This window comes from Thermobia domestica, chromosome 5, assembly GCF_964235325.1.
Source record: "Thermobia domestica chromosome 5, izTheDome1.hap1.1, whole genome shotgun sequence".
NCBI classification, from domain to species: domain Eukaryota; kingdom Metazoa; phylum Arthropoda; class Insecta; order Zygentoma; family Lepismatidae; genus Thermobia; species Thermobia domestica.
Window position 1 is genome coordinate 111,680,892 of NC_137458.1, and position 72,089 is coordinate 111,752,980.

Consider the following 72,089-nt stretch of genomic DNA (forward strand, 5'->3'; position numbering starts at 1 on the left):
ATTAAAGTATATATTGTCAGTGTTTTTTGAATTTTTATTACAGTAAATTTTACATACTTCATAAATCAACTAGTTTTACCTTTCAGTTTTTCATAAGGGTGCACTGAAGTTGCACGAACATTTATTCCTTGATCTGTTGACACTGACAGAGCCTTAATGTGCAGACAACAAAATTGAAAATTGTGCAAAAAAATGTTGTGGAACATTTCGATTAATAAACAGAGTCACCAAAACGCAAATTGCTTTAGTGAAAAAATACAAAGTAATGGATGACAATAGTATTTTCACTTATAGCTACTATATCTGTGCAAGGGCGTCGTTAGAAAGGGGTACTAAGGAACATGTTATCAATAATATTCTGTATCATGTCTAACTATAAAAATGTCTCTATGATTTAAACTGTAAGAAAATAATTATTGGAAGCAAATATTTTATAGAAAACTGTCGGGAAAACAAACTTATATAAAATAAACAAGAAATATAAATATTGCTAGAAGTTCTCTTTAAATATCATCGACAGGCTTGCAAGATTACTTTATAAACCTCGACATCCGAATGTTAAGAGCACTAACACTGCTACTCAACAAATGTTTCTTTCAAACATAGCACTTGGAATAGGATAACTACAGAGTTGCAATTTGTTTCGACTTATAATAATATAGTATCTAGTACAAAAAAGTTCTATATTACCTAATATTTCCAGCTTCCCGAATATCACATTCCTCTTGTATCCAACATAGGGAAAACCAGATGTACTAATTAAAACTCCAGAAGTAGCACCACGGTTCCTTAAGAAAACAACATATAAGACTTATATTGCATAAAAGAAGAAAATACTATATTCTACAATGTATTTTTACTTCAGTTTCAATTTTTCATATCTGTGTTCAGTTGGGTCAATGAAACGGGGCCTAAGCCGATCACATGGGTGACCAACGAAACTTAGTGTTATTAACTACCTACTGTTGGAGGAAACAAAGAATCTAATCGAACTGCGTAACCATGACGATATCAGGTGTCTAATACAATAGAGTCTGCTAGAATTTTCCACCTATAGTTTTAGATTATTCTAACTAGGAAATTCTGGGCAATCAATATCCCAGTGGAAAATACTCATGTCCTCAGCCGCTCAAGATACATGCGCATTAATAGCAGAAGTAATAATTGGCATGAGCGATGAGACAAGCAAGATTGTTAATATAGGCTAAGCATAGAAATTGCCTCCTTTCAGGGCAATTTATCATTAACTACTCTTGTATTAGTAGGAATGAGAATTACGTTTTTTTCTATGAAAAGTGTAATCTCACGTGTATTATACGCTAAGCTGAGCTACATCTTTGTTTGACTTTTGTAGTTCCCTACGAAAGTATTAGATTCAGAAAAATATATGTTCAGGTTTAAATCTCCTCATTGATTGATTACACTGCTCTGCATTTTGAAAAACATTTTCCGATAATTTTGGTTTGAGTGTCATTTTCTTATACTTTTGGTGTGCTGATTACTAATATAACATCAATTTTACCCCCATCACGCCAGGTTTTACTGTAAATGGGGAGGTATGTTTATATAAATACGTACAAACTACGTTATAATATAGAATACATAATATTTTTCATGTACATACAACGGTTTCTAAATGCCAAAAGTAACTTTACTCATACTTTACTCAAATATGTACAATCAAAATCATTATTAAGTATAGATTGGTTGTATAAGAAATAATTGCTTCAACCTATACTTAATATTAATTCTAACTGTACAATTAATTATACAAAACCCTACTACTTATAAAAGAATTTGTTTCGTTTTGACATTTTTACAGGTATTAAACCACCTGTAATCTTCCTTTTTAGCAACAAGCAGTAGTCGACCATCATATTAACGGTTCAACCAATTTGATTCCTCTTTTAGTAGTGTAGAAATTTCCGATCTGGGCCATACTAGGTCATACTAGGCCAATCCAGGTCCAGCCAGATCCGAAGTACTCGATATTTCACTGTCGTACGATACACCATGACTCATGTACCGTCCAACATGGAAAATCGAGCACCCCGAAACTCGTTCTCTTTTATGACCACTTTCCGGGATGTATTCGTTCTCTTTAATGAGCAATTTTGATGGTGTATTCGTTCCCTTTAATGACCACATTTTTGGAGTGTATTCTTTCCCTTTTATGACACCTATTTTTAAAAAGTAGACTACGTAACATAGCAGGCAATGAACACATTTTCCAGCCCCTAACGTAGCAGATATTACACAAGACTACGTAACATAGCACAAAGGCTACTAACATAATAGAGGTGTACTCGTTGTCTTTTATGACAATTATTTTAACATAGCAGAAATTATCATTCTTTGGCGGAGGTAGCTACCCCAACTCTCCCACTTTCGCATAAAAGGGCTTGGAACAGGCAATGGCGGAGTTAAAAAACATCGAATATCGCAGAGATTAAAAAATAACAACACGCATACACACACATGGTTTACGGAGAACTTAATCTCACGCCAGTGACCATCACACACTTGGCTTATGGAGAACGTAATCTCGCTCCAGTGTCCATCACATTCTCATAAACGAGTAAAGCATAGTACCATTAGCAATAGTAGTTGTGATTGAGAATTTGTTTATGAAATCGCGTAGTGAATAACCAGATATACGACATGCTAGATATAGAATACTATAATGTCCGCAAAATTGAGATAAGTCACTTTTGATTCTTCTATTATTTCATGTATAATACAAAGAGTTTCGTACTAAAAACTTATATGATATTTTATATAGGGGTATACCATAGCTATCGAAATACTCTCCCACACGCATACTACATATATAAATCGCAACCCATTGTTCACAATTCTTATTACTAGAATGAGCGTTAATAAGTATGGCTGCCGGGAATGTGTGAATATACAGATGTAGCTCATCTGCAGCATATATACGTATAGAATGATTGTGTTCTAGTACAAATTGTGTTGTAGTGCATCATAAAATTCAAGGGTATTTAATATTATTTAATTAATTAATATACATTTTTCTCTGGAAATCATTTTCTAGTTCTGAGGAGAATTTACAATAAATAATTGCTGTTAGACATGGCAGTGATTCATTAAAATGTACCTCTAATGTACACTTCCTTGACGTTGTGGACTAGTATGAAATGCAGCACTAGCACTGGAATCGGGAGATAAAGCAAACACCAGCAAAGTAAAACCATTAGAATATTCGACAAGTGAAATATCACTACGTTGATTAGAATAATAAATACCAGAACCTGTAAATAACGTAGGATATGCTTGTATATATAGCTCATTATTAAAATCAGGTTGCAGCGGTTTGGATGGTATAGGTATTCCACCAACATACAACGCAAAGTATGACATACTAAATTGCTTAAAATTAAAAGGGTTTGTCTGATAGTAACATTGACAGCAGTATTAGTAACAAACCCAATAATAATTCGTTTAGGCACTATGCCGGTCTGGTAGTGTGCTATCCATAATTTCTTGTGGTAAAGTTTCTATCTTCACCTGCACTTTTGTTATAGGGTATTTTATTCTAAATGTAGGATTTTGTAATATTTTATTTTGTGCTATTTTAACCGCGGGTGATACATCAATTTTTTGACAAGCAATGTGCATCTATAATTACAATTTTTCCATCAGCATCGGCTTCCCCCATAAGACAAAATGCACGTTTAGCTGGAATTAGATTCATAAACAGTTCTACACCATTCACTAGAAATTTCTCCTGATTGAAAATTCAGCATGAATATAACCCAATAATTCAAATGAATGACTTAAAGTAGTGAGAAGAGAACGTTTTTTTAAATCTTAAATTACTATCGGTTACACTGTCCATATGACCTGCAGTATCTTTGAACCACATTGATGTTTGAAGATGCGTTGATTTAGCATTAGCATCATAATTTAGTATTTTTCAATATACAATCGATATGGATATATATGTGAGGAGTAGGAAATAAGTTGATTATTCAAATATATTTACACTCGCTGAACATTGCATTGGGAAATTAATTTACAGGACAATTTTCCTATCGCCAGAAATTAAATTAGAACCATTTTTTAGTAATTGTGCATTTAATATGTAACATTGTATGAGGCAAATAAACATAATCGTCCCCTTGACCAGAAACTACAAATGTTATTGGTGCATTATCAGATATTGCAGCCACAGGCTTATATGGAACTATTTTATTACCTATAATACTTGTTTGAGTGGGTAAACCCGCAAATAAATCTGTTTTTATACACTCACACTGCATTTTTTCTTACTATTAATATTCATACAAGTTAAATTTAAGATACCGTATTACGTCTGCGAAAATGTAATTTTACACATACACTGCCGCATTGGAAAGGAAGTGGATTGCCTGTACTATCTCTTAAATTAATAATAATTTGATTAAACTCTTTACGTTGCACGGAGTCATATTGAGGTTTTTCCAAAATATGTACATTATTAATACCATACTCTGTAATATTTGTATTTATAATACGTAACAATAGAGCCAATGGTATCACCTAAAAGTTGTGGATCTACAATATCACTATAAATATTCTTAAGTGTGGGTAGCGATTTTAGTAAATCTGATGAATAACGAGCATGGTGCACAATTGCAATATCTTCTTGCTGTATAGATCAAACCCTAGTATTCTGGCTAGTTCGGGAGATAGCCGTACTTCTATATGCTTCTGATCCTGATCTTTTCTTACTCTTTCCACCTCAATTCCTTTTGCCGATTGTAAAATGAATTAACTTTACTAACTGTAACTTTTATTTCTAAATGTAATATATTACTTTTTTGATTAATTTGAGTTAGAATATTGTTAATATGATAATAGTGTCCGGGTAAGATTTTAGTTACGTTCCAGCTTTCTGTATTCATGATACGGTAATAAATATTATTAGTATGTTTGAGAACATTCTGAAAGGAAGCTGTAATATACAGCAGTTTCTCACACTCAATTCTTCACTACAATAGGATGAAATAATTTAGTAGTATAACAAGCAAGAGTATTTTGAGAAAAATTTTCCTTAGAACTGTTGCTAGGATCTAATCAATCAAAATATTTTGGATTTTTTAAACCGCTTCGCACCATAACCTGCTGATGAAAAATGAACTTTTCCCTTTCTTCCCGATCCTACCAATACTTGATTTCATTTAGTTTGAGTTTTATTTTTTAATTTTGTATTAGCTTCTTGCTACCGATTTTGTAAAGCCTTTTCAATAGGTCTATTTTTACCTAGTGCATCTGCTACATTAATTCCTGTACATACCAACTTTTTACCAACAGTTTTTGCACATTGTTTTAATAATGGAAATACACTACGGAATAAAGCTCTTAGAAAACTACCAATGTCATAACCTCCTTCTTATGGTGTGCCTCTATATATATTATATCCACTGCCAGCTTGATGACTGTAATATTGGAAATAAGGTTCATCCATTTTCTTTCTTTCTTTCTATATACTCAAATATATCAATTGCTTGCAATACTAGATTAGTACTACTATTAGTAGATTAGTACTATTTAAATATTTTTATTGCTTATAAGTACGCCATTTGTTTATAGCTTTTCTTTTATAGACTGGAGGATCCTCCTCTAAGTCCTCCTTATCCTCATCCTCTTCCCCTTCTACTTTTGTCAGTTTTCTAATATATTCTATTCGTTGAGGATCACCGATGTACCATTAGGGTATACTGGCTTTTCCTTATAATGAAGCAAAGCGTTTCCAACCGGCAACTGTAATATTTTTCTTAGGACTTCTAATTGGATACCAAATCTACTATATTGGCATCTGAAATTAATTTCTTATCAATATTTACATTACCACTATCATCCCATTGAATATTAGGATTTTTTCAGTTTACGTACTAAAGGTCTTGTTTTTCGTTTACAAATTTCGGGGACAATAGATATTATTTCATCATTCTTTTCCTCTTCTCCTTCTTCTTCCTCCTCCTCATCCTCTTTATCTAGAGTGGTAGTTGTTGCTCTTGTAACTGCTTTCGGTTTTTGAATTATATTTAAATATTTTTGTAATACTTCTCTATATTGTATCCATTTTTCTTCTCCATGTAGACTTTTGTTATTTAAAATTTCTTTCATTTTATCATCAAGATTAGATATCGTTTGGAAATGATGTACCTTTTCCGCTGAGATTAAAATAAGTTTTTGTGCCTTTAGCATATTCTTTTATTTAATTAAACTTGATAATTTACTTCCTAAAATAGGGTCAAGCAATGCAGTAAGAAAACCATCTCTTTGTACAATTACTCGTTTTTTCTTTTGTTTTAATGGCGGACCTCTTTTTACCAAATACCTAAGTTCATTTTTATATTTTAAATTTATTTTTCTCTTTTTTACTTATTGGAACATCTCCTTGTAATATGTTATATGAACATTAGAAGATCGATCGGATTAAATCAGGACCTGCATTTTGTAATATTGCCTTACGTGCTTTAGATTTTGACTTTGCTAAAGGCTTTAGTAAATGTGCATTTTCTTTACTAATCATTTTTACGGCTACAATAGCACTCATAGTTTTTAAATTATAAACAATATTGGAATTATTTTTTACAGGCCCATAAACATAATTAAAACAATCGGAGTGGAAAATAGTTGTTCGAGGTCGCTGCTCGTCAGGAGTATTTTGTTTTAAATCAAAAAGTAAATAACCATGGGCAATTCAAGTTGCATCTTGATATGCTTCTTGAATAAATTTTGCATACCTTGATTAAACTGTAATGTTCAATAAATGTTTTAACAAAATAGGATATTTCACAGGCTGTAGGTCCTCGCAGCATACACGTAAAAGGAATTTTCCATTCCATTTTTTATCTCTTTTTATAGACTCGTTTAAAAATAATGTCATTACACTATTGAGGAAAGATCAATCCATGAATTTTCACTTGGTGGTAAATCTAACTATTTCACATAGGCTTTATTATTATTCTTTCGCAAAACATTTCAATAAGTTATGTAATAGGATATTGAGTTTTCATCAATTTCTGCTCATAAAAATGTCCCTGTACAGGTTGTTGCTTTCTATCTTGCAAGTGGTAGGTTATTGGATTTGTTGGGAATACTTTAGCTATTTGAAAGATTTCTGTAGTACACTTACGGGTAAATCATCTTTCTTTTTTTTCAAATTCCTTATTCGAACATAATCATTAACATTAAATTTGGGTTTATTTTCGGATGGTGAAATTTTTTATAATACATCGTGAATAAATATTGCTCATGTATTTTGGTGACATCAGCAGGTTTCATTTTAATCGTACTATGAATGGTATTATTATATTGTTTTAGTAATTCGGGCAATATTGCCACCCATTTATAATTAAATTGTAAAGTAAAGCGCCGCCATATCAGGTTACGTGAAGTTTTGTTGAACCTTCCGACAATACTAGCTTTTATTTTAGTATATGTGGAATAATGTTTAATAGCATACTTTTTCATTGATTGAGTGATTTGAGTGTTATAAAATACTATTCCACGACTTGTCTGTAGATATTTAGAACTTACCTGGGTCTGCTTTAATACAGAATCAAAATATTTAGCAACATTTTCCCCTGGTTTTGTTTCACGGCCTCAGCCCATGCCTTTTTACTAAAAGTATCTATATAGATAACATATAATTATAACCTTTATGAATTCTTTCCAACCCTTTTAAATTGCCAACATTCATTTCTAATAAATAGGCTTCCCAAGGATCATGGAGACATTTTCTAATTACAGGAGTTCTAGGATAATGCCGTCTTGCAGGCTAGTGCAATTCATTTACAATTTCTTTTCTTGACATCCCTACGTTTCTATTTAATATTTACAAATGTCACAATGATTATTATTGTTTACTAAATGATAGTGACCCCACGGTAATGTGTGAATATTACAGTCGAGTATAGGTCGCTTATGATCATATAGATTCTAATGCTATTTTAATTATTCGATTAGTTGCTAAGTTATGCTGTTTCGACTGAAATTGATATTGAGTTTTTTGAATGATTTCATTTTCAATTAGATAAACTTTATAATCGTCAAAAGTGATTTTAATTTTTACCACGTTTGTTTTCACATCCTTACATTTTTGTTTCCTTGAATGTGCAGTTGTTATTGAATTTTTTGCTCTTAAACAAATTACTTGGAGATCGGACCTCCTTTCATTTTCTCTTTCATGGTCCCTAAATCTTTTTTATTTTTCGATGGAATAGCGTGTGGATTATGTTGACAATTATTTGAATTATCGAAATACTCAATCATGTCTTTTATATATATAAATATTCTCAGTTTTCAGGTGGTAAATAAGAGTCAGTGTCCATGTAAGCAATACTAATCTTATCTCCATATCGGGGTTTCATTACATTATAATAAAATTGATATATATGCTAATGTTGATAACTCTAAAATAGTGGCTTCTACACATATCGGCTTATTTAAAGTGACAGATCTTTTTAACATATGAAATAATATAAGATTGTCTCCTAACTTTACGCAATTTTGAAATTGAGAAATTGATCTTGAGCAACTAACTTTTTACATTTCTTGCCATTAATTAATTTTATGTCTATATGTTTACGTACGTTCTCCATTGTCTTTCCGTATACGGAATTATTTAGTAATTTATAGAAATCTTTCTCAAAGTCGGTACTAGCATTACTCCTATCTACAGTGTTATCCTCGATGTACGAAGATAAGCACTTTGCTTATCAAACCATAATATTTTGTATACCTTTACTAATATTAAACCTTGTGCTAGATAAAATTGTAAGACTCCATAGTGTAAAACATAATTCATTTTAGACATAAGTGTTAAAAGTAATTTTGAATTTTTACTATTTGGTGGAATTTCGTTTGTGGAAACACACGGAAAATCACTATGATCTTCGTCTAGACTGTTCGGATAATGTAAGTTCACTTCTAGACAAAATCCCCAATCACTTTCAGTGGGCCAATTTATAATTTTGTTCTTGTCTTACCAATGCTCAATGTTTTCTTCTCACTGAAATTCACCATATGGTAAATGATCGATCATCGCTAAACCGTATAAATTGTTCATGTCTATATATTGTATATACGATTTTTCTTTTTGAGGATCAAAATCATGTAAATACTGATTGTCAGCTTTTGCATACCATAAACCAAATTGTGTAATGCCTCCACGAATCGATTTTTCAATAAACAAATACACATTAACATCGGAAAGTAATCTGAGTTCAATTTTCGTCTTATGTAACATGGCTTGCCGGCCAAATTTGCTGCAGTAAAACAGCTAAGTGGATCAATACTACACTATAAGCATTTAAACAGGTTTTCCGAAAAAGTTTCCAATACATGGTTCGTGAGAAATACACCAATTTTAGGTTGAGATCATGGTAGTCCCGTAAAGTTTGACTACTAAAATCTCTTGTACATATTGGTAGTCGCTCTCAGAAGTTTGTGTTCGTTCAATTTGTTATCAAACTCCTCTTTCGCGGGTAATTCAGTTTCCTTATATTTCTCCAAATCTGTTATGTATCCATACGGATAAATTCACTTACGAAGAATTAAAGGAAACTTATCTTCTGAAAAATGTTGTCTTGTATATATGAATTGTTGAGGTTTTAATTTTCACACCAAATCCTCGAGACTGTAAGGTAGAAATCTGTACAAGTCAGCAAAACGTAACTCAGTGGGTCTACCATTAAAATTAATGTGTTTGGATAATGTGATATACTTCTCAGTCCCTTGCGGAATAACATATATTGCCAGGTGTGCAACCTAGTTCTTTCTGGAACAAATGTGCATCATATCCAGATAAATTATGAAAGAATACGGGAACAAAGTTACTTTGTCGTTTAGTTTGTAAGCAACAGCCATTACACAAGGTGGCAATATATTTTCCAGTTAAATGATTATGATCTCTCACTTTTCTATTTTGATTCATATAATTACTATTGCAAACAGAATATTTAGTAGATTGATTATAATCCTGTAGCTGGGATTTTTGCTAATGGGTTTATAGGTTTTTGTTCATCTAATATATTTATTATTTTTAATTCCTTCTCCATGCCAGATACAAAATTACTTGCCACATTTTCACCACGATAAATAACAAGTTCTCATTTTATATATTGATTACTCCAACGTACAATATAACTAAAGCTACACGGTATGTGTTCTTGAATTTGTTTCGTGTTGGATTCAATTTGTTTATTTATAGGTTTGATTAAACTTTCAAAATCAGCAACAATTACGCAATCAGTTTCTAATAATAAGTGCAGTTTTCTAAATTGTAAAACATCTCAATGTATGAGTGTAATGGATCAAGTCCCTGTAAAGGAACAGCCATTTTATGAGTGTATGAGGTTCGTGTCCCGCAAATCCCTAGAGGGGTTTAGACACTTATGGCAGTCCGGGATTCGATCCTCTATGATTTGGACGTTTCCTTTAGACTTCAATAGCAGTTCGGGCTTTCTATCAAAGCCGACCATATAACCACTGGACAACACGGTTCAGAGTTCGGGACAGAACATTCTGGGAAACTGATATAAAAGCTGATTCTAATGGTATATTCAATGCCGATACAATTTAAAAATGCAAAAGATTATTATGTTGCATACGCATTAGTTATTTATACTGATAGGAAAAGTAAATTAAATTATCTCTTAAACTAGAAAATATAAATTCGTACCATGATAATTATTTTGATAAATGATACGCGAAATTTCACTTTTCAGTTTAATAAACAACACTGAAACTGCACAAACACATATTACATAACATTTTGACACTTTGATTTAAGTAATTGAATATAATGGAATTTAACACTTGGCCCAATTATTCTTATTACGATCGCGGAAGGCGGAGTAATCGCGGGTTACCGGTTGACTTCACTACATCGTTAGTTTCCGCCATTTCGCACTGTCACTTTTCACTCACTTTAATGCTGGAGAAAAATGATTTCTGACAGTTCCAAGGGCATGTCCATAAGGTTGGGGGTGAATTCTCTTACTTTCCTTTTATCTTCGTTTGGGTGGTCTTCAAGTTGTTCTCATTGCGCTCCTACTTCTTGTCGCCAAGACGACTTTACGAACAAATATTTTACGATTTCAATATTTCCTTTTGAGGCAACTTTTTCATCGTCAACAACACACTATATTTCTTTTAATGCGTAAAATCTATAATGAACTATATAACGTATGTACCATAGTACGCGCAGTGTTGTTCGTCTGCTCATCCAGAGCTGGCTCCTTGGTTACATGCTGTTGTTATACCAGGAACAATTGTCAAACATTTGTCTTTTCCTCCCCATCTCCTCGCGTTTCTACCCAACAGAGAGGCTTGCGATGCAAACTGTTGATGTCAACGCTAAAAGTAACTATGACAATCTATAGGCAGGAATTTTTGGAGATGAAGTTTGCTCCCTGTGCTGAATTTTTGCACCGTATTTGGAGAGACGAGAGAGTTCTCGCGACGTTATTATATCATAAAATATTTACTAATATAGTGCTTTGTACTCCTAAAATATACATTAATTAATTTCGTTACTTTTATAAGAAAGCATTCATATTTAATATTTGCTTTCATTAAAAATTTCGAATACATTGTAAAACTAACACAATAAATGTATACTCGCTTTCGTCAATTTCTTATTATTAGTAGTATTATTTTAACTATTATTACTACTATGAAACTATGATATCACATACAAATTAAATTCAAGTAAGAATACACATAAATATTTTCAGAGTATTAGCTGCAATATCAAAATTTTTCTTAAATCTTCAATAATATTAAGTAATCACGATACTCTACATTTATTATATTCCGGTTAGAAATTGACCAGGAATGGACTGAGCAGTGGATGGTTTGTCAAACCATAACACTTTTAAAGTGTCTGGCCTCCTAAATGTAGAATACAACACCAACATTAACATTATAATTGTCTGTTTCCCAACCCCGAGATGAGGGTTAAAGACAGAGTAGAAAGGTAAAAATTTAAAAGAATCAAGAAGGAAATAATTCAAAAATTGCCTGCGCCAGGCTTTGCATAACTATATTGTTACCCAAAAGTGTGAGGGAACTTCATATCATGCCTTGGCAAGCCCTTTGGCATCTTTCCCTTTTTTGATAAAAAGTTTTCGGCCGTACGGAGGTCACATAGTGGGTCACGGACGCCTAACGCTGATACGTACTATGCAAGTACTACAAATGTAACAGAGTAATTATATTGTTACACAGCCTTTTTTTCTTTTTTGGAATTACCAAAATCATTACAAGTGTCAATTTCATGCACTATTAGCAATCCGGCACTACGAAGTTTTTCTTCACCCTTCACTTATCTTAGGTTTTTTCAACACAAAAACAATTTCGAAAACCTTGATTTCCCAATAAAGGACTCATATAAATTTATAAGTTATTAAGTGGTTTCCACCATGTCTGATTGCTTTAGGATGCAATAGCTTAGAACACAAAGTTGGTTTCTCAATATTTGTGATCGCTGCATTACACAAGAAATCAACTAACTTATTACTGCTTCACTTGCAATTACTTTTCTTTCGTGATGTTCCTCTATGCATATCAATGTCACTGTATTCAGATTGAACACTAGATTCCCTTTTTCGTTTCACTAGGTTTTTCCGCTTACCTGTGTACTTGACCTTCGCTATGGCGTCACAATCAGCTGATGCCACATCACAGATAGTAATTACTGATTGACATATAATTTTATTGTTACATTTGTGTTCAATGCGCTTATGCGTAAGGTGTTTGTTCACCCAATTACCAGATCCTTCCAGAAAAGGTGCGTAATTTTTATTAACTACAGGTGATGAGTGGTCGTCACCGGACCCCTTTGTTCACGCTCTGCTTACGGATTTCTTCGTCTCTTCCTATTGCGCAACAAATATAATTTGATACTCTCGCGACGGGCGACACGGGCATGCGCCGCGAAACGTAGACCCATGGTCGCCATTGAGGTGTATCCTCTAAATGTAATAATGCATTCGATATTGCATCCAAGTCCTTGAATTCTAGAGAGGCATGATGAAATCTAAGTACATTACAAAGCACGGTGGTGACATCTTTGAACCGTGACGTAATTGGAATCAGAACTTAATAGTGATGTGATAATATAGAGTAAATTACAAGTACAATTTTGATTTATTACATGTATATAATAAACACTGTCTACAAATAATTATGTGGTGATCACTTATTTGACTTCTAACCAAACTATTTAAATTTGTAAGTAGACAATAATGGGAGTAAGAATCTTCCATTAAATATAACAAATCAATATATTTACCCACAGATCTGTTTTCGGTGACATACAAAGCAAAATGGTTTGTTTCTCATAATCAACGCCGTATATGTTAATAGGGATTGGTTCGTTGTTAATAAATTTAGAATTATATGTATTGGTTCAACAGGGAATGTTATATCAGTTTGTTCAAACAAAGGTATTAAATTATTAATATATGGCTTATAATTATTTACACGATGTGGATGATCTTTTGCGGGGTGTAATGTTGCAAGAATACAATACATAAATCATCTATAATCGGTATTTTGAATACTTAAAACGCATTTTGTAGATAAAATCCATTGACGAAGTTTTATATCATTTTTATTTCTTTTTAACTCTTCAGTAAGGCATTGAGACTTTTATAATACAATAATGACTGTTGAAATTTTCTCCGCAATACAATAAATCAATATGTTTACATACAGATCTGTTTTCGCTTATATATATAAAGGAAAAACTGTTTCGTTCTCATAACCAATGCCGTATATATTAATAGAAATTGGTTCATTAATAAATTTAAAATTATTTATATTTTCAAATTTCTTTATGTTTGTTAGTTCAACTCGGAATGTTATATCAGCTTGTTCAAATAAAGGTTGAAAATAATTATTAACAGCACCCAATATGTGGCTCCTTTTACGTCTTATTCGTTTTTAAATATTTGACTTTTGACCTAGATGGTCAGTACTATTGGAACATGTAGTAGTTGATGACCTATTGTTAAGTGTGGAAACACCACCTTAATATGTAGCTCCGTTTACGAGTTATTCTGGTTTAAATATTTGACGTCGATGGTCAGTAATTTTGAATCTTGTAGCACTTGATGATATATTACTAAATGTGGAAACATCGCCTCAATACGTTGCTACTATTTGACCTTTGACCTCTATGGTCAGTACTTTTGATATATGTAGTAGTTGATAGCCTATTACTGAATGTAGAAACACCATTTCAATATGTGGCTCCCTTTTCAAGTTATTTAAGTTTAAATATCTGACCTTTGACCTCGATGGTGATTACTTTCCGGACATGTAGTAATAGATGAATGGTTGTGTAATTTCTGCTATGTTACATAGGGGTTGATAAAAGGGAACGAATACACATATTCTCTGCTATATTAAATAGGGATTATAATCTGTGCTATGTTAAATAGTGGTTAAAAATAGGCCATACTCTTTTATCAGCTCTGCTATGTTAAAAATTTTTGTAGCGTTTCTAGCGTAATCTCTGCTGTGTTAAAATAGGGGTTCAAAAAAGTGATCATAAAAGAGAACGAGTGCACCGTCCATTATTCTTTGTTATATTAGTAGTCTTTCCTAGGTTACATAGGAGTGCTGCTAAAATATGCATTCGTAGCCTCTGTGCTCTAGTCTTATGTAACTCTTGCTGTGTTAAAATAGGGGTGGAAAAGAAGCCAAACTCTTTTATTAGCTCTGCTACGTGTTCGTAGTCTTATGTAATTTCTGCTATGCTACATAGTGTGCCGGTGCTGTGTCATCAGTTATAGCTCAGAATATGAAATAAATAAATGCAATCAAATGGGGATGGAACTGATGCACAACACGGTACTTAACTGTAAAATTGTGGTTGAATTTAAATAAAATTCAAATGTTTTTAATTTAGAAAATGACTAGTTGGGGAAAAGGGTGAGAGAAAGAGAAAGGTTGTAATTAAAGAATAGGAATGAGCACTAGCCTGATGTATCCAATGAAGCTGGCGTCGTCCTGGTCATCTGGGATGAATATCTGGAGAAGTCTGGATTAGCTGGTGACAGTCAACATCTGGATCTTAATCCTGTTGAACTGCAAGGGGCGTCGATGATGCGTCTTATGATAATGTCCTTTTACATTCCCATTCTACTAATCGTAACTAACAAATGTATCTGTGGCGATGAACCAGCAGAATGGTATTCTTTGAACTTGGAGTCGGTGGTCCTCCAATGGTGGGATCCGCTTCTCTCCGATGATCCTGCACCTCTCTTGATCGCGTGTCGAATACCCCTTGTTGTTCTGTTCCTCCTAGTTTTGTCCAACTCAAGAATGATGACTTAATCGGGAAGTATCAGGCTGTGCTCGAAGGTATGCGGAAAGGAAAGAAGGAAGCTAGTCGAGTTTATTTAACAAATATGCATTTACAACAAGTGTCTGAGAATGTACACTTCTAGTCAAAGTTTTCTTCAATAAGTTTCCAAAAGTTCATGCTTCCTTATATCAAATACACAGTCACTTCATTTCCAATAGACAGATACTTCACACCCCCTCCTCGAAATCAAAATACACGAAAATTTTAATTTTCCGTAGTAGAAAAAGAAAAAATAAAAATATTGAAGAAAGTCCAAAAAAAAATGTTCGTTAAAGGTAAGAGAGTTCTTTGTGTAACATATTGTTTGTTTTGAATTAATCCTTGACCACAAACTGCAAAATGCTGAGTGTGCGTTCCTAAGACAGTTCATATAGTTTACTAGGTGACCTGAAGATATGACGACAGCGTCTCTGGGAAAATGGAAAATAAGAAAAAGAAAAATAAACATTAGTGCTTGCATAATATCATTGTGAGTGACATGTGTTAGTTTGGAGTTCCGTTAAGTGCTCAGGGAAGGGAAATGAAAGGTAGGAATAATACTAAATTTAATTATCACTTACACAGATTATCAAAACTTAGATGCGTATAATAAAAAATCATAATCAAATAAATAAATATTTCATAATCCAATGTAGACCTCTATATATATATATATATATGTTCCTCTAATGCAGAAAATAACATCAATATCACACGTGACTAATACGCGAAAAGAAAAAAAAACGGTGTAATACTATCTAGCTAACCAAAGATAGTAAAGTTAGACTGCACAAGAAGGGTACTGATTTCAGTTTGAGAAAAATGAGCTTTAAGTTATTTAGGCTTAAAGCGTCCGTAGACTGGAAAAGAATTCCAAGATATGGTTATAGCCCCATATACTGGCTGTAATCAAACTATATGAAATCAGCACGACAGAACTATTCACCACATATAACCTACAACCCTAACTAACATATAAATTCTTCTTATCTTCATCTTCTTTCTTCTTTAATCTTGTCCTCTTCAGGCATCGAATACTAGACATCTAAAGGATGGAGCATGGTTCTTGCGATCTTGATTTCAATCTTCTTACATCTTCTTAATATATCCATCGAAATATCTATCCATATACGTGTCGTTGATTTTCTTCATTCTTCACATACTCACATTTGAAAAAAAATAAAATAAAAGTAAGAAACTTCTGTAATGATACGCTGTCCAATCAAATGAAATGGTACAATTCTTGAAGATACTAACATGTTCCAAAATTCGAAGTATTCCAAGTTTCAAAGTGTTCTAAGTTTTCGAAGTTTTCCACCGGTGGATTTGGATGCACAATTCAAAACCAAGATAAACTAACTTCTAAGCGTGGCCAGTGCTAAAAGAAAGTTCATCATCCATCTACAAGGTGTTCCTATGCACAATCCAATCTTCAAGAAAAGTAGTCCACATACAAGTTACGTACGGACAGACGGACTAACAGATTCTTCATCAATGGGAAAATATATGGGGAGTAATCGCTGATAAATGTCCCAATTCTCTCTATCATAAACACAAAATACAACACGGTTTACGTCATCAAGATGTTCCTCTAAAAATATTCTTGTTGTAGCTAAGGCAATTTTGGCAGCTTCTAACTTCGGAAATTTAAATGCTCCAGTTGAAATATTAGGTAATACAATTGTAGATAGGTCATTCTCCAACATCACTTTAAAACAATTTTTGTACGTCTCTCGTAAAATCTTCTTGTCTGAATTCCGCGGTCCACATGTCATAATTACATAATTAGCTGGTAGACGATAACCATTGGCAATCTTCGCTTCTCCTGGCTTCAATGATGATATGGTCAAACATTCTTCTAAAAATTCAGATCCAGCTGCGTCTTGAATGGCTTTGTCTGCACCACCTAAAGGAGTTAAGGTTTCATTCGTTGGATTTACTAAGGCATCTGCTTTTATATCCACTATGTTACCTTTATAAATACTAATCTTCTGATTGATGGCAGTATTACAGGCAAATTTCGGTTTTTCTTCTGTAGAATTCTTCCCTATAGTTGCCCACGTTGGTAGATTTTCGGCAATCACAACATCCTTAATATGAAGAGAAGGGATGAAAACTTCTTCTTCCAAACATTGTTTCCTGGGGTTGAAAATCTCTTCAGTTGGTGGTCCTTGATGGTCTTCGCGTCTCGTCTTCTTCTTTTTCATCGTATGGTCTTCCGTGCAGACGTTGATAGGCATCTCTTCGTCAGAGTCTTCAAGGTGGTCTTCCTCTTCCGGGTTTTCCTTCTCATAAAACTTCTTCAATCTCTGGACTGCTATGCTGTCTATCTTGTAAGATCCTCGGGCGGTCTTATACTTAACAAAATATGAATTTGGATTTTCCACACGTTCAATTATGCCTGGACCAATAAACTTTCCGCTAAATGCCTTGGCGTGACTTTTTTTTCTTGTGGTGTCTAATATCCAAACTTTTTCTCCTTCTTTAAAAGCAGGTTTCGTATGTCTCTTGTCAAAAAATTTTGTCGCCGTTTTATGACGTTTGTAAAGATTTTCTTGCGCTTTATCTCTAATCTCTTGTAATTGCTTTAAACGAACGGCATTTTCTTCGTATTGACACGGGGTATTTAATATTGCCTGATGAAGTAACCTAGGTTTGAAGCCAAAAAGACATTCAAATGGTGAAATTTGAGACGATAAATTCTTGGTGACGTTAAGCGAAAAAACTATGGGCTGTAATAAGTCAATCCATTCTCCTAAATCCTTGTCACATAAAGCTGATTTCAATCGTTGTTCTATGTTTCTAATACTAATTTCACAAACACCATTACTGTAATGCCCATGTACATTTACAAAACGCATGTTAGCACCAATCATAGCACATAATTCTTTAAATAGTCCACTAGTGAATGCACTGCCTTTGTCTAAGACAATTTCATAGAAAATTCCAAACTTTAAAATTACTTTGTAATAAAGAAATGAAGCCAAAGTACTTGCTGTAACATCAGGAAGGGAATCTGCAATTATGTATCTAGTACAGCTGTCTACTACAACTATCATATATTTGTGATTTAACATATTATTGGGGGAATAATTCCCAGCTACATCTATGTGGATGCGATAGAAAGGGGGAACGGAGGGATAAGTAAGCAATGTACCATACGGAGAACCAATTTTCGATTTCGATACTTGACAAATCGTACATTCTTTACACTTCTGATATATATATTTCTTCATGTTGGGAAAATACACTGTTTTTACTAACATATCATAGGTTTTAGAATAACCAGAATGAGATGATCCCAATGCTGACGTATGACAAGCATTAAAAACTTTATAACGCAAAGAAGTAGGAACTGCAACTAAAAATTTTATACCTTGAGAAGTTTTCTGCTTTCTATACAAAATTCCATCTTTAATAGTAAAATATAATGCTTGGCGTTCTATTTTAGGATTTCTATTTTCTTTCTGTTCCAACCAAGAAAAAATATCTTTAAAAAACGGATCTTTACGCTGTTCTGTTGCCAGATTTGGCTCATTTAAAATTGAAAATGAATTTGTGGTCTGAGTAAACAAAATTTTCGGATCTTCTTGATTCTTTTTCTCGTCTTCCAAATCTCTAGGGGGGTTAGAAAAACGTGAAATGGCGTCTGCCTCTACGTTACTGGAGCCACTGATATGTGAAATAGTGAAATTATACGATTCGATCTCACTCAACCATCTAGAAATCTTACTTACATTCTTTGTTTGCTTCAAATAAATTAAACTATGACAATCTGTCTTCAAATAAAAATGACGTCCTAAAAGAAAATACCTAAATGAACGTAATGAGTACAATAATGCTAGTAATTCAAGCTGATAAGGGTGTAATTTTTTCTCGCTAGGAGACGTTGCACGACTACAATAACTAATAGGAACTAGATTTGTGTCGTCAGGTGAATTTTGAGGTTGTTTGATTAGTCCAGAAAGAGCGAGTTTGCTGGCATCAAAATAGAGATACATAGGATAATCAGGTTTGTACCTCATGAGACAAGGTGCTGAAATGATGGCTTGTTTAATATTATTGAATGCTTTCTCCTGTGCGTCCTTCCAACGAAAAGGAGCGTCTTTTTTCAACAAAGAAAGTAACGCTTCTGCTAATTGACTGAAATTAGGTAAATACGAACGAACAAAAGAAGCCAATCCTAAAAAACTTTTGACTTGTTTCTTTGTTTTGGGACGTTGATAGTTGGAAATTGAGTTAATTATTCGTTTCGAAATAGACAAACCATCTTTACTAACAGTGTGACCTAAAACATCTAATGAAAAATATCCCAATTTTGTTTTTTCTGGGGAAAGCTTTAAACCAATTTCTTTTATTCTTTGAAGCAACATACGAGTTAACTGCAAAATTTCATCAAAACTATCACTAGACCAAAAATAATCGTCAACATAGGCAAATATTTTATCTTGTGGAAGACATTCTAAGGTGAGTTTCACTAATCTGTTCATACCGCTAGTAGATGTCTTGACACCCTGGGGCAAAAAATTAAAATGGTACGATCCCACGCCCGGAATCGAAAAAGCTGTAATAGGTTTAGATTCTTCAGTGAGGGGAATATTAAAGAAAGCTCCAAAAACGTCGCTAGAACATAGATATTAGCGTCCTGCCAAATTAGTCAAAATATCCTGGATAGGAGGAACCGGAAAACTGTCATTAACCATTTTTTTGTTCAAAAATCTCCCGTCTTGTATAAATCTATACTGTCCATTCTTCTTTTTAACAAGCATTACCGGAGAATTATACGGACTAATACTAGGTTCAATGATCTTACTTTTCAATAAAATATCTACTTGTTTTTTGATCTCATCCCGTAGATGAAATGGTATCGAAAATTGGGGTCGATTTACTGGGATATTGTCTACTAATTCAATTTTATGCTTATATCCTTTAGCACAACCATAATCAAATTCATTCCAAGAAAAACTAGAATAAAATTCCTCTACTAAATCATATAATTGCTGCTGTTGATGTGGCAACAATTCAGGGTTAACATTTACTCTATATTTATCATAACCTTCAGGAAAAGATTTCGTATCTGCTGCATTAACTTGATGAACCTTATTATTAGTGCTATTTTGTTTCTTAAAGTTGGTATTACTGATAACATTTTCGGCAGAACCCAAAACAACATCTTTTTTCAAGTAGAGTTTACTTTTGGTAGGATTAATCACAGATATTACCGGATGAATTTCGTCTACAACTGATTTACGCACAAAAATTTCTGCCTGCGTATCTATTAACTCATTGGGAACTAATAAATTGCGATTTCCTGCAAGATCATTTACTTTTTTCAATGTAACTTGAACACTTGAATTTGGAGGCAAAACAACAGAGCGAGCCACTAAAAATTGAGGTTTATATAATTTTGCTATATGGTTAGAAATTTCTTCAAAAGATACGTATGGCGGCAATTCAATTCTTGGAGGAATACCAAATTTAACAAAACTAAAAGAATTCTTATTGTGATCAACCATTGCAAGATGACTTTTTAAAAAATCTTGGCCAATTATGCTATTATATGGAAAATTATTATACACTCGAAAAGGATGCGTAAAATACTGTCCTCCTAATTTAAATTTCACTAAAGCGATTTGATCACTTCCTTGAGAATTTCCAGTGATACCACGAATAAAAGTAGTTCCTTTGAGTATTTTATGCTTATTGCTTAAACTATTACCAGAAATTAAGCTGACAGTGCTGCCTGAATCCAATAGAAATAAATGCGGCTTATTATCAATATATGCTTTAACATGAGGCAAATCAGCTTCATATTGAATAGGAACATAATATCGCTTACTATTTCTAACATTATTACACATATTATTGTCTACTTTATTCCCATTATTCGATTTAACATTCTCATTTACATTGACAGAAGCATAAGGCAACGGATAAGCAAAAGATGGAGAGGATTCATGAATAGGATTTCTTGGCTCCAAACGCGAATGCTCATAAGATTGTATACACACAGATTTTCCTTTGTGTGCGTGAGAAACTTTCGCGAGCGCTGTTCTTTGCACAAGATCTTGTAACTGGACTTTGATACCGTCTAACTGAGCTATCAATGTATTTTTTTCTTCAGGCTGACTTACAATTTCATTTTCGTTCTGAATATTAACATCTAAAGTATTTTCTTTTTGCTGTATAGCATTCTTACTAACAGGATGTATATTGTATTCGTTTGTTATTGCCAAGGACTTCAATTGCTGACTACGCATTCTGACAAGAAAATTAACTCTTTCCTCTAGACCTAAGGACTTTGCTAACTCAATTACAGTCTTATACGATTTTCTTACAACTACAGAATAAAATGAAGGCAATAACCCATCAATTATCAAGTTAAGTTGTTCGGTCACTGGCATCTTCGGATCGTACTCAAGTATTAATTTCCATTTATGAAAAATGTAATCTAAAACAGATTCAGAATCTAACTGTTCTCTATTTCTCATTTCTTGCTCTAAAACTTGCGAAACTATATTATCTTCATAAGCCTCTATTAATTTCTTCTTAATCTGTACATACATGAGATTATCATATTCTGCGGTTGATTGTAAAGCTAGCAGATACGCACGAGCCCCATTTTCTAAACAATACGGCAACAAATGACGTTTCTGTACATCACGTAGGTTATGAAGGACAGAAAAATCCTCAAAATGACTAAAAAATGATTGAACTGACTCGTTCAATTTGCCGGAAAATTTGGGGGGTTCTACTAAACGATCTATAGCAGAAGACATAACACTAGTATTCTCCATTATATCTATTTTCAAAATCACACTTATAATAAATATCTTACACTACTATGTATATATATCCAACACCACAAAGAAAAACAAAATATAATAACTTGGCAAAATTTTCTCTTCTCACCCATTTATCATTCGATTAAGAAACAGAAAAAAAAATTTACTCTAACAGAGCAAATGAATAAAGTAGCGAGGGTGGGCGGTGGGTTAAAAATAACTCTACTTAATTTCTCTCGACAAACTAAAATTACACAGTACAAATTACTCAAAATTTGGGATCTTAAAGCATTTACCGAATATTTAGAATCGAAATTTATCAAAATTTTAGGATCGTAACAAAGGCGTAAGCCTCACAACATCTTCACCATGTGCCGGTGCTGTGTCATCAGTTATAGCTCAGAATATGAAATAAATAAATGCAATCAAATGGGGATGGAACTGATGCACAACACGGTACTTAACTGTAAAATTGTGGTTGAATTTAAATAAAATTCAAATGTTTTTAATTTAGAAAATGACTAGTTGGGGAAAAGGGTGAGAGAAAGAGAAAGGTTGTAATTAAAGAATAGGAATGAGCACTAGCCTGATGTATCCAATGAAGCTGGCGTCGTCCTGGTCATCTGGGATGAATATCTGGAGAAGTCTGGATTAGCTGGTGACAGTCAACATCTGGATCTTAATCCTGTTGAACTGCAAGGGGCGTCGATGATGCGTCTTATGATAATGTCCTTTTACATTCCCATTCTACTAATCGTAACTAACAAATGTATCTGTGGCGATGAACCAGCAGAATGGTATTCTTTGAACTTGGAGTCGGTGGTCCTCCAATGGTGGGATCCGCTTCTCTCCGATGATCCTGCACCTCTCTTGATCGCGTGTCGAATACCCCTTGTTGTTCTGTTCCTCCTAGTTTTGTCCAACTCAAGAATGATGACTTAATCGGGAAGTATCAGGCTGTGCTCGAAGGTATGCGGAAAGGAAAGAAGGAAGCTAGTCGAGTTTATTTAACAAATATGCATTTACAACAAGTGTCTGAGAATGTACACTTCTAGTCAAAGTTTTCTTCAATAAGTTTCCAAAAGTTCATGCTTCCTTATATCAAATACACAGTCACTTCATTTCCAATAGACAGATACTTCACAATAGTGGTTGGAAAATGTGTTCATAGTCTTTTATTACCTTTGCTACGTGTTAGTAGCCTCTGTGTAATTTTTATGTTAAAATAGGGGTTAGAAATGGGAACGGGTATGCCTCTATTATGTTAGTAGACTTTCTGCTATGTTACGTAGTCTTGTGTAATTTCTGCTATGTTACATACGGGTTGGAAAATGTGTTAATAGTCTGCTGTTACGTATCAACTATATTAAAATAGGGGTCATAAAAGGGAAAGAATACACCCCAAAAACTGGTCATTAAAGAGAACGAATACACCCTCAAAAGGTGCTAATAAAAGAGAACAAATACACCCCAAAAATTGTTAAAAATGAGAACCAGTTTTCGCGGTGTTCGATTTTCCATGGTTGGTTGGTACATGGGTCATGGCGTATCTTGAGGCAGTAGAATATTAGGTACTTCGGATCAGGCGGGACCTGGATTGGCCTAGTATGGCACAGTATGGCCCAGATCGGGAATTTTACATTACTTCTTTTCTATATCCTTAAGTCCTGGTGAAAGCGTTTACGTTGTTCTTTATTATAAACAGCAAAGTTTTGTAGGAAATTTCTAATAAACATGTAAAAGGTGTAGTTTGATACTTATATTACACCCAATATTTCTAAGATCTTGCAGCAGCTCTTCTGCAGTATGTTTGCAATCAGGATTTACAGTATTATCCAGATAGTTTTTTCACAATATTCCTGAAGTTTTGTCATGATTTCTTCTCCATTTGGGTAATGATATTCTACAAAAGTGGGTAGTTGAGAAGTTTCGTTATCTCTGAACCAGTAAATATACCAGGTTTGTGTTTTTAGAAATTCATGGTAGTAAATACCTCACATATCTACTTAAAACACTTACCGTCCTTATTTAAAGCACAAACTAACTGTATCATGATGAGTACTGTAAGTGCAGGGGAAGGAGTAAAAATTTTTAACGCTTCACCATTAGTTCATGTTCAACATTCTTCAAGCCAGGTGACAGAGATATTCGGGATGGCAATTCTTTCCTAACCCAATTTTCACTCTTTGCACGACTGTCCTATTTGAAGAGATAACAAGGATGTTTGGAGTAGTCTGATTGAAGTCCCAGCGGGATGCCTATAACTTTAAAATCACCGCACAGAAGTTATTGATTTTCTTCGTAGTTCACACAATCTAGCTAACACTGAACATTTTCTTATGTCTCTTTCATAAGATTAGAATATACAATAGGAAATAGACCCAACGATATTACCATTGTGAATTAACACGCCTTTCGAACTTGATTTCGATAAATCGATAAAAAAAAGTCTCCAACCAGAAACATTCTAAGTCACACTGAAAGCTAAACCGTTCTTTATGTCGTGTCATGTCACAAGAGCAAACCATTGATCTATGTTAAGCAATAATAAAGAAATGATCCCAGGTTCGATTAGTCTCTGCCAAGAGAAAGTAGTCCTGGGTAAAATTGTTTTTTTGCTTTAAGTCTTGTGCCTAAAAGTTCAGCATTTTTTTCTGATAGATACAATTCACTGGTCAAGCCGTTTAGTTTCTCCTGGTTAAATTGTTGGGGTTTATCACTGTCATTTGGTATAAAATCTTCACTTTCTGAATGTGAGTCATCTGGATTATCTTCTGTGTCAAATGATCTATCATGAGATGCACAACTATACTGACATCGGAAAGATGCTGCGGCAGTAACTTAATTTATAGAAAATAACACATGACTATTGTGAATAGTTTTTCATCCCGTTATAATATCTCACTGTAAGGATATCAAGATATAGTAGAACTCGACCACAGTAAAATTAGTATCAATCTTCTAGTACTTACTAGAACATATTCATGTTTTCTAGTCCTTCATCCCATTGACATAAGTAATTTTTCTATTAAACCTTACTTTTTGAATATGTCCAATTCTCAAAAAACTGACGTGATTGAGAAACTGATTATGTATTTGAAAGCAGTGCAAAAATCCAGTTCAGAAAATGTTATCCGTCCGAAAAGGTCAGAATCCATGCAGACCAAAATTCTTATTGTTCTACAATAACATGTACAGGCAGAATATTTTATTTGATTTTCTATTAGTACAGTTGTTCGAAACATTCACTAAAAACAGACTCACTTATATTTGTGGTATGGACCGTATCAGTTGAAGTGTTACTTTAGTTCATATCTTCCTTTAAATCTCTGTAACAAAATATTTAATCTACGAATATAAGTAGAAATGAAAAGCAGTGGCAACATTTTAAATAACAATGTACATAATGAGACCAAAACTTATGTTCCACAACACTACAATTAAAATTATTAATAAATATCAGAATATCAATAATTCTCATTTCTATAATATTGAGCGCCCTGGGTGAAACAACAAACAAATTAGGAAAATTTCACATTCAGTAAGTCAATTCGGTAATAGCTTCATTTGGTCTCAACATCCTAGACATAGTGTCCAGAATAGCAACGTGCATTTAGCATGATCCATAGCTATTAGGATGTTATCTAAAGCGTACTAATTAACAAAGAAAGTAGTCTCTCTAGAGCTTCACTTCTACATTTTTGAGCTAGATATAAAGTGTTCAAAATCGCTTTTTTTCTGCGTCCCAATCTTAATGTATCGTAATATGACAATAGTAGGAAACAAGCTTTACTAATCAATCATTTTTTATAAGTTTAATCAACACATTGAGTTAATGGAAGCAAATTTTCCACAGCAATATCTAATTTTAACTAGCTGAAAAAAGGAGTTTCTCAGTTTGACCTTTATGTGTGTATGTTTGTACGACTGCATGCGATTATCTCGAGAGCCGTTGGCGATATTTCGATGTGGTTTTCATTAATCTACTAAACTATTTCCAACGAAGGTTTATCCAGATTGGATCAGGATTACTATTATTGGATCAATATAGGTTATTTTGTACTTTTTTATTATCTGTTAAGTATCCTGACTTTACACTATATATTACGGAAACACATACTGCCGTTATAAAGCTATCGTTATACACTTTTTGAACAACCCACAAAGATATTGATATATTTCTTGGAAACCCTACTTAGCGGGACGAAATTCAAGGAAGAAAGAAACTACGGAATTTTTCTACACAGAAGATGCCTCTCTAATCAAGACACTTCAGCATCTCTCGTCGAACCATATTTAAGAAGGTATTTATTCGTTCCCTCACTCACTCCTACACAATACCAAAACATCGATGTGTTCGTTACTTGTTATTGATCGATACGTAGTGAACTATCCATTGTCTATATATGTTATTCAGTTTATAGATATTCAGTTTTCTTAATGGTGTTTAAATAGCTAAAATGTTTAATTATTATGCGTAGTTTCATGGGAACTATATTCCAGTAACATACGTATCAATCCGCTTTCTTTGGTTGCAAAAATGTTGAGGTGAGAGAGACGGACACTAAGCATTCGTAACCCTGAGTAAGAGGAATAATAAGTTAGTCGTGTGAAAATACAATATGATTGCACAGCCGCACTAATATAATTAATCCATTTATTTCGATCACGATAGAAAAATATTATGTTCTGACTCAAGCAGTGGCGTTAGTCGTACGAATCATAAAAAACGTTAATAGTGTTTGTATTTAGTTTTCGTTCTGTTTGTGTGCTGATAAAGAAGCAAACGAAAACGTGAAATATCATTTACAAATACATATTCTACACCGCCTGGTAAAGTGGAAGAGTGGGCAACGAATAAGTTGTAATATTGATCACTAATTCCGAGTGATTTTATTAAACTCGCCGCGTCCGTATCTTATTTTCGTTTGAGTCGCGTAATATATACAAGCGTCAAGCGGAAAAGAGAGGGACAATACTCATATATATATATATATATATATATATATATATATATATATATATATATATATATATATATATATATATATATATAAACTAGTTCTTTACCGGAGGAAGCCACCTAAAATTACAAATTAACAGAATGAATGATATATCACGAAATCAATATAAATAGAAGATTATCCCTCTGTGGTTCGGTTCCTTAAAGTTCCTTAAATGTCAGTTTTTTCTTAATTGGATCTACCCTTGCACTTAACTCATTATCTGTTGGTTACCTTCTACTGGAGTACGAGAATTGATCAACTAACCTTGTATCTCAAATTAGCTAAGGCCTCACAGGGACATTTGGGATTGAACCTAAACTATCATAATTTGGCGCTCGAACAGGAACGGTTGTGTACCTTGTTTCTTTTTATGTGTTACTTTTTATGTTTATGTGTGCCTTCTTTCTTTTTATGATGATAATCTGTCGTGCTGTGTTGTACCCTGCTGATTGCTATTTATTTGTTTAATATACGTTGTGTTTTTGTAGTGTAATACTTAATTTTATAATGGCAACAACGCATGAGCTAGAAACACTGCTCAAAGCAGTGAAAAAGTTGTCTGCGAAATTACATGAAACGAATTAACCCATGTATTATAATCACGTTGAGTTAGTAAAATTGGTTGATATTCTGAAACAGAAGCACCGAATTTCGCGAGAAATGTGACGTGTCAGTCCAAGAAATTACTAACGCTATCCGAAACACACAAACATACTTCAATGCTTTTAAATTAGAAATTAGAACTGAAATCAAGAATCTGAAACAAGATCTTAGGTAATTTGAAACGGAAGTAGATAATCGAATCAGTGAAAGAAAAGTACAAACCTATGATCAGCTGGCAGATACGCGGAACAAATTTTTACATACCATTGAACGAGTTGAAAGTCAAAGTGGTAGAACATGACAGAATTAAAGCATGAATTTAGACAAATCTCTGAAATGCATGAACGTAAAAATCATAGATATTGAAAATAAGATATGCTACAACAAAAGCATGTTGGCGGACATTGAAAGTAGGATTCAAGTTAATCAACCACAGGTAGTTGATTGTATACAAAAGATAACTTTGAATGAAAGTAGGGTAAATAATAGTGGCATGGAGATTGACCGTATTATTCATACAGTATATTGCTATAACAGAAGTGTAGAAGTAACCAAAGATAGAGAAAAAGAATCAAAACAGTATGTGCACATTCAAAGTACTGTTTTTGAGATTAAGACTGACATAGGAAAACTCAGATCAGAATTACAAATGCTGCAAACACAGATGACGCTAATGCAAACTCAAATCCTAAATTGACATGCTGAATCCAGATCTGATAGTGTCAGTAATACTCGTAGTGTTACTAATTCATATATGATAGTTTAACAAGAGCTTCTAGAACTCGTAGTCCCACAAACAGTAGCAGTAGCGAGAGTACTAACCGTAACTATGAAACCAACACTAAACAAAAATTCAAAAGTAAAAACCATAACCGTACGCACTAGGGGATCGCTGCAAATTAAGAATACTAGGCCCATTAAGCGTAGTGACTTTGAATCTTTTGAAAAATTCTCAGGTTACGAAAGCGAAATTACTGCATCTAATTTTTGGATCTATTTGAAAAAATGTCAAACTTACGCAAATCCCAGAAACGCAATACTTAGACATTCTTCATTTTCTAATTAAAGGGTCCTCCAAATCGTGGTTTATTACTCGTAAACCTGATTTTAAATCGTTCAATGTACTTGCTTTCAAACAACAGTTTGAATCTTCTCAAATCGTAGCAGAAAAAATGTCCGTTTTAAAATCGAAAAAATACGATACGAAAATCGACGGTATAGTTTACAATTTGTAGCTGATCGTTACCATAGAATTAGACAGCTGAATAAAATGTTAGTGATGCACTCATACTCAACACTATCAAACTATAATTGCCAAATTACTTTCAAATGCAGTTAGATTTGTTGCCATCACTTCATCTACAGATTACGTTAAATGTTGTTCAAAATCATGAAACGATACCAAAAATTATGAAAATTCTAAAACAAATACTGCATTTTACACGAAACCAATGTGCGTGAATCAGGTTAAAATTTGTCAGTATCAATCTAATGAAAAGCAGACGAATCAATCGCAGATGGGTCATAAAATAAAAATAAAAATAAAAATAAAAAACTGTTCTCATCTAAGAGCAAAAATCAAAATTCAAAATTTAAGTGTAAACCTAAAATTGTCTATCCTCAACAGCATTCTGGTAATGAGGCTACTCGTAACTCTCACAGTTCAAATGGAGTTCAAGGGAATGTAAACCACACCAACGAAGTACATGTAGGTGATGGTGGGCATGAGCCTCAACATTTTGAATGTTACACTTTAGTAATCAACAACCATTTACTCCAAATTTTAATCAATCCCATGTTTTTTCTCCTTCTTCACCATCGTGTAATCACAACAGGCAACCTCTGTTAAACTCCAAATGCTCTGCCGAGAGAGTGCTTCTGGTAGAGGTAAGGAATGTGTTGGTAATATTCGGAATCTATGTAATGAAAACGCACTCAGCCCAACTTTTCCTGTAGAATACGTAGTATTAAATAAAAATTATTAATAACGTAATAAATTGGGACATAGAAACTTCCAAAGATGAGGCGGAAATATCAGAAGGTATGAAAACTAGTAATCATACTCGAACTGCAGAAATTTATTGTAATGTAGTGAATACACAATTAAAAGCGTTGTGCGATACAGGTGCCTCTGTGCCTCTTGGTTTTGGCTTTGGAAAGGTATTTCTTCCGTAATTTCCCACCCACAATTAAAACCTGCACACCATATTCCCCTGGTAAATTATTCAGGTAAATGGATAAAGCAGGTGAAAGGCGAAGTAGATGTTTGTGTGGAAATACAGCAATTAATGTTCGATATGAGAGTTCTGGTTGTATCTGAACTGAATGTCTTGTAGAAGGTAATTTTCTCACTAAAACGGGAAGGAAATAGGCGTTGTTCAAATGCGCACGGAAAATTTGTGTAATAGAGAAACTATGTAGAGTCAACCTAGCAAAATTTTGACACACGCTAATCGAGTAAATAAACCTGTCAATACTAGTTCTAGTTTTTTGTAGAAAGTTGTAATCTTTCTGATTAAAGTTCTGAGGTTGACATCTGATTCTGATGACATCTGATTGTAACCACTCATCTTCAATATGTCCTGTAATCAATAATTTGGTTTCAGAAAGAAATAAGTTAGAACAAGAATGTAACCATGCTTTAAATGAGCGGAACCAAGCATATTCTCAACTTAGAAAAGTGTCTAAATAATTTAGAGTGATAAATTTAAATATTATCCAAACTGTAGAAGAATATTTTTTACTTCGGTGTTACAGTTTACAAATATTTGCCATTGATGGGAAATTAGCAATGCACATTGCATTAGGCAATAACAAAAGGAAATTAATGTGGTTAATGCGTCACAAAAGGTTAGTGCTTTCAAAAATGTATTATCTGTCAGGAAAGTAAATGTACACCTATTTTTCGAGTCTGGCATTCCTGCGCTCCATCCGTGGACAGTATGAGAATTAAATCAATCAAATGTTTACTGAGGGGCAAAAAGAAAAGTTTAATCTGAATTAGACATTGCGGAGGGGCATAAGCTGTGAATACGAATAGTGCATAGTGTAAATAAAGGACGACACCGAAAAAGAAAGCCAGATACAGCCGTTAAACTTAGAAAAAAGAGTAAAAATTGTCGAAGTGGGAACATAAAGCACAAATGCAACAAATACGTCGACAACTAAACGTTCACCATGCCATGATCTTGGTGGGAGTTGATGTTAAACTGTGCTAGCGGTAGGACGTGTTGTCCGGTGCGGTGTTTGTTCGCAGTTTGACGTGCTTAGCTTTACCACTACGTGTGGTTTCTTTGTGTAAGTGACTATATATTGTAAAATATTACGATGTCTCAGCTCGTTAGAAAAAATACCATCAAATGTGTATTTGACAAGGAAAAACGTAATAATCGGCCGTCACCCATCGCTATTCATAAATGGATCGAAAGTTTATTTAAAGAGGACTGCCATGACATTATTTCGCTCCAACTTCACTCTGATGAATATGCTGTGTTTGTGACTTTTAATACTGATGCCATTTTTGAAAAAGTGTTAAGTAAGTTTGAACCTACGGTACCATTTAAACATAGTGACGGTAGTACCTCTTTTGCCAAACTTGTCAACGCAATGGAAAATATTACCAGGGTAAGAGTCTTTAATTTACCTATTCAACTAGATAATAACGTAATTGTGCAAATTCTGACTGAATATGGAACAGTGAAAAATATAACTAATGAGACATGGTCTCAAAGTTATCCCCTTGCAGTGTGCAATGGAATACGAACTGTGAATATTGTCCTTAAAAAACTATCCCTTCACGTTTAATCTTTAACGGCTTTCATGGCTTCATATCATATGAAGGCCAGCCTATAATGTGTTTTTTCTGTCGATCATTAACTCACCGACTTAGTGACTGTGATAAGAAAGGAAGACAAGAACTGAATGGCCCTCATACGTCTCAAACGTCTGACATTCAATTTACCGAGTTTTCCCCCCCACTCCGCTCCGCATCTAGCGCACCGCCACTGCCTTTACAAATGTCATTCCTCGGCAATATTCCAAAAAAAACTTGTGAACAACATGTGCAATTACAACCAAACAGTTCAGAATCAGTAACTGACACCTCTGCTACGATTGCTGCCCATAAGAATGACAACTCTGATTCCACATCTGGCCTTATCAACAATGCAGCTGAAGAAACACATACACCTAGTGTTAATGGTAATGACCTTGCAAGTGTTGATAATATCGATACACCGTCTTGTCTCCCTGGTAAACAGCCTGTTGGTACTGAGGGCTCCCTCCAAGCTGTGAAACAAAAAACTGATATGGACTTCCTTGCACCTACTTCAGATACAGACGGTAGTGACCTTGACCTGGAAAGTGAAACAACAGACATTCCTGACACATCAAGGGAATTACGTTAACGAAAGAAACGAGGGTCACGTGGTTCTTATTCACAACCTGTGAATGTCATCACAACTCGAAAGAAGAAAAGGCGTGGTTCTTCAATAACTGAATGTTTACGTCACGACGATACTGCCTCAGGTGTACTCACTGACCTTCACGATTTGTAAACACTATTTTCGCTTTTTTGTTGTCAGTGTGACTATATTGACGTTCTCGTCTTCTGTTTATAGTAATACGTTGATATGTTCCAATCTTACATTTGCTTTTTTGTTTTCTTACTTATAGCACTGTACATTACACGTATTGTTTCCCTCAAAGTAAACCGTATGCAAAATAGTGTAGAAAAAAGAATTGTTTAAAAAATTTGTTTATGATTATGACGCAGATTTTTTATGTCTTCAGGAAATAATTTCCGATGAACACTGTTCCATCTTTGGTTATAAGAGTCATATTAATATTGGTGTACATGGTTTTGGAACTGCTATATTAGTGAAAGAAGGAATACAAGTATATTCCCTTCCAATGTTGGTGGATGGCAGAGGGATAGCGTTGTATTGGAAAAATACTGTAATTGTCAATATATATGGGAATTCGGGGCATCAAGGGAAAGACTTTATATTCTGAAGATTTGTTGTATTTGCTTTCTGAACCCTTTAATAACATTATGCTCATGGGCGATTTTAATTGTGTACTACGAACTAACGATTGTGTCGGGACACCATCATATAGCCCTGCACTACAACTTTTTTGTTTCTCAATATGGGCTGGTTGACACTGCTACCTACTGTAAAAAGGACCATATCTTTACTTACGTGTGCAGTAATGCGACGTCCAGAATTGACCGTTGCTATTGTAATCCAGACTTGGTTAAATTGATTGTAAAATATGATGTCGTTTTAGCCCCGTTTACTGATTATTTTGGTCTAGTTCTTGAATTTAATATTGGTTCGCCGTACTGTCTCTGCGAACGATCCTACTGGAAAATGTCCCCTCTTGGTCTAAATGATCCTTATTTTCTTAACCAGTTTCATCGGCACTGGTCAGTCTTGCTTCACCACCGCCACAGGTATACCACAAGCCTCACATGGTGGGAGCAATATGTGAAACCCAAAATCAAATGGCTATATATCGATCACTTTCAAGATAGGAATGCCAATAGTAACCATATGATGCAATTTTATATGAAATGTTTACAATCTGTTAGTGGTTTATCGGCTACTTCCCCAATATCGTACCGAGATATGCACTATTATAAAGGTAAAATTTTACATTTGCAGAGAGAATGTACTGAAAAATTTCGTTACTATTGTAAAGATAACACTGGTAGAAAACGAGTGTATGACGTTATACCACCTAATTCATACAAAGAAACGTAAAAATCGAGCTTTAATTTCAAGATTAACCTCTAATACTCAGCAAGTACTAACTAATCCGAGTGAAATTAGAGCTCACATTCATAATACATACCAAGAATTGTATAATGTATCACAGAACACGACTCCCGTTTGGCAATTTACGCCTCTGCCAGGTTATACAGTGACATCTGATTATAACGATATGTTAATGCAACCATATACCAAAAATGAAATCCATGATGTAATACTCAGTTTTCAGCGTTATAAAACTCCTGGAATTGATGGATTAGTAGCAGAATTTTATCAAAAGGTGTTTCCTATTATAGCAGATGAGTTTACTACTGTTGCCAATGAAATATTGCATCATGGTGTAATTAGTGAATCCTTTGCTACAGGTGTCATTATATATGTACAAAAGTTACCAAATCCTACTTGTCTTAAGCATTATAGAGTGTTAACTATGTTAAATGTTGACTATAAAATAGTAGCAAAATGTTTTCTCAATAGGTTAAAAACAGTGCTCTCAAGCATTCTACACCCAATGCAAGCAGGATTTCTAGAAAGTAATAAACTTCTTGATGTATTGGTGGATCTTCGCGATGCAGTGGCATATTTTGATTACAAGAAATGTAAAGGTGGCCTTCTATCTCTAGATTTAAGGACAGCATTTGATTTGGTTAACCATGGGTATTTATATCAAGTAATGGAAAAATTTGGATTTCATCCTGCTGTAATTAATCAAGTGAAAATTTTGTATATGTTTGCGATATCTAAAATTGAGGTGAATGGATATTTAACCCCTTTTGTAAGAATCAATAGATCTATTAGACAGGGGTGTCCGCTTTCTATGTCTCTTTTTAATATTTACATTTCACCATTGATTTGTGAATTACATGCTATGCAAATAGGTATTTCCTTTGATGATCTCCACCTTACAGTGCGTTCCTATGCTGATGATTTTTCTGTTTTAATACTAGATGAAGTTCATGTCATACAAAATGTTGGACAATCTAGTGGAGCATGCATAAATTTTCAGAAAACAAAATTGCTTGCATTTGGTACTTGGGACTTTCAGATGATTACTTTTCCTATTCTCCATGTTGATAGGATAAAAATTTTAGGTGTCTATATTTATTGCACGGTCCAACAAATGATTTTAGAAAATTGGGCTCTAGCCCTCCAGAAGGTGAAAGGTTTATGTCAATCGTGGAAATTTCGTGGCTACTGTCTTGAACGAAGAATTTGGATTGTTAATACGTATATTACATCTCACCTTTGGTATTTAAGTCCTGTTTTACCGTAGCCAAGTCGAATTGCCCACTCTATGCAAGCTGCAGTTTATTGGTTTGTTGGGAGAGGTAACATTTTTAAAACACCCATGTATGTTCTTACTCAATCTAAAAATGCTGGAGGCCTTCACATGGTGGTTATATATTGCAAAAGCACTGTTTTATATTTGATTAATTAGATGTACAAGTTACAATTAAATACACCCAGTTTTGCTAAAATCTGGAGTCTCTATTGGGTACAGGCCACGGCGGTCACCCCTCCTCTTAATATGTGGATTCTTTCAAATACTGTAAAATATTTGTATGCTGTACTCTTGAATTCTAGTTACATTTTTCCAGACTTAGATACTCCCAAACGTCAGAATATTAAAATTTTGTACAGCTCATATCAGTGTAAACAAAATGTTACTATTAAACGAAAAGACAACTTTCCTAACTTTAATTGGGATATCATCTGGAAAAATATCAATAACACAGTCCTAAATGTCAATCAACGCTCTGTGTGGTACCGAATTGTACATGACGTCATACCAGCTAATATAAAGTTACAGAAGATTAAGCTGATGTCTATCGGAACATGTTTGCATTGTAGTAGAGATGATACTTTACAACATCGGCTTTCAACTTGTGATTTGGTGCACGACATATGGTTGACGTTCGCACGTATCATGTGTATTCTAGTTCCTTGTGGGATCCAGGATATTTCCCCGCTAATGGTTTTCATTTCCTGCTTTTTCATATTATCCACATTACAAACAAAATAGTGTAATCTGGTTGTGTGGTGTAACTGTGGAATATTTGATTCAAAGTCAAACGCCAACCCTTGCTGGCTACTATTTTCACCTGTTGAAAGAACGATGGAAGATAACTGAAGATATCAAACGAAAACTGTTCTCGAATTATTTAGCTGTTGTTGATGAAAAATTAACAATGAAGTATTCATAATTTTTGCATTACTAATTCCTTTTTTTTCTTTTTTTAATGTTTCTGCTGTTTGTGATTTGATTCCTTGTTATTTGTTAATAATACAGTTTAAATGATCCTTTTTGGAAAACAAATTGTTATGTATTCCAATGTATAATACTTTCCTGCATGTAAATAAAAAATGAAAAAAGGTGTAGTGGTTAAGGTGCCGACTTACAATTGCCACGGTCGCCAGTTCGAATCCCCGTCAAGGACATTTTAAAAAAATTGTAAATAATACATACAGCTCATGAGAGGGTAAAAGAGGTCGTATTTAGTTTTTCGTAGCAATTATTATTGGTAATGTTTAGTACTGATAATACTTTTTGTCTTTGCGTATTGCTTTCATTCTTTTCTTCATTTCGAAAGAGAAGAATATCCGAACAAATGCCATTAAAATTTCTCATTTTGAATGTAAACGCCATTTGCAATTAGTGAAGAATAAAAATTGAACGTTCCGAAGTAGCTGCAGAAAGTAAAAAGAAAAACATGGAAATGGACCATGCTCATGATTACTAAAAATACAATTTCTACTTGCCTTACACCTCCCGACCTCGTTTCTACGTTAGCAAGTAAGAGGCTTGTGTTTAGGTTAGGCTGGTCAATACGTTTTGCAAAGGGGCCCGGTTTAGCTCTGAAGCACCACAGGTGCGAGAAGGGAGCAAAACACTTTTTCTCTCTCCCTTTGTGTGTCTATTTATCTATCTATCGGTGTATATATATAACGCTATTTGTGAATGCCATAACCACCCTAATTTTCAGCGGACTGAGACAGTACTTGGCACAATTGTTGAAATATTTTGATGAGTTCGTTAACCAGAATAATCAGATGAAAATGTTCAAAATGGTGGCCCTTCAAACTCTTAAAATGTTCCAAGGGAACCAAATTTCGCCCATAAATAGGTATTCATAAAGTTTGAATAAATTTTCCTGTTTTACTGAAATATTTGTGTGCAGGGACTTATCCTCTTTTATTGAAATATTGGACACGATTAATCGCCTAAAGAAGGTTCACGCCCTTTTGCTACGGTCAGGCTTTATTTATTTATTTATTTATCTTTTGCAGGAGTGGGTTATCTTCATATCGAAACAAGATGATTATTAGAGATGATATGGAATCACACATTTAAAGTGAAGTAACTTGTGAAACGTGTTATTTGAAAGAATAAAATAATAAATGTTCTTTCCTTTAACACAGAGAACTGTAAATAATGTATTTCGAGTTCGGGAGCCTGAATGGCGAGGAATGTTATTTGACTTGCTTTTTAGTAACACATTGCATTGCAAATAAAGGTAGGCAACATTAGTAGTAAGTAAAATAATAATAATAATAATAATAATAATAATAATAATAATAATAATAATAATAATAATAATAGGTGTTGTTTGTGGCAAGGCAATATCTTCCTCTTTTCTTCTTCAAACGTAATGATTGTAACGCCATATCTCCTTTACAAACAAAATATTAGCAATTTATATCGAGAGAACGGGAAATTGTAGTGATGGGAGCAACGTTGGACACTATGCACTCATAGTAGTCAGAAAAATAAGCGATTTCAATGCAAAATGAACCAAGAGTCATTGTCATGGGTAGTCATGCGGCCACGGCAGAGCCCTCTTTAGACAAAATGTCGATAATTTATATCGCGAGAACAGGAGGTGATAGTGGGATGGGACCAACGTTGGACACCGTGGACCCATAAGGCGCATCGAAAAAATTAGAGGGGTGGGCGCCAGCCTGCCTTACTTATTTCCATATAATGATATAAAATTATATTTTCGAAATACACACACGAGTTAGTTACTAATATTTCATATTATTATTATTATTATTATTATTATTATTATTATTATTATTATTATTATTATTATAGTCTTTTCATTATGTGAGCATGTCTGACATGAAGCCAAAGAGAAGATCCACCATTCGTAGAAAGAATAAGAATAGTCAGTTACTTTAACTGTGAACGACGGCGAAAAATACGAAAAGAGTGACTACCTGTAACGAAAAGAAATTCCTTGTCTCAAATGGATGAAAAATTGAGCCTAGATAGATTCGAACTCGCATGGACGGCGCGAAAAGCCAGTTTATTTTCCACTTTTTTTTGAACTGACTCACCGAACGTGTTTCAGTAACTTACTTATTTCTAATTTTATTTGCTTCACTCGTTTAACTTGCTTTTTCTAATAATTTATAAACACAGCGACACGAACACAGAAACATCGAGAACAGTTAAAAATCAAAGATGCTCTCCCGCCGGGAATCGATCCCGGTACACCATACACCAAGGGCGCACGTGCTAGCCACTAGACCAGCGGGGAGGGCACAGCTCAGTCACTGTTCCGTTAGGGATTACGACCACTGTATTGCCAGCTATCACTTCTGTGGGTTGTATACTATGATCACATGTTTCTTGTTTGCTGGAAGAGTTAAACCTACATTCTATGTAATACATGAGGTATTTAGACCTACATGCTTTTCATATAATGTAATACAAGGGTCGTGCTGGGAATAAGAAAAAGAACATTCCTTAGACAAAACCGAAACTATTGGCATCAGAAATATTTATCTACGAGGCTGCGCAGTAGTATATTTCAGAATAGTTACTGTTTAGTTCAGTAAACGAAGAAAGAGGTATAAAAAAGCAAATATGTCGCGTCAACGAGATCGACTAGAGTTGACAGAGGCAAAAGCAGATGTGTAGTAATACAACAACTTGGTTAAATTGATAATTGGTTCTTTATTCTGTAGTAGATCGTATCACAACTTTACTGGAGAGCAGAGAAAGACTTTCTAACGCTATCATATAGTAAGCTTTAGTAACACGATCATATACACACAAATGGATGTAACTGTGAGTACTACAACTTGGATTTGACGAAAGCCGTTTAGATATTCAGTGGTTTGCAGGGTTGTATAAGAAACAAAAAAAAAGATAAGACACAATACAATTCTTCATACCTCAGCTTCCAGTAGCTAGATACATGCAATTTCTGGTTAGATACTGAAACTGCTGTCGGATTTTAATACATGACGTATTGCAGAATACAAACTGCTTTGCATTACTTGTTTGTTTGTAGACAGCTACTAGCTTAGTGTTCTGAAAGATTATGTATAAACTAGGGATAGCCAATTCCGGAATTATTACTTTTCGGGCTCCCGAAAGTAAAACCGGATAAATTCCGGTATTCGAAAAATTCCGATTTTGGAATAATTCCGGAATTTGGAAAAATCCGGAATTTATAAATTTCTGATTTCGTTAACATTTCGGAATTTGGAAAAATCCGGATTTTTTCGAAATCCAGAGTTTTTCTCAATTCCAGAATTTTCTAAATTCCGGATCCTTTCCGAGTTCCGGAATTCTTCTGAATTAGGGAGTTTAACTGAATTCCATAATTTTCCGAAATCCGGAAAGTGAAAGTTCCGCTTCCGAAAAATGATTTTATTTTGGTTAATATGAATCGTGGCGGAAATAAGTCTTTGACCAGGTAATGGCAACAGCTTTGAAAGAAATGGAGAGTATGAGAGTTCAATCTGTCATATTTTTAGTTTCGTGTGGAGATAAAACAAATTTGTGAACCAGCGATTTAAGAACAACTGAAGTTATTGATGTAAACTTTGCCGACTTCATAAAAGAAATACGGAAGACCCTTTGATTCGAAGAAATATAACATACAAGTTTGGAAGCGGAGACAAAGAAACCTAACGTAACCAGACTAGAAACGAATCGTTTACCGCGTAGCAATCGCGGTTCAGTGGTCGAGGTTCACTTTTTTTTTACTTTAGGAATTCTGATGGCGATTGATCGGCGATAACATACGTTTTATTATATTCAAATATTTGAATACTTGGATGTTTCAATACTTGAACTATCAAATCCTCAGGAATAATAGTAGTAATAATAATAAACTAATAATAATTATTATTATCCTGTAGAAGATTAAAAGCTAGGAGCTAATTATCGCTTAGGTCATAACATTACAAGCACAAACGTGACATTTGGAAAGAATATTTCGGTTTGGTTTAATGTTGCTCACGAGAAGAGGAGTTTCTCAACTCGTTTCTAAAACAAATAAAAATAACATGAGAATTAACATTTTACATTCGAGACGGGTCAAGGCTAACTCAAAATTTTCGTTTCTCTTTGGAGATGAGAATCGAGACGAGAAGGAACATGTTTGGAACGAACCAATAATGTTCCTGTAATGATATTTCCACTAAAGCGCATGCCGTATTTAATTTGTTAGTTGATCTGGATACAATTTAGTGGCCATTAATAAACTAAATAACATACAATGGAGTAAAATTACAGAAATGATATCGTATTATACATTAATTTCGCCATGCAAGCTCAATAGAATAATAATAATAATAATAATAATAATAATAATAATAATAATAATAATAATAATAATAATAATAATAAATTTTCATCGGTCCTGCGCGGAAAGTGAGAATTCAATCAGTCACATGTGTAGTCAGGGTAAGGAGAAAAGCCTAAACTGAATAAGACATTGAACCGGGTCACAAGCTTCGAATAAGAATAGTGCATGGTGTAAATAAAGGACGACATCGAAAGAGAAATCCAGAACTAGCAGGTAAACGGAGAAAAAAGAGTAGAAATTGTTGAAGTGGAATACAAATACGAATAGGGATGACTGCGAGTAGAGCCAAAATTCGACTCGACTCAAGTTCAATTCGAGTCGAATCAAAGATAATTTTCTTGAGTTGAGTTCCGATCCAAGTCGCTGTTTTCGAAGTCGAGTTTCGAGTTGAGTCGAGTTTGATAATGGCTCGCTCGCTCATTCAGCTCGTTTTAACTCGTTTTGAAATAATGGCCTGATTAGACTGGAAAGCGAAAGCCATGAGAAATGTAAGCAGTAATGTGGAATACTTTTAGTGTTGCTCACGACAGGGGTGCGTCTCGTCTCGTAATTTTAGTGCATATCGTGGGGCAATTATAGTGTATCTCGTCTCGTCTAGATAACGAGAAGACAAGAGGATTTTTTTATTATTACAAGACAGCCTCAAATGTCGTAATCACCAATATAAGTAATACTGTAGTTCTTAAAATCAAGGCTGAGACCTGCACGATCGAATTCTTGAGCCCAAGCAGAAGACAAACTCGGGTAGTGATATCAACCGGATCGGTTCGTATCAACTGAGCGAACAGCTCGAGTCAGCTCGGTTGGGATGAGCCGTGGGCTCGGCCCAATTGAGCCGATGGCTCGAGCTTTCTCGGTTGGGATAGGTCACCTACTCGGCTCATGTGAACCGATTCGAGCCAGCTAAGTTGAAACTAGTCCATCGGCACGTTTCGACTCAGCTCAACTAAGCCGATGGCTCAAATCGGCTCGGATGGGTGAGCTGCTGGCTCGGCTCACTTCTCGATTCGATTCGATAGGGAATGAGCTGTAATCCGAGCCGCTCGAGCCGTTGAGAAGCCTAAATCCGGTCCCAGCTGTTTTGAACATGTTTGGCTAAAGCCTATAACTTTTAACAATATTTGGCTCGAACCCGAATACTTGCCCCTTTGGAACTCAAACCCACGACGTGACCGATGTCCTTGCCTCCTGAAGACTTCTCGACGACCGAGATCGACAGTCAATTAGCTTTTACTATGCAGATACAAACCGCATATCTTTTAAAAATTATACACGGTGTTGGTATAATAATAATAATAATAATAATAATAATAATAATAATAACATTAAACCAAACCGAAATATTCTTTCCAAATGTCACGTTTCTGCTTTTAATGGTATGATCTGAGCGATAATTAGCTTCTAGCTTTTAATCTTCTACGATATAATAATTATTAATATTAGTTTATTATTATTCCTGAAGATTTGATAGTTCAAGTATTGAAACATCCGAGTATTCAAATATCTGAACATAATAAAACGTGTGTTATTGCTGATCAATCGCCTTCAAAAATTCTAAAGTAAAAAAAAATAATTCCAACGTGCATTCGCACAAGCACCTTGACCACTGAACCGCGATCGCTATGCGGTAAATGATTCGTCTTTAGTGTGGTCACGTTAGGTTTCTTTGTCTCCGCTTCCAAACTTGTATGTTATATTTCTTCGATTCAAAATGTCTTCCGTATTTCTTTTATGATATCGGCAAAGTTTACATTAATAACTTGAGTTGTTCTTAAACCGCTGGTTCACAAATTTGTTTTATCTCCACACGAAATTACAAATATGACAGATTGAATTCTCATACTCTCCATTTCTTTCAAAGCAGTCGCCATTACCTGGTCAAAAACTTATTTCCGCCACGGTTCATATTAACCAAAATAAATTCATTTTTCGGAAGCGGAACTTTCACTTTCCAGATTTCGGAAAATTATGGAATTCGGCTAAACTCCCTAATTCAGAAGAATTCCGGAACTCGGGAAGAATCCGGAATTTAGAAAAACTCCGGATTTTGAAAAAATCCGGATTTTTCCTAATTCCGGAATGTTAATGAAATCAGAAATTTCTAAATTCCGGATTTTTCCGAATTCCGGAATTATTCCAAAATCGGAATTTTCCTACTTCCAGAATTTGTCCGGTTTTACTTTCGGGAGTCCGGAAAGTAATAATTCCGGAATTGGCTATCCCTAGTTTATACATAATCTTTCAGACCACTATGCTAGTAGCTGTCTACAAACAAACAAGTAATGCAAAGCATTTTGTATCCTGCAATACGTCATGTATTAAAATCCGACAGCAGTTTCAGTATCTAACCAGAAATTGCATGTATCTAGCTACTGGAAGCTGAGGTATGAAGAATTGTATTGTGTCTTATCTTTTTTGTGTCTTATACAACCCTGCAAACCACTGAATATCTAAACGGCTTTCGTTAAATCCAAGTTGTAGTACTCACAGTTACATCCATTTGTGTGTATATGATCGTGTTACTAAAGCTTACTATATGATAGCGTTAGAAAGTCTTTCTCTGCTCTCCAGTAAAGTTGTGATACGATCTACTACAGAATAAAGAACCAATTATCAATTTAACCAAGTTGTTGTATTACTACACATCTGCTTTTGCCTCTGTCAACTCTAGTCGATCTCGTTGACGCGACATATTTGCTTTTTTATACCTCTTTCTTCGTTTACTGAACTAAACAGTAACTATTCTGAAATATACTACTGCGCAGCCTCGTAGATAAATATTTCTGATGCCAATAGTTTCGGTTTTGTCTAAGGAATGTTCTTTTTCTTATTCCCAGCATGACCTTTATATTACATTATATGTAGAGCATGTAGGTCTAAATACCTCATGTATTACATAGAATGTAGGTTTAACTCTTCCAGCAAAGAAGAAACATGTGATCATAGTATACAACCCACAGAAGTGATAGCTGGCAATACAGTGGTCGTAATCCCTAACGGAACAGTGACTGAGCTGTGCCCTCCCCGCTGGTCTAGTGGCTAGCACGTGCGCCTTTGGTGTATGGTGTACCGGGTTCGATTCCCGGCGGGAGAGTATCTTTGATTTTTAACTTTCCTCGATGTTTTTGTGTTCGTGTTCCTGTCGTTATAAGTTATTAGAAAAAGCAAGTTAAACGAGTGAAGCAAGTGAAATTAGCAATAAGTAAGTTAATGAAACACGTTCGGTGAATCAGTTAAAAAAAGTGGACAATGAACCGGCTTTTGCGCCGTCCATGCGAGTTCCAATCTATCTCGGCTCAATTTTTTATCCATTAGAGACAAAGTATTTCTTTTCGTTACAGGTAGCCACTCTTTTCGTATTTTTCGCCGTCGTTCACAGTTAAAGTAACTGACTATTCTTGTTCTTTCTACGAATGATAGATTTTCTCTTTGGTTTCATGTCAAGCATGCTTACGTAATGAAAAGACGCTGTCGATAATAATATTAATAATAATATGAAATATTAGTAGCTAACTCGTGTGTATATTTCGACAATATAATTTTATATTATTATATGGAAATAAGTAAGGCAGGCTGGCGCCCGCCTCCCTAATTTTTTCGATGCGCCTTATGGGTCCACGGCGTCCAACGTTGGTCCCATCCCACAATCACCTCCTGTTCTCTCAATATAAATTATCGACATTTTGCCTAAAAAGGGCTCTGTCGTGGCCCCATGGCTACCCATGACAATGACTCCTCGTTTATTTTGCATTGAAATCGCTTATTTTTCTGACTACTATGAGAGCATAGTGTCCAACGTTGCTACCATCACTACAATTTCCCGTTCTCTCGATATAAATTGCTAATATTTTGTTTGTAAGGGAGATATGGCGTTACAATCATTACGTTTGAAGAAGTAAAGAGGAAGATATTGCCTTGCCACAAACAACACATTATTATTATTATTATTATTATTATTATTATTATTATTATTATTATTATTATTATTATTATTATTATTATTGTTATTGTTATTATTATTGTTTTACTTACCACTAATGTTGCCTACCTTTATTTGCATTGCAATGTGTTACTAAAAAGCAAATCAAATAACACTCCTCGCCATTCACGCTCCCGAACCCGAAATACATGATTTACGGTTCTCTCTGTTAGAGGAAAGCACATTTATTATTCTTTCAAATAACACGTTTCACAAGTTACTTCACTTTAAATGTGTAATTCCATATCATCACTAATAATCATCTTGTTCCGATACGAAAATAACCCACTCCTGAAAAAAAATAATAAATAAATAAATAAATAAATGAAGCCTGACCGTAGCGAAAGCGCGTAAACCTTCCTTCGGCGATTAATCGGGTCCAATATTTCAATAAAAGAGGATAAGTCCCTGCACACAAATATTTCAGTAAAACAGGAAAGTTATTCAAACTTTCTGAATACCTATTTATGGGCGAAATTTGGTTCCCTTGGAACTTTTTAAGAGTTTGAAGGGCCATCATTTTGAACATTTTCATCTGATTGTTCTGGTTACCGAACTCATCAAAATATTTCAACAATTGTGCCAAGTGTTGTCTCAATCCGCTGAAAATTAGGGTGGTTATGGCATTCACAAATAGCGGTATATATATATACACCGATACATAGATAAATAGACACACAGAGGAAGAGAGAAAAAGTGTTTTGCTCCCTTCTCGCACCTGTGGTGCTTCAGGGCTAAACCGGTCCCCTTTGCAAAACGTATTGACCAGCCTAAACTAAACACAAGCCTCTTACTTGCTAACGTAGAAACGTGGTCGGGAGGTGTAAGGCATGTAGAAATTATATTTTTAGTAATCATGAGTATGGTCCATTTCCATGTTTTTCTTTTTACTTTCTGCAGCTACTTCGGAACGTTCAATTTTTATTCTTCACTAATTGCAAATGGCGTTTACATTCAAAATAAGAGAAATTTTAATGGCATTTGTTCGGATATTCTTCTCCTTCGAAATGAAGAAAAGAATAAAAGCAACACGCAAAGATAAAAAGTATTATCAGTACTAAACTTTACCAATAATAATTGCTACGACAAACTAAATACGACCTCTTTTACCCTCTCATGAGCTATATGTATTATTAACAAAATTTTTAAAAATGTCCTTGACGAGGATTCGAACTGGCAACCTTTGCATTTGTAAGTCAGCACCTTAACCACTACACCAAGATCATGTCATGGTGAACGTTTAGTTGTCGGCGTATTTGTTGCATTTGTGTTTTATGTTCCCACTTCGACAATTTTTACTCTTTTTTCTAAGTTTAACAGCTGTATCTGGCTTTCTTTTTTCGGTGTCGTCCTTTATTTACACTATGCACTATTCGTATTCACAGCTTATGCCCCTCTGCAATATCTTATTCAGATTAAACTTTTCTTTTTGCCCCTCAGTAAACATTTGATTGATTTAATTCTCATACTCTCCACGGATGGAGCGCAGGAATGCCAGGCTCGAAAAATAGGTGTACATTTACTTTCCTGACAGATAATACATGCTGTAGCAACTATAAATGAAATCAGAGAAAAGACATGAAAGTTATTATCTTAATGGTGATCAAAAACAACATTTGTTTCTTTATTGGTAAAACACCAAAATGTTTTTACTGATTACCCAGGCAGATGCAATCAATACGAATATTCCATTGATGTTGTTTTCACTGACCCCATTGTGAAACGACAGTATACTTTACCTTACCATTTAAAACAAGCCTTGATAAACAGATTGAAGAATGGTTAAAATTCGGTGTTATTGAAAATGCGGTTTCAGTTCATATTCATCCCATTCTCTCTTACCTAAGAAAATTACAAATAAACCATGAGTAGTAGTCGATTTGACTGAATTGAACCGCCCTGTTAAGCATAATCAAAAACAAGAAGCTCAGTATAAGGTAAAACAAAATGAATTTGTTTTCTTAAACAGACAAATTTGAGTGCAGCGAATGATAAAAGAATCTCAAAATTTCTTCATTTGCATAAAGGCTCCCTGTTAAGTTTCAAAAAGGTTTCTCAGAAAGTATTTGAACAGATACGTAAATACGACAAAAAAACATCAAGCTTAATTTGGCTATTAAACATTGTGGGAATAGAAGTAATGAATTTTAAGGGAAAAAGTAAAAAGTCAGAGTTAAATAGTTGCATTGAGGAGGTTACGTATGATACTGTTAACGCAGTAACTGTATATCTTTCAAACCTGTATGATTAAAAAATTAATCAGAATAGGATTTACAAAATTATTTATGAAATTTTGGAACTATATTTGTATCTAAAATATCTTACCGAATCTGTATGACGTAATGTTGATAATTTGGAATTTGCATGATAATTTGTTGATAATTTGGTGAACTTAATTAATCGCTTATTTTGTTTGATTAGCACTCTGGTAAAATCACATTGTTCAACTTATGGTGAATGACCCCTACTGGTGTGGTGGGCTACTGCAGCCTTGTTTTACATCTAAACACGCCTACGTGGCGAACCACTGGGTCAGAAACGAGGTTACTTGAAACCAAACAGTAATCAAAAACCATAAGTAAAATTTCAAATGATTCAGGATACAGATGTAATTATTGTAAACCATTGCCAATAAGAATGTCCTTTGTACTAATCCTTTCATTGCATACGAAAAAGACAAGTTGAATCTGAAAATATAGAATCAAAGTTCCCTCCATGGATTCATTTATATTTTAAAGCGTTTGCATCGCAATTTCCTTATTAGTCCCCACTATATTATTTTTAATAGTTAACCTTAAACTCTGTCCCTTTCCACTGTGCTTCGGGGATGGGAAAGTTAATATTTTTTCGGGTAGGACCTTCCATACCAAACGAAGGCGGCACAATGTGCTACGAGTGTGACATACTCGTGTTAGCCTACTTATATTTCATTTTTGAAAATGTAACCCAGCATTACTGTAAGTATGTCATCACGGGAAAGGGTAAATTCTAAAGAATGAACGTGCCAGGATTCTTGTCCACTTCTTGACCCAACTGTGGACATTCCCGTACGAAGCCCATTTATAAAAATCTATCGTTATACACTCTTTCAACAACCCTCATACATGTTGATAAGTTTCTTGGAAGCCCTCCTCAGTGAGACGAAATACTTGGCTGAAAGGATCTACGTAATTTCTTCTACCGAGAAGATGCCTCTCTTCTCAAGACACTTCAGCACCTCTCGTCGAACCATATTTGGGAAAATATTTATTCGTTTCCTCACTCACGCCTTCACAATACCAAAACATCGATGGCTTCAATTACTTGGACCCCGAGTGACTTTAATATAATCGCGCCGCGTCCGTATCATATTTCCGTTTCAGTCGCGTAATATATACAAGCGTCAAGCGGGAAAGAGAGGGGCCCTACTCATATATATGGCTCTAAATTCGTTGTACAAAAGCAGAGAACTGATTGTTGAGAGTAATAAAAAACAAATAAGTTCCAACAAACATACGGTAAAAAAAATCGTTTACGTGTTATAGGCTGCCGAAATCATAAAAAATGGGTTAATAGCTCCAAAACAATGGGAACTACATTGGTCGGGTCAAGACTTCGCTTAGAACAATGTCCCTATCAAAAATGCGTGTTTCAGAATCCTGAGGTGCTTCCACAGCAATTTTTATAGAGGGAGTTTGAGTACGGGCTTATGATATATAGTACACTCCAAGTAACTCCCAAAAAAATGTTGCGTGAGTATCTTAGGATTTTAAAACGTATTTTTGGATAGAACACACACTAGCTCCTAAGTGAAGTCTTGACCCGATTACAGTAGATCCAGTTTTGGAGCTATGAACCTTTAGATTAATTTCATGTATTCGGCAGCCTATAACACGTAAACGATGGGGTTTTCGGCCTATGTTTATGGGAACTTTTTGTTTGTTTTACTCTCAGGAATCACTCCTCTGCTTTTGTACAACGAATTTAGCGCCCTACTAAGTATATATATGATGATTATGATTATGAAACCAAACACTATTCAAAGCTTTCTTGCACCCACTGGAAAACGTGAAATATATTAACATTTATTTGCATATATTGTTAAAGTAGACTGTACCCATAATGCCCACCGACTTCGACTTTACAAAATTTGAGAAATAAATTTCACTTTTATTTTGTAGTCAATTTGAAGGCTTTTAGTTATACTACCATTAAGAAACCCATATACATCATATTACGAATCAATCCTTATGGAAAAATTTCATGTGTTACACGCAGCAGTGGTACCAATCTTTGAAAGATTCATTTACAACTTTTTCCATTTTTATTTTTTTTAATTGATTTTGTGAGTAATGGTGCATTCAGTATAAAGATACAACAAGATTTTCTCTCTCTCTCTCTCTCTCTCTCTCTCTCTCTTTCTGTGGTGTGTGTGTGTGTGTGTGTGTGCGTGTATGTGTGTGTGTGTCTGTTTCTAGTTTCCCGCGTAAGCGTGCGGATACTACCAGGTTTACTTCCGTGTGTACATTTGCTAGTGTGTGTGTGTGGCGGGGGTATATGAAGTATTAATTGGGATCGCGTAGTGGAACTTACCGATATTAGTACGTACATACGTACGGCCGTTACTTTACACGATAACTTTGGACGAATGCGATTTTTTTAAATTCTGCTTTTTGCAATAAATAAGTAGAGTGATTCCTCTCGAGGGAGTTCGTTAATAGAGGTGATTCGCCAACTGGAAGTGGTAGAAATGAGTCATTTCCGATTGTAACGTTGATCACTATAGAGCGGGAATGGTAATAAATAGTAACAAGCAGTTTTCGGCAATCGATAAAGGGTATCAAGGATAACTTTCAGCTTCATCCTTAACATCCTTGTAAAACCGGAAGAGATAGAAATTAACCTAACTCTGACTTCTGGCTTCAAATTAATCTACATAGTGGGATAGGAAGAAGCTGTTTTAGGAATTAATATAGCGTTGTGGGAAAAAATATCGTCTTCCCTCTTAAACTTGTAATCAAGTCGGAAGTAGCAAAACTGAACTACTTTCCATTTTACTGTTGATTACAACAGATTAAAACGATACTAAATAGCGAGAAGAGGTTTTCTGAAGTCAATTAAGTGTCATAAGAATATGTTCTATCTCGACTCTAATCTTTCTACTAAAACTTGAAGTGGTAGAAATCAATCGCTTCCGGTTATAACATTGAGCGTTATAGAACAGATAGCGAGAAGGCTTTTTTTTTTAGGTAATTCATTAAGTGCTCCAAGAGTATATTCCATCTCGGCAGTAATCCCTCTACTCAAATCGGAACTGAAATAAATATACTAGAGCTTCTGGTTCCCAAACCACTACAAAAAATATAACATGATCCTCTTTAAGATCTTATTATTATTAGGATCACGTAGTGGAACTTGTAATACCGTAATGTTAGTACGTACGTACATACATACGTCCGTTACTTCGAACGATAACATTTGAAAGGATGCGAATTTTCTAATTTTTTTTTTTTTTTTTTGCAATAAGTAGATAGTGTGATTTTCTCGAGAGAGTTCATTAATAGGGGTGATTCGACAAACAAAATGGTAGAAATGAGTTATTTCAGGTTTTAACGTTCATTAGTATAAAACAAAAACGGTAATGAATAGGAAAAAGCGGTTCTCGGCAATCGATTATACGTTTCAAAGGAATCTCTCATCTTATTCTTAACATTCTAATAGAACTGGAAATGGTAGAAATGAGCCATTTCCGGTTTAGCATTCATTACCATAGAGCAAAAACGATAATAGATAACGAGATGTTTTCGGCAAACAATTAAACGTTTCGAGGATAACCTTCTTCACATTTTACAAGCAAGTAAATTCTGCAATAAAACAGAATTGAGCCATTTCCGGTTTCAACGTTGATCACTATAGAGCGAAAACGATATTAGATAGTAAGAAGTAGTTTTCGGCAATCGATAAAGCGTTCCAGGAGTAACTTTCATCTTCGTGCTTAACACCCTAGTAAAAAGGAAGTGTAGAAATCACCTATAACTTCCGGTTTCAATTTAATTTACATAGAGCATAAACTATAAGATATAGGGAGAAGCAGTTTTATGGAATCAATTTAACGTTGTGGGAACAGGTAAGATATTATCTCTCTTAAACTCCAAACTGGAAGCAGCAAAACCGAACTACTTCCGGTTTTAGTGTTGATCGCAATATATTAGAAAAGATAACAGATAAGGAGAAGCGGTTTTCAATAATCATTTAGTGTCCCAAGAATATGTTCTACCTCGACTCTAACCTTTATACTAAAAGCAGAAGTGGCAAATATCAATCACTTCCGGTTATAAATAGAGTGTTACAGATTGGAGAGCTAAAAAGGATTTTATGTAATTCATTAAGTACCCTAGAGGGTATTCCATCTCGACAGTAATCTCTCTATTAATACCAGAAGTGAAAGAAATATGATACAAATTCCGGTATCCGTATTAATTGAGAACATATTACGTTTTATTCTTTACGGTTTTTACCCTCAACCTAATTAAGATCTCTACATTTGCTGGCCGAGCTTGGCCAAGTTTTGGGCTTGATTTGCGTTTGGTAATTCATTTCTCGGTAATCTCTTGCCAGATCCAATCTAAAGGATTTGCGATTACGGAAAGCCGCTTAATCGAATGGCTTAATTGGTCGCCGAATGGCTTAATCGGTCGATTAATCTTGGAATGCTTAATCGATCGCCGAAAACAGTTTTTGTTCTATAGTGGTCAATGTTAAAACTTGGAAATGGTTGATTTCTACCACTTTCGGTTTATGGATCACTTCCATTAACTAGCTCCTCCGAAATAATTAATCTACACATAATTTGCAAAAAAAAAAAAATAATAAAATAAAAATTTGCTTTCTTTCAAGAGCTATCGTGCGCAGTAACTTAGTCGCAGCAGCTATCGTGGTCTATTATTATTATTATTATTATTATTATTATTATTATTATTATTATTATTATTATTATTATTATTATTATTATTATTATTATTATTACCAGTGGCGAAATATTACTAACTATAGTAAAGTATATGAAATATCTTGCAGAATTTCCCCATTTTCAGGCAAAGCCCCCTTCCCGCGAAAGTTAGCAAAGCCCCCCACGAAACAATACTAAGTATTCTACCTGTTGGCAGGTACTGAGACTAATGGAAGATGTGAGTGTGATTTTGTGTTTTCTTTGGTTCTGGTCTGGAAATTCTTCTTTCACCTTCCTCGATCTTCAGCTTCCTCTTCTGCATTCTTCTTCTTACTATTCCTTTCTTCCCTTTCATCTCTTACTTTTAACTTTTCTCTTCCTCAGTGGGTCGAGAAGTGGCTAATATGTTTTAATCTGGTTCCTTATAATTATTTCCAGACTGCAGTTTCCTCTATCTATTTTTGAATACTATTTTTTAAAAAATGAATTATTATTATTATTATTATTATTATTATTATTATTATTATTATTATTATTATTATTATTATTATTATTATTATTATTATTGCGACCATGTTCTATTATTCTTTTAACTGTTAGAGGAAAGGTTAACTTTTTCTACAGTCTCACTTTATCTATAATGGTGCTTCGGTTTTATACTTAATGATTAGTTAGCTCAAGAAAAAGCGGATCTAGTTGTGTGAATCCTCCATTTCATGTTAGCCTTCGGTGATCATTTAGTACTGTTCAGCGAGGTAATTTAACAGAAGTATAATGTTCTTATAGATTATTCGTTGTAGTGTTATAAAGTAGGAAGTGATACAAGACGCTGTGTTTTGTAAATTAAAGTTTTTTGATCATCTAGGGCAATTGTTCCAACATTTTTAACAAGCGCCCACATTCTTAAGCCCTACATATTTCACGCCCACATTATTCGCGCATGTCTTTGACCGTTTCTGCAATTTTAGTTGCAGCATTGTATTCTAAAATCATCAGTAATAGCAACAAAAATAATAACAATAATATTAATAATCTATACTGTATATAAGACAATATAAGTGAGTTACTCATTATCGACCAAGCCATAATACTATAATTAGCAAGAGTATTCTTTTTGACGGAAGCAAGTGATAAAGAAGGATTTTTGGAGATATGTATCCTTAGGGGCGTAAATAGGATAATGTATCTTGCTAATCCCTGAAGTAAGGAAGATGAAACTAGGCATATAAACTAAGCATTAAAAATAATTGGACATGTTTCTCACAGTTTCTTAAAATTCCGCACCTATAGATGAAAGGAGTAATTCGTATTACATTAATTTTCCAACTATATTTTATCTCATTTATTTTTAGAAAATGATAAATGTAAGAATTCTTTATATTCGAGACGTGAAATATCAAAATTAAACTCAATTAAAAACAAACCAATACATGTTTAGCTTTTCCGAAAATGCTGTCCTAAGAGGAGGATGGAGGATAGAGTCTACCTATTAAAATTTCTGCATTTGCTTACGTTTGAGGTGTGAAATTTGGCTTTGATTTCTTAACTAAAAATAATTGAACGTATGTTTCCGGAAATTCCTCTCTTAAAGATGGAGAAAAGGGATGATTTCTATAATATTAAAATTTACCACTATCTATTTAGAAAATGTCATGAAATGTGAAATTCGCTTAAATTCGAAATGTGAAATTTGGTATACCAACTCTGAACTAAAAAGAATGGAATACGTATTTCAGAGTTTTCGAAATTCTCCATTTAAGCAGAAGGAGGGAGGGATTAATTTACTTATTTCTCCACATTCAAATCGGTGTTCGCTGTGTTATCATCATAGAATGTTCGAGGAAAATTACTGAACATATTTAGAATTACTCTAGAGCATGGTTTCATCATATCACTTTCACTGAAATGCGTATCCTAAGGGAAGGGGTCAACGTCTCAAATATTTGCTAAAAATACAGTATTTGCGAAAAATATTTTTCAGGACGCTTAAATGTCCCGGATTTCAAGCGAAGGAAAAAAGGGAGTGTATAGTTTTTTTTTGTTTTTTTTTTTTTACCAAGTTCTGAGTATGGAAATTCAAAAGTTAAAAAGAAATTCATGTTGAAGTGAGCATACATGCGAGTTGAGTTGTTTTTTGTTAAAAATAACAGAAATAAAGTAAAAATTCAAAGAAAGAGGTTCTTTGAAGATAATAAACGCAGAACATATTGCCAATCAAATAACCGTTTTAAAACATAAAGTAATAAAAAAACACGAACAGACAAAAGGTATGAAAGGAAATATTATACATTGAATGAGCTAAAACAGACTCTGAAAGCCACGAAACAACAAGATATGAGAAATTAAAGAAAAACAATTTTGCTTACCAGGGGAAGAAGGTAAATCATCTGCTTACGTTTGCTTAACTCAGGAGGAGAAGATCTATTAAAATAACTAAAATTATGATTACGTAATACTAGAACAACCCTATCTAATGGAACAAAGTAAATGAGTATATAACACTTCATTTCCTTTTAAGTATTTCAAAGATTTTCGTAATTTAGTAGCGTCCCTGGTTTCCACTTTCGAAATATGGCAACCCTATACTAGAGGTACCTACCAATTACTTCCCAGTGTGTCCACTCCAATCCATGCCTAGTATTACAAAAACAGTCTTTACTATTACTGAGCGAAAAGATCATATTTATGAAGTTTTCGATAAGGAAAATAAACAATGAAGTTTATGTTGTCCTATAGACCTACAACTAAATCGACGAAACCTTGAAGCTGTACGAATGAAGGAAAATTAAAAGTTTTACTGTAAAACTGCTTAATTAAGTTATTGAGGCGGACTAGAAAAAATCTAATACAAAATTATAGAAATCGCAAAAACACACACAGAAGATAAGTCAATGATTAATCATCACCGTAGATTAGAAACTTTCTTCAAATTTTCCGTCTGCCAGTTCAAAAGAACAGCAACTGAATGAAGGTAGTGAAACTTTATGTGGAGATTCTGCGACGATAGCTGGCTGTAGAATGGGATGTGCCAAGATTGATGGCTCAATCAGTGTTCGGACTCCAACGAATATCGCTCAAATGTACATGACAATTTAGCCTCTATTTTTAACAGGTCTTTGTAGTACTCAGAGGTGCCTAGGTGTCGAAGACTACTTAAAATATTTGCATAAACATATTTTATTTTATGACGAATTAAACAGGTCCGTTTTTCATTTTTAAGCACAAAATTGAAATAATGTATTGTAGGGTATGTCCACGGAAATAGGGACAAAAATTCATGAAAGAAATATAGTCATAATATTTAGTCAAGTTGTTCTTTTGATAAAAAATATAGTTGTATGTAGCTGGCATCATTAATATTTTTTCAGAGAATTACTATTTTCTTATTTTTCCCGTAGGTTACCTTTCAGCTATTAAGTTTTAATGTTGATTATATTATACAAGCCTTATTTATTATTACATAGGTCTTACTTTTTCTGTCGGCATCCCAAGTAAAATTTCATATAACTGATAAAACCTTTTCTCAAAGTAAAGTTCAATGTTCAACTTAATTAAACTGTGCTTATTTCAAATTATTATAAATGTGTGTCGCTTATACTTAATAATAAAAGACCGTTGACAAATGAAACGTGAGTTACCCGACTCTGTGCATATTCCACTAAAATAAATAGTCATAAAATGTAAATAAAAATTTAATATTTTTGTAATAATTAAATTATATGTGTCCCTACCTTACATAGTAATTTCACGCACATAGCTATGCCAGGACAAAAGAAAATGTACTAAAAAATCACAGTTTCTGAATGTAGGAAAAACATTTGTAACGTAAGTTACTATAGTATTTTTTTTCTCCTAGGTGTGCTGTATCATATAAAATGACGATATTTGGTAATTATCTGTATAAATATGACAGCTTTCCTTCTTCAAAAAAACCGAGTTTTTAAGTTTATTGTGGTTAGTATCCTTCAAAATATACGTCATTACGTAACGTGAGTTACCATGGACATGCCCTGTAAGGTTTTTTCTGTGGAATAAATAAATATGCACCTTGTACAGAGTGTAGAACATTAAGTGTGAACTATTAACCCCTATGACATATTATCCTACTTGCACTATGCCAGCACACTGAGCTCAGTCTCTCAGAAAATAATGTAACAATAGCACTATCAGCAAAACTTCAGTGTAGATAATTAAAGATCACAGAAACATTTTACTTTATTGTCGCACAGTTCCTTATCGTGCATTCTTTCCTTGATTTTCCGAATTGCGATTTAACTGACTTCAGAAGGAATTGACAAAATCTGTAACAACCCTTGTAATCTGAAAGTCCTATTTTTAAATTGACAATCTTGAATTTACCATATTAAAATTTATATTTACATGGGATCAAGTGTATCGCATTGTCCGAATGGGTATTGTATTTGATTAAAAGTGCATTATTGTGTTTATCCTCTTTCTACAGGATATTATTAATAGCAGATATACAGACGGCAATCATTGAGTATGTAACTGCTTTTGACCCTTTAAACCGAGAAATGAGGATAAGTGTAGTTGTTAGCACCCACCTACTGAATATTAAAGGGTTGCAACCGTTGCCATACTGTTGGTATTTCCCTAGATTAATTAGATTCAATTAAATCTTATTTCATATACTTACAGTGACTTTCCACTATACGAAAGTACATAATTCTCACTGTCACAGCGAGGGTAGCAAGTGGAATCATATCCATATTCATTTCCTGGAACTGTAAATAAATTAATATGGATATTACTCTTACATTAATTTTATATGTTATAAGATAGAACATTAATTTTATATGTAATGATAATATATAGAAGTAAGGCGACTATATGTTCTCATTTCAAATGGCTGCCCCACTGTCCAAGAAATGATTGGTGGGATACACTAATGTCCCTCTTTTATCATGTACATCTGCAGGTCTAAATACTTTGATCCTAGGAAGGCCAAGCATATACGTATTCCACTGTGTTAGTAATGAAGACAGAAAACGAGATTAAGGAGCTACAGCACTTGCACTGCTAATAGGTAAGACGAATACAGTCATTCGTTGGTTATTTATCAACACGTTTACCAAAAAAAGCTACAGTCGGAAAAATATCATACAATTCAAGGTAACTACTTGCCAGGCTACGGGAGTCTAGATAATATCCACAGGCTGACTGTTTTATCTTACTATTTATTAAAAAATAAATACAAAGTGTTTCAAAACAACATCGACAATGTTTGGGAGTTGATACCTGACACCAAGATAAGGCAAAAAGTATAGACAATTCTGAGTGCAAACATTCTTTCTTTCAGAGTTATAGGTTGCCGAAAACATGGAAAAAATAGAATTTTAAAGGTCCATACCTCCAATACTATGGGATCTACCATAGTCGGGTAAAGACTTTCTTTAGGAACGACTATGTGCTGTATCCAAATATAAAAGTTTCAGAATCCTGAGGTACTTTCGCAACAATTTGTATAGAGGTAGTTCGTGAGTACTTCAAATTATATTCCCGTAGCCAAATAGCCTCTATAAAAATTGTTGCGTGAGTACCTTACGACTCGGAAACATTTGTTTTTGTATAGCGCATATAGTAGTTCCTAAATGAAGTCTTGGCCCGATTACGGTAGGCCCCCATAATTGTGGAACTATGGATTTTTAAAGTTCATTTTTTTTTATGTTTTCGGTAGCCTATAACTCCGAAAGGAAACATTTGTGCAACTAGGTTGATCTATACTTTTCGTATTACCTTTGTGTCAGGAATCGTCTCCCAAACGTTGCCTGTGTTATTTTGAAACATTCTGTATATTCCACTCTTATTATTACAAAATAATTTTTCAGTCAGAGGCACATAGTTGGTGCCCAAAAGTAATAGCGAAAAATGAACTCACATATTTCTGACACCACAACAAGAAAAAATGCTTATATGACATATAGTCCGGAAATGAACATGGGCTGAGCTAGACATCTTCGAATGTGGGGGAAAAGGAACTTCACACCTACCAGCGGAAAAACGATACGAGCTAGGAAGAGGGTTCAGAAGGACAAAAAAATCATAGTGGATTTACATGTTAAATGCATGTTACATAAAGGCACCAGAGATTCTCCATACGTCATTTAGGAATTCACCGAATGTCTGTACGGCAGGAGTAATGAAACAGTGCAGTAAAGATGAAAACCATACAGAAGAAAGTTATCAATGGAACGATTCCAAGCACATGTAGAATGGAAGTTTAAGTTAAGATCATTTAACATGATTAGATAATCTTAGAGGACAATGGAAAATGGTATTCCAGATTGATTGTTTCAGAGAGAGGGTAGAAATGAGAACAAGTGCAACTGGTGTCATGTAAGGAAATAACAGGCAGAATCCACAACGACCTACTGTATTTTTAACGTAGCATCTTATACACAGTAGTACTACCAACTATTAGGTCGTATGTGCTTACAATAAACGAATCTTATGATGTTCGAAGTGCTGTTCTCCCACATCTATTCAACGTTCTATCATCAGTTTCAAATGCTTTCCATCACTTCCAGTGTGCTGCGTAACTTTCCACACACATTTTCAATGCGGGTTCTTTAAATTAGCAAGTTCCTTTCCCTAAGTGAGAAATTCCTCTCCCCCCATATTCGAAGCTGTCTAGCTTCGTCCCTGTCAAGTTCCAGAGTCTATGTCATATAAACTTTTTTATTTTTGCACCAGCAATCTGATACCTGGTTTCATTTTTCGCCACTACTTTTGGGACACCGTGTATATTCAAGAACTAAAACTTAGATTTAAAATACTATAGACATTTCGTACCACTTCCTCTCCTTATTCTCGGTAGCGCATAATCATTAACATAAATTTAAATGGATGAAACTGGAAATTATGAACGCTTTGACTTATGGCCACCTGACATTATATCAACGAAAAAGTATCATTGTGCGCTCATTGCATTTTAAAAAAATAGTTATTTTTATTTCAATCCGCAAATAAATCTCAATATTTTACAGGTATGTAATTATTGATGTTTAATTACTCATTAACCAAGGGAAAGGAACAAGGACAGTTTTGTACTGTCTTGTGTTCTCATAGCTGTTATGCTTGAGTGATTTCATGGTCATCTGTTCAAACGGTCTCATTTTATCACTTTATATCAATATGGATTCAATATTGGATAAGCTTAAGGAATAAAAATAACAATGAATGTTGAAATATAGCACAATCTACGTTTAATGAAACCTATAAACATTGGAAACCTATCGTTACCACATCGATTTTACCGTTCTCTCAGTTTGATATAGTAGCATTACTTCAGTCTTTAGCTGGGGAGACATAATATCCACCTATATAAGTATTTCACGGCTTTTATTGGTATTTGAATATACCCTTTATTAAAACGCATGGGTTTATCAAACTCACAGGGAAAATTACCTAAATATCCGCTCCATATGACGACCTTGGCTTAATATACACTTGACTTAAGTAAATAGGTGATACCAGGACACTTGCAAATGTCAAAGTTTATGGAAAATAGATGTTTTACAATATCCTAAGATTTGCCCAAACTTGCGTGAGAAAAATAATAATTCATTCGAAAATACTAAATTACCTAATTAGTTCATGCGCCAAACACTAGATAATTCTCAGAATAGAATGTAACAATTTATTACTATATTCCACTTCAGATGTAGGTACCGTTACCAAATTATAATATATCGGAATTCCTTATGTTTGTTTGGATACTTATGTATGTCAAACTTACCTAACTCGAAGACTGCATGTATAGTTTAACAAGTTTTAGGACGAAACTCATGTATAAATGATATATAATCTCAAATAGTGCCATTCGTTTTCGCTTCGTCAATCGCCAACTCTTATCTAAAATATGGGATGGTGATACTATACACTTTTATTATTTTTTATAGATTGGTTGAGAGAAATGGATAGGATTCCATTGCAGATACATCTTGCAGCTAATATGAAAGCTATATGGATCCCTCACATCGACTATAGCTTATGATTGTATGGCTCACATTATGAAGTGGAATATCATAATTCTAGAATGTTTGAAATATTTAAGTTACAATTGTCATAAAATAAAATTTGTTGCTACTTAAGTCATCCATGCTCTAAATCAATGCTATTCAACTGGGGGTACGCGTACACCTAGGGGTACGAGAAGATGTTTCTGTGGTTACGTAATGCTGTTCCTGGAAATTGCTGGAAATGTCTGTTAACAGTTCACTGCAAATGGAATTCGATAACTTGTCAGTTTGTGACTTTAGTATTTATGCTCGAAAAGAGTAAAATTAACTTAGTGACGGTTTTAATTGACAAATTCGTCCATTTCCATCTATATATTTATGTGAACAGGGTTTCTCCTCATTACCATCAATAAAAACGAAGCACAGAAATTGCTTGAATCCAGAATGAGCTCTCATTCTCGCACAATCGAAGATTCGACCAAGAATCGATGAGTTAGCATCCCGGAAACAAGATCAGTCATCTCATTAAGTTCTAAAGTTAATTTTTACTTTATCCTCAGTGTACGAATTATCAGGGAGGATGAGAGGAAAATCCTTCTCAGTTGAACTAGATGTCTCCTATATGTTTTGATATTTCCTATGTTATTTTTTTCTTGTGTGCACTTTATCCCCCTGTAAATAGTCTTTTGATTAGCACGCTGATTGTCCTTTTATTGGGTCTCTGTTTGTCCCATTTTTAATCACCAAAACATGTGTATTAAGTTTAATAAGTTTAACAAGTTTATTTCGATTTAATTTCTCTTTAACAGCTTCAGGGGTACACAATCGGATGGCGAATTGTGTCTAGGTGTACGCGAGAAAAAAAGGTTAAATAGTACTGTTCTAATGCTGAGATTGGCGCATCAGCGTAATTGAAATGTATAGGCGGAACTAGCGGGATGCAGAGGAGCTAAGTCTATCAAAAAATTAAGACCTTCCTTAGGTCTCTGTTACTGAGCAAAAATAACGTGATAAATTTCCCTCAATTCGCACAAGTTCCTTTTAGTAGCATTTGCATTTTATATATTTAATAGTGACTGTACTTTGTCCACCCACAATTTTTAATATGGTAATTGTGCTTCAATATCATAAGACTTGCTGGACTACTGAGAGAGTGGGTAGTATGGAGGTCTCTCAAATTGCACTACATACGATATTCATTTGGATAACTAAATTAATTTACATTAATTTTTTTGTTTCAGATAATAATCACCCTTGATGAAATATAGTTTGTCATGTTTACTAACATGACAACATCTCAGTCATTCATTATATTATCTTGATTATTACTACTGTTGAATCTCTACATATAAAAACACATATCCACGCACAAGCCAATATTCAAGATATGTTGTTACGTTTTCTTCTTTACATTTTATTTTAGTTGTTATTCAACCCTAATGGCTTCTTACCAGCTAACATTCTTGGTTTCGTCCTCTTTTCTACCTTCTACCTTAAATAAGTATTGGGAGTGGTGTTAACAATTGATAAAGATATATTATTATATTGGCATATGCGCCGTGGAAGTATCAAGAAAAATAAAATTTTAAACTCCCATTATTTTATTTAATGCATGGTCGTAAGTAACAAAGAAAATACAGTGAGAGTTATACTAATCAAACGAAGGTGTGATACGCAATTTTCAAGTTTTTAAAGTTAATTTTAATCAGATTATGAATTCATAAAAACTGGAGTTTTTTTTCTTTTACTTTCGTTGCTGCTAGTGGTATTCGCAACTAAACATTGAAGGGAGAGATGAAGACTGTTGTCTGGTATCTTTATGGATCCTCGCAACATTCAAAGTTTGTCTAATATATTCTTGTATTATTATTATTACAAAGTAGAACCTTAAGTCTTGCAACATTTTCCAACTCCCAGAAACCCATGATCGAGCGTAAATACAAAATTAAACTAGCCCGATACTTAGTTTAGCAAGCAGACTTTTTAACCCGGAAGACGACACACTGTTAGTAACATCGGTCAGCTTCTAGTGCCAGTGACGAAGAGAGCACATCTTCTGATACGTAAACTGTTATTCTATAAGAGAGAAACAGACCATGACACCACCTTGTCACGGGCTATATTTCGTGACCATTCTATATACTCCTAGTTTCTTGATTCAATTCTCCTTAACTTTATTGGAAACAACATTTTATAATTTCTTTATTTGTTCTACATATGCATTGCTTATAGGAACAACAATCTTAATGTTTGATTGCTATTTCCTTTAAATTGTCCAATTTACCTCAAGGAGTGAGTGATTCAAGAAGAGAGGAAATAGAGAGATAACGGTTGGTTGACTAATACATTCTAGTTTCATCCAAACCTGGAAATTATGTAAACACTTCGTTTCTTCCTGACGCAAAGGCATCGGATGACTAGTCAAGAAAACGCAAACAAAAAACAACTCAAGGATATGTTGCACGATCAGTGCATACGTGACCTAGTTTGCAAGAAACAGGATATTGGCTCGATATGAATCAAGTAATGCCACAATTAGGAAATGTCAGTATGATAATGTCATGAAGTTTGGGTTAGAAGTGATGTGATATTTCCGATCAAGTGAGATACCATCTCCCGAATATCCGACTTCTCCCACTCCCTCCTTAGACAATCACTTATTTTGATTGCTGAAGTAAACAGATTCCGGTTAAGCAATTGCGTATGTCTCTTGTCCTATCTTTCTTCCCTCCTCACAAAATGATTGCAATTAATATCTTTCATTGTAATTTGTAATTTTAATTTTCACGTTATTCTGGTATTACTTAAACTTAAAGACAGACAAGTTGTCATAATTTGTCAAGGCTTTCAAAATATTGTCTCAGTACTCCTCTGATATAGTCTGAGTTTTGCAAACCATGTTTTCTTCTTTCTCGTTTCTTGTATCTTTATTTTATTTTAATAAATTGTATACTGATAAATGAAGAAAGAGAGTTCTTTCTTTTATACTAGACCTAAACCCATCCTTTCTAGGATAGCAGTGTAGGGTACAACTAGATGGGTGTATCTTGATCCCTATATCCGTAGATAAAATTTAACCTGTAGTATCTTATGTTTCTCTGCCTTCTGGCCGGGAAAACATAGCCGCGAGAACCTAGTCACCCCATAGTAACGCATTCTATGGTCATATGATACAGCATGGTAGACAACCAATTCAGTCGCTACATAACGACTGTCAAATTGACTCATCCTGTCTACTCGAGTCCACTGTACTGCGTCACTTTCACGAACTTGCAGAAAGACATTAGCAGCTGCCAAATCGTACTAACGGCAACAGTTCTTCGCATCTCAGGATAAGATGTAGTGTCGACATGGAATCTTGAAAATATCAGGAATGCGACTGCAGACAGTCCAGTACAAGTCAATTCACTTTGAGTGTTTTAACTAACTATAATTAGTATTAGTTTTAATTAGTATAAAGGAATCTTAAATAATAAAAGATTGGTGGGAAAGAGATTTCAACGAAAATTGTGATATTTAAAACTCATAATACACAGTCCACTCTATAAAAAAGTAAAATTTATATTTTGCGCATTATGTGATAAATTTTTCTGACTAACATTTCTATAATAATCCTTACACGTCAAATTACAAACGTTGACATTAATTTGTATTACTTTTAAAACTAAATAATAATATGTGAAACACGTTGTCTACACTTTTATTATTTCTAATCATCTCTTAACCACTTGGATACTTTCCCTTTATTCTTGAGCTCCCTTCTGGCTAAGTAGTTAGCGCGGAATGTCTGAGTTTCATTTCTGACGGAAGCTCATGTGGTTCGGATTCCACATTAAAATATAGGTGCACGTCTCACATAGCCGCTGCTGAAACTAAACAAACAAAATCTTTTTATTCCTACACAACACGGTATGTACTGTTACTTAGAACAGTAGTGAGTTATTTCAGTGTAGATAATTATTGATTTGTGTGTCTCATTTTATTCCAAAATTAGTCATTTGTGCGATACAATTCTGCTGCAATCAGCAACACATAGTTATTACGAGGGGAAATATAGGGTTATAAAAAATTTAGGGGGCCAAGCCCCCCTAATTGGTGACCTAGTGGGGTATACAGGAGCAAATGCTTGGATTACATTAGAAGCCAACAAGCAATTGTGTCAGCTCCTTCTTGTCACCACCATTGTGACGAGAAAATTCGGCCCCACTGTTATATGAACATTGTTTTTATTATAGTTCCCATTATTTCTCTCTCATTGGCATATTCTTTCTCCGCACACCATACTTCAATCTAGTTCTTTAAAAAAAAGAAAAGATAAGATACATCGCCCCTAGAAATGTGTCATCTTGGGACCGGAACTAAGACGCCCGTTCGTAATATTGCCTAAGTGTATACGTATATACTTTGAAGATGCAAATAGAAAGCACTTAAAGCAACTCAGGAAGCCTGATTCTGTGTGTATATTTCGTTGTCAGATACTCAGATACTGAAGGGTCCAAGAAATCTTTGCGAAGAGCGGGGAGTGCTGGCTCTCTTGGTCTATCAGATCGATGACCGTGATTCTAGAGAATGCTTTATATTTACGCTTGTGTGTGTGAGCACCCTCAAAGAGTTTCTGGCTACATCACTGGAAATGCTATGTAATTATGATAAAGATTACTCGTAGTTTCCCTTTAATTACGATTACAATTACTATGTATTTAATTACGATTAAGGCATGACTACTTTTATACTGCTATTTAAATAACCGACATGCTTCAAAAAGGCATTGAACAAGCTATTTTTGTCTTGACATTAGCGCACGTACGTTCTGTACACAAACTATAGCTTAGTTCAAAATAGATAGAGTTGGAAATACTTAAGAGTATGCCATCTTATAACTAAAGCAAAATGTAGAGTTGCAAGAGATGAGGAGGTGTGAGAAAGCAAGTAGTTGCGCCTGCGCATTCAACAGAAAATAGACGAAAATCCCGGTGCTTACAGTAGGCCTGGAAGCCAAAGGAACATAGCATACGACAGGAGAAAATACAGAAAATGTGCATCTGAGTGACGCACATGCGCAGGTTCCGCTTGTCAAAGTAAGGCGAGAGAGTGCATTCGGTAGCTCGCAGTGGAAATATATGTGATAATTACAAACAAACAATTTATATATAATGAAATACGTACTGTTTCTTAATAACACGGGATGCCGGGCATACCGCTACGCCGCTGCCTTCAACTACGAAAAACCAGTTTAGGCGGGACCAAACACTACGTTTTAGAGGTCTCTGTTCCTAAAATATGTTTGAGGGAGAACGTGGGCATTGTGACTCAGTAGTAAAAAGACTACTTCTGGTGTTGGAGTTCCTAGTTCTATCCGCGACCACTTGGACAACATCGTGTTCATGAGTTTCCTCAGGAAACTTTAGACTTCACCCATATTCATATTCCACCGATTCTTCCATCATCATTCGTTTGCCTTAATCATCCATCCTCCTTGGCCTAAAAGGAGATAATCGTGAAACTTTAAATTAAAAGTTTTCGTTTAATTTTCTTTGATGGATAGATACATATGGGGGTTAATGGGGACGTCAGCAACAAGGCTATTTCTTTGATGGAGAAAAATATACTTCATACCAAAGGTACGTGTAAGTCTGTTAAATGCTTTTCAAGGCATAACTGGTGTTACCATGTCTGTAAATAAGATCACCTTCGCACGGTTTCCGACAGGTAAACTTTACGTTTCAGTTTAGAAACGTTCCGAGTTTCTTGTATGAAGAGATTTCTAGAAAGACTTTCCAACACTTCATACAGAATCCTTAGATAACATATACAATACATTACATTTAACAAGACTTGAAGCATGACTCGTATATAGTTGACTAAGAAAAATTTGATTGTTGTTGTATGAAATCAGGTGTCAAATGTAATTTGGTCCCTTTATCAGGTGGCAAAAGCAGATATCTTCTCAATTTGTTCTCACTAATGTGTTTGTTAATAAAGTTTGACCTGACACTAAAAGGCATTTCGTGACAAAAGTATTAAGTTCAAAGCATATATACCTCACACATTTTGCCCAAAATTTCAACACTATGAACAAACTCTATTTTCGAGGAATAGTGTTACTTTTGGGATCCCGACTAACTTAAAACGCCTTTTATTCTTAGAAGAACAACTAAGTTACCTCATGAGATAGATTTTTATAACACCATAGTATCATATCCCACTTCAAAAACCATTTAGAGAAAACGTGAGTAGATGTTACTCTTGTATTTAAGGAACCTGGGGAACAATTGTATCTTTTATGATACAATTACAAACTTTATCAATTTTTCTTTCAGCACTAAAATTGTCAAAGGGCATTATGACCACGTGCAAACTATCAATGAGTAAAATTTTGTCACCGTTACTGACAACCGTTTGCCACCACATTGTTATCAGGAGGCACAAAGAAGTTTAGTTTCTTTTGACCTTGAATTATGTGTCCCTACATTGCAACATTCAAGAAGAAAGTTGGTTACTTGTATGCGAACTATAGTTAAATAATTTTCTGCTGCTTCCTCTGGAATGAAGATAATATACGTAGAGCGAGAGGTTATCAATACTAAACCAAATTTATTCGCCCTATGCCGATACAGGGGTCATTGTATCCTCTTCCGTACCATTAATAAGTGGTGAGTGAAAAGCAACTAGAAAATACACTAAAGAGAATTGATACATATATTATTATGAAAATCACTCTACAACTGTCACAATAGTGTCAGAAAAAAGTTGAAAAATTTAAGATTTAACATAATAAATCCTATGAATACAAAAAATAGTTCAATGTAATTTTACTGTAAGGAAATTCTTACTTAAATTTGATTTTATGAGATATATGAACCATTCTTTTTCTTGGAAGTGTAGGAAACATCACTGGCTTCTCCAATCTCAGAGAAAGGGTCGTTTAAGCTCAAGTAGCTAAGCCATAGTATCTCAAGTAGCTACTTGGTCATAAGTCATCAGGATTGAATCATTTAATGAAATTGACCTTAGATGGTTTCTTTTTTGACAATATTTTATTTTATTCACATTACCTTTACTTGACTTTGTATGATATTTAGAAGTTATTAGAGTCTGCTATACCATTCTCAAATTTCTGACGGATCATGGCTTACAAATCTCTTCAAAAAAATAAATTGGCACACTACTCATAATTTTAGAACATTAACTTTTGAAAGAATTTAATACTAATTTCCATTTTTAAAAAGAATGAAGAATCTCTTAGGATTTAAAAGAGAGCAAACAGAAACTTATAAAATCTATTGTAGGGCTTGCTTCGTTCACGTGAAAGTATCTCTCTAAATTAGCAGAATTTCTGGATGCCTCTGTTGCTGTTAAAAAGAGACGCTTCTTTTCTGATCAAAAGTAACAACATACAGCATTTGTCCAAATTAAAGAATAAATTACAACAGCTCTTTACCATTTCTATATCTACAAAATTATTTTGCTTAATTTTAAGTAAAGTGGTAAAACATCCGAAAGCAAGTCAAAAAGATTCCGACATGGTTTCCATTATCATAATTCTAGCAATGTTAGTCCCAGTAAGAAGCCTTAGCATCGATAAAAATGTAAAGTTGTATTATAAAAGATACATATTACATATTTTAAAGTATTTTTTCTGGAACGTCATTATAATTTTATACCAAAATGCGAAACTTTTGTTTACCTGCTGAATTCGTAAGGAACCTAGTTAGCAAAGACAGAAACAACTATTGTATCGTATCTAAGTGGACACAGCAATTGTTTATGTGGTGAAAATAGTTTATTAACCGAATATGAACAAATGCATCTACCACAATTATAAGGAAGAAAAAAGCATCTAATAGAGTTTCAAAAATTTATCCTAGTTGCCCATCTTTCTATAGGTTTCTCATTGATATTCTGGTCTAGTACTAATATTTTTTTCAAAATAAGTATGTGATTGTAACTATAACAAAACAAGAAATTAAATTACACAGTCTTTGCCAAATCAAACGACTACCTTGAATGTGAATCTCCTGTACAGAAAAGGAATATTGCAGTTTATACTAGCTTTTTCCGGGTTACTTTCTGATAAGCTATCAGATTTTACGAGTGCGATATTTTAAGAATGTTCTAACATTTAAAGCGAAAATACGTTGCAAATCTTATGGGGCATTATTCAAATAGAGTAACAGAAGCTACTATTAGGCTATTGATCAAAGGTTAAAAACAAGTTTCTGTTAGAAATATCTCGAGAAATGTATATAATTTTTAGTTTAGAATGTTTGGGCATATATCATCATAACTTTTGTCGACAGGGTACAGTCCTTGCCAATTACTCACCGAATTTCCTACAGTTTTACTTCTAAATAAGATTTAATTCACTGCGAAAGTGAAGAAAGTTATTATAAATTACAACATATTTAAGAAATAAATAAAGAAAAAACACATACATTACATTAAATACATTTTTAGAAGCAACAAAACAATTTTTAAGGTAGGCGAGGAAGTATGAATGTTTAACTTGAAGGTCGTACTCTAACTTTCACTGGGACATTTTTCGTCCGGAAATTATTCAACGAGAAGAAAGTGTCGGTTGTTACTTCGTGAAATTTAAAGCCTGACATAAAGATTTCGAACTTGATTCCATTGCTTTATAATACTTAAACAAGTTCAATCAGAAGCGAAACAGGAAGAATGTAAAGACAATAATATTTGAACGATTAAATCATATAAATCTTTGTACTGAAATTGTTAAAAACTGTCGGACGAAAAGAAATATCTTAAGGTATTTTAACATGATAATGCATTTTCGTAGAATACAATCAAGGAGTCCTGTTGCTTGCTGTAAAGATTATATGGAAAGCAGAAGCTTTGCCAACGTAGAGGAAGATTCATTCAATTGAATCTCAAGAAAAAAAACAAATACTGATCTAACATAGAAATAATTAATAAGTTTCCGATTTCCAGAAGACGTACTTTTACTACCAAGACAAGTTCGATATTCAATATAACAAATGAAAATTTGATTCTATTTGTTGGTATGGTACGGATACATGACGAAAATGAACCAGTTTCTTGAGGATTATTTGAAATTTTCGAAATTAAAACCAGGGGTACCCACTTAAACGATAGGATATAACTTTCCATCACATTTTAATTCTAATTTAGAATCTACGAAATGCGAATAATCTTCGCAATTTGTACACAGGGAAATTTTGCTTTGATTTGATATAAGATAATCAATTGTCAACTGCGATATTTCCCTTCGATCATACAGGAACTTTCTAACAGATAAACTAGTGTGATAGAATTTTCCTTAAAATTCTAATTTATCTTTTCATCTCCTTTATCTTCTATATCAATTATCTATTTCTTTCTATGAAATCATTTTTCATATGCACACTAGGCACAGGGTAACATATTTCCTTAGTTGTGACCCATCCAAGCAAAGTTTTATCTTACCCTCAACACATAACATTGCACTTATAGCATATTCCCCTAATAGTTGCATAATTTCCCTGTGAACAAAGCTGAACCACCTTATACATACTCTCAAACAAACTTTTTCGCTTTTGAATATTCACTGTAGTCTTAGAATTTTTAAACAAAACAATCCTCCAAATATTACACGATATGGCATTCAGACGAAAAAGAAGTTTTATATCTTATCTTCAAATTATTCTCCCCTCAATTTACTAGTAGTTGCCAGTCACACTTTTAGGAGGTACTTTAACTATTTCCATAAGTTCTAGTTAAAAATTAAAATGATGTAATTACTACATAACTTACTAGAGAATTCTTCTGAGATGCAGACTAAACCTTCGTTGTCACATTCTATAAACTTTCCTGCAAAAAAAGTAACAGGACCTGTTTAAGAATTCAATTTAAACAATTAATAAATTGATTATTCTATTAGTAGCAATACTATCCGTTTTCAGCATAATAACGCGTTAGAAAACTTGTAAATATTTTAGTGATTTTGGCGTTTGTCCAGGTTAAACAGAAAATTTTCAATTTCTTGAAATACTGAACTCAAGATAACTATCACATTAATACCTTTTTCTAGGATCTACGTTACGAAATTAATTAATCCCGCTCGAAAGTTATACATACTACTTATTGCATATGAACATAATAAGTGTTTTATTATTGAGTAAAATTATTTTTTATACAATTAAATTGTAATGTCTTTCCCCGTTATAACTCATATTCTATCGAAAAATGACAAACATTTCTGCAATAAAGGCGCTTCTCTTTCTTGGCACTAAACATGAATCATTGGACGAACTCTCACTTTTACGTGATTTATCTCTTCGTTTCTTTCGCTTATTGTTTCTCTTGTTTTTAATACTGTACTCCAATGAGAAATATTAAAGCATAGGACACAAGTATGGAGCAGTGAAGTTCTCTAGAGAATATGACACGAGTTCATACATAATTTCCAAAAGAGAGATGTGGAACTCTCCATTGTAGATGTTTCTTATTTCTCTAATGGTAAAGTGAAAAAGCGATAATCTAATGTTTAAACGAATCAAAAAGTATAATAGTAAAATTAGTCATTAATAAAAGTTTTATTTCCAAATTTGTTTGCAACAATTACGTTGGTACATAATTATCCATTAATTATTATTTTGATCCTTCTACTGAGAGGAAAGGCTAACTTATACCAACCTATATAACCTTCTATAATACAAATTTGTATCTGCCGCTTTTAAAGAGATAACCCTCTTAATTTGTAAACCTATTTAATATTGACTAAATGATCACAGATACTAATGAATTATATTTGAAAAAAATCATACATTTCTATAGTGGCCCACTAATTTTGAATATAATGCGGATTTTTTTTAAAACTTAAATTGTAATAATCAATAACTGATAAAACCAATAAGAAACATTAAACTTACCGGTAGAATATAAGAGATGCGGGGAACATTTACATTTCTTCATAATAAGCATGAATTTCCACTGCAGTCGACATGCTACTCTATTGTAAACAGGACTAATATCCAGGCTATATTCTGAGTCTAGCACACATTTCCGTTGGCTCATAGCTAATTCTTTGACTGCTGGAGTACTTGTGGTTGCATAGAGGTCCATAGAAAGGATATGTGTGAAACTATCTCCACTGTGTATGTAGAGGTTCTTCGACATTTGAGGAAATTCATCCGGCGAATTCAAAAACACCTATTCGAGTAACATTTTCGTAAGTAAAATATATTTTTTAAAAATTAATTTTCTACTTTAAGATTCAATCTGCTTTCTATTCCTATTAGAAGCTAAGCCAACACCAATGTCAAATTTCAATTGCAAGTGATCATTGCAAAGTCCCTACTTGTAATTTCCTTTCTCAACCTTTTCACTCACCTTATCCCAATTTTTCTCTTCATCATACTAATGCCTTTATTTCAAAAATTACAAACTACGACCTACCTTCCGTATTTCTACAGTGTAAGAAAAATTCATACTTTAATGATTGACTCAAAGATATGAGGTCACATTGTTTCTCTCGTCTGGGGAGAAATGCACGCCAATACAATACGCTGATATTATCGCTCTTAAGATTACCACGTAGCTCAAACTACTGATTTAATTTAGCAAATTAAATAAAAATAAATATTTGAAGCTTTAAAACGTATTATAGTAAAAATTCAACTCATCTATACGTCTGTAGAGAATATGCCTATAATACGTTCAAGATCTATATCAATGAAGGATAATATCTGATACCTACAAATTAATCTCGGTAATGTACCGATTGTTGCACGTAGTATCGTTAATATTAAGTTATATTTCTTTGTTCCTTTTTTAAAATTCCAATTTTCGATTCGCATGAGGCAGGGATTTTTTAAGTTATAGTACTCCAGTTCTAGTTCTCTAGTAGCCAGGAGCCTGCATTGCTGAAGTTTAAAAAAAATCTCAGAATAGTCGAACCAATTGCAGTAATATATGTAGCCTATCTGCAGGACACTTACATGCAAGGGGACCCAAAAGAAACCGGACTTTTATTCTAAAAAACGAATTAATTATTTTTGTACAAAATTATTTCAATTTGCTTCAAAGTACTCACCATTAGTTCTGATGAACTTTTCCAGTCTTCTTCATTACTGTTTGAAGCAGCTCTGTAAACAATCACCTTGACATCATTCACTTCCCCCTGGAAAGCTTTTTCCACAGCTCTACATCATAGAAACACTTCCCTCTTAGATTCTTTTTCATTCTCGTGAGCCATCATAGTCTGCAACGACCTTCGTAAAGAAGTTTGGATCACTTTCAATTTCATTTTTCAAGTCCTGACTCAAACTCAGAAGAGTGTTTTTTCTTTTATTCTCTATGAGCAGGCGAGAAACAAATTTAGCTGTAAAACGTCTCATTTCCAAATCCTCATTCAATCTAACTAGCACGATCTCCAACTCAATCCTATTTGTCAAGAAACTTAGTCGATCGTGAAACGACGATTCTCGTTGATATTTGGTCTATTTTTCCATGTTTTCGTTATTTCGAGATTATGAAGGTACCCAGTACAAACATGATTGTCAATACTCATCTTGCCACATTTGTAGCGCAAATTACTCGAAAGCTTGTCTGCGGCTCATAGCATCATTATTGAAACCTATTGAAGCATTTGGTACGTTTACATTGCCGAATTTTCAGGCAGGAAGCAAAATTTCAAGCACACTCTGTTCCTTTGAATCTGCGATAACGATTTCGCAAGCGACCAACGAGAACAGTTGAGAAAAACAACACTAGAATCAAACGTTGAACTCCAACGCAGACGCCGCTTGGGGAATTCATTTGAGAATGTCTCTATTAGACCCGACTAGTGCGAGAACTCTCTAGTACGTCTAGAAATGGACCCGCGCTTTCAATCTGGTTTCTTTTGGGTGCCCCCTCGTACATAAAAGTAACTCTACAATTTTATTCATTTAAATGTGCAGTGTATTGTTAAAGGGTCACATTGGCCTTCAATTAATCCCATAGTATGTCTATAGAGTAGTTAAATGAGATGGTAAAATTGAAATAGTATTTTCTCTTCAGCCTTCCGCAAGCGACATTTTACAATGGT